Source organism: Mustela nigripes, chromosome 2, assembly GCF_022355385.1.
Source record: "Mustela nigripes isolate SB6536 chromosome 2, MUSNIG.SB6536, whole genome shotgun sequence".
NCBI classification, from domain to species: domain Eukaryota; kingdom Metazoa; phylum Chordata; class Mammalia; order Carnivora; family Mustelidae; genus Mustela; species Mustela nigripes.
Window position 1 is genome coordinate 99,394,675 of NC_081558.1, and position 59,661 is coordinate 99,454,335.

Consider the following 59,661-nt stretch of genomic DNA (forward strand, 5'->3'; position numbering starts at 1 on the left):
TTTTTTTTTTTTTTTTTTTTTTTTTTTTTTTTTTGTGGAGAGTTTTGTCACCTTGTTATTTTATCCAGATAAGAATACATGAAGGAGAGAATAAAATACTAAAAGGGTGGTAAAGACCCTAGGAAAATGTGCTTTAACCAAATCAGAAGAGACCCCAAATTGTGGGGGGAAGAAAGGGAGTAAAAAGAAGTTCAGAGAAAAAAATTCAGAAAAGAAAAAAAATAAAGAGAAAATATAAAAAAGAAAAAAAAATATATATATATATTAGACTGGTGAATAGAACGGGGTCACCCACTTAATTCTGGGAGTATTTTGGTCTCTTAGAAGAAACTGCCTCCCCAAATTATAAGAATGAAAAACATACATAAGAGTAAACATGATGAAGGGATGGAATACAACTATAAAGATGAAAAACAATTTTTTTTAATTTCTAAAAAAGGAGTTGAAAAGATAAGTTCGTTGGGAGAATGAAGAAAAAGAAAGTGGAGAGAATTTGCTCAGGCTGGAGACTAGAACAAAGCCCTATGCTAGATTTATGTTATATTTTGATCTATTAGAGGAAGTTATATCCCAAATTTTTTTAGAAGAAAAAACCCTATATCTATACAAAAAATAAAGTTAGATACAATGAAGGATAAAATAGGACTATAATAATGAAGGTTCAAAAAGATTTTATTTTGAAAGGTATTGTTAAGATAAAATAGTTAAAAAAATGTTAAAAGAGGAAAGGGTAAAAGTTAAAAATTTAATGGAAGAAAAAAAATAAAATTAAAAAAATTAATTAACTTCACCAGACTAAAGAATCATGGGGAGAAAGCCATAAATTCCATGCTTTGCTTTCTCCTCCTCTGGAATTTCACTGTTCTCTTTCGTAAGTGAACTTAGTCATGGCTGGATTTCTTGCTGATCTTCTGGGGGAGGGGCCTGTTGTAGTGATTCTCAAATGTCTTTGCCTGAGGCAGAATTGCACCACACTTACCAGGGACTGGGCTAAGTAATCTGCTCAGGTTCACTTTCGGGAGCTTTTGTTTCCTAAGCACTTTTCCATAGAGTTCCAGAGGACTGGAATGAAAATGGTGGCCTCCCAGTCTCTGGCCTGGATGACCCAAGAGCTCAGGGCCCCACTCCTCAGTGCGCCCTCGGAGAAAAGCACTCAACCACTCCCATCTCCCTGACCTCTGGCCGTGCTCCGAGCTCACCCAGCCTGTGACCAAGCATCTCTGTCTCTGACACACAGCCATGCCTGGAGTCTCCAAACCCCACAGATCCCTGTGCTCTTCCAGGGGGGCTCTCCTCAGATCTTGTGGGGTCCCTGCTCACAGAACAGTGGCCTATGCCACAGATCACAATTTAAGGTAACTCTGAGCTGAGAGCTCAGTCCTTGGCTCCGTCTCTGTAGCCGGCTTCCCTGCTGTAATACCTGTGAGCTCTGCAACACTCAGACACTCTCAATCCTTCTGTGACCCCACGGGACCTGAGTGCACGTTGACCCTGTGTGGGCTTCACCCTGGTTTAGCCTCTGGAGTGATGTCCTTCAGTGGCGCAGACTTTTTTTTTAAAAGATTTTATTGATTTATTTGACAGACAGAGACCACAAGTAGGCAGAGAGGCAGGAAGAGAGAGAGGAGGAAGCAGGCTCCCCACTGAACAGAGAGCCTGATGCGGGGTTCAATCCCAGGACCCTGGGATCATGACCTGAGCCGAAGGCAGAGGCATTAACCCACTGACCACCCAGGTGCCCCAGTGGAGCAGACTTTTAAAAGTTCTGATTTTGTGCTCCATTGCTCCACTGCTTGCCGGGAGCCAGCCCCTCCCTGCGGGGTCTATATTCCCGTTGCTTTGGATTCACTTCTCCATTGGTCCTACCTTTCAGAAAGTGGTCGATTTCCTGTTTCTAGAATTGCTGTGCTTCTTCTCTTCAATCTCCTGTTGGATTTTTAGGTGTTTGGAATGGTTTGATAAGCTATCTAGCTGATCTCCTACTACCTGATGTCATCTCAGCCTGCTACTTCTCTGCCATCTTGACTCCTCCTCTCTTGTGATTTCTTTTTTGGTCCATTGGTTAAGAGTATGTTACTTGATTTCCACCTATTTGTGACCTTTCCAGTTTTATTTTTTTTAAGATTTTATCTATTTATTTGATAGACAGAGATCACCGGTAGGCAGAGAGGCAGTCAGAGAGAGAGAGAAGGAAGCAGACTCCCCATCGAGCAGAGCGCCCAATGCAGGGCTTGATCCCAGGACCCTGGGATCATGACCTGAGCTGAAGGCAGAGGCTTTAACCCACTGAGCCACCCAGGTGCCTCTTATTGTTGATTTCTAACTTCATCCTGTTGTGGTTGGAGAAGATATTTTGGATGATAGTCTATTTTTTCATATTTATTGAGACCTAATTCATGGTCTAACATCTGGTCTTTTCTGCAAAATGTCCTGTGTGCATTTGAAAAGAATGCATATGCTGTTGTTGGTTAGAATGTTCTGTTTATGTGTTAGATTTACTTGGTTTATTGTGTTACTTAAGTCCTGTATTTATCTTCTAATTGTTGTATCCATTATTGAAAGTGTAGTATTTATGTCTCCAACTATTATTATATGGCTGTTTATTTCTCCCTTCAGTTCTGTCAGTTTTGCTTTATATATTTTGATGGTCTGTTATTAGGATTATTCAGGACTCAGCCCTCTGAGCCTGATTGGAGCTTTAGGTCCCTCTAGTGTCATGGTTAGTGACTTTGCTTGGTCTAGGCAGTGTTTCATAATTTAGAGTATTGGGCCAATGACTTTTCCCATTGGTTCACTTCTGAAGTATGAAAGACTCTATTCCTGTTAACCAAGCTCCAGTTTATAGAAAACAACCAAAATTGCAAAGTATATGAAAATGTAAAAACACAATTAAGATATATAGCCATGATACAAGATTCAAAAAGAAAAAAGCTGTGGACTGGATTATAAATTAAATATTGGAAGAATGAACTTAGTTCTGCTTATGAAGATTTGAGGCTGCCCTGTTGCTTGTCCTCAAGCCATTCTGTGCCTTCTGGAATTATTTCTAATCCAAGGGTTCTTAACCTTTTTTGATCATATACAATTTTGAGTATTTGCTAAAAACTTTCTATTTTTCCCCAGAAGAATGCTAATGTGCTCATTTCATATATATATATGTATATCTATTTACACACACACACATATATATATATATATATATTTAACTAAGGATAGATACAGAAACTACACGATTGAACAATATCAAGGAGAGAGGGGGCATGCAGAACAGAGAACATGGAATTGAGCCATAATCTTTGCATTTCCCAACGAAGCTTTAAATGTATCTGTAGTCTTCACTTTAATCAAAATAGTTTAATTTAGGAAAGAAAGAGCCCACTTCGTTTTCTTTATAAAATCTTGATTTTATTTCTTCCTGAATGTTTTTTTCTTTTTAAAGGAAAAAATATAAACCATATCTTTCGGGGGTATCAGACTGACAGCTTAACTGAGGTCATGCTGGGATTCAAATATTTCTTTCTGGTCATGATAGGATGGCCAATGGGATGGATCTGACAAGGGTCTATTAGCAGCAAGGATGAAGAAAGTCCCTTTGGAATGATCTCATCATGGGGAAGAAACTGCTGGTTTGGAACAATGTGTCAGGTTTGAGGGTTAAGTGTGATTTGAACACACATATGTCACTTATTGCCCTGAAGGCCCTACTGACTTGAGTCTGACCCAAGGAAAGAAACAATTGTGATGAAAATGCTAAAAGTTTGTTTTATTAAACTCTCTGTAAGGCATTGTAAGCAGATGTTCGTGGTACCCTATGCCAGTGCCTTCAAAGGTTCAAAGGTTGGTTTTGGTAAACACCTATGAATTTGAAACTGAGAGCATTTCTTCTGCCTCAAAAGGAGAAAGCTCGCACTTTCAGCTGGGCAAGCTGGAAATGCCAGTAAATTAATGCCTCTGGAAACAACCCTCAGTAAATGACAGATGGGAACTTGGTGAGGAAGCAGCCCTTAGCCGATGATGAAGAGCTTCCTCATCCCTCTGGTTGGGATAATTCTTAGATGTGTTTTACCCTGTCTCCCAGATTCCTCCAGCACGACTGGGCTTTATGGATAAGTGGCTTGATAACACACTGTTTATTGGTTTCCTTTCCATCATTATCTTACTTTTCCTTCTCTCTTTCCACTCTTCCTGGTATTGTCTCCTGTATAAACTACTTGCACTTAAATCCTTATCTCAGAGGCTGTTTCTGGGGAGAAACTACTAAAAAGTGCACTGAGCAAACAAGGCAGCCCAAGCTTGGAGTCAGACAGACCTGGATTCAAACTCCTCTTACCAGTGGTTGTGAACAACTTAATTTCTCTAAGGCTGTCTCTTCATCTATAAAATAGGGACAATAACATTGACTTTGCAAGGTCAGATTGTAAAGGTTATTTTTGACCATGTAGAGAGAGCCTTGTGCATAGGGGTTGCACATAGTAAGTGCTTCATACATGCTGGTGACGATCATTAATACCATCTTTATAATACTGTGGATATAGAACAGCATAGGTGGAGGCCAAAGCTGGTTTTCACCTTCGGGATGACCTCTGAAGTAGGCTAATTTGGCAGCTGTGCTCTAGGAGCTGTTTCTAATGAGCATCTGGGGCTTATTAATCTCAGTAGCTTAGAGGAAGCAAGATAGATAGATAGCAGACAGAAAGATAGCAGACGTCACGTGATGTGTTAGAAGCCAAAGAGGTAGCACCACCAGTTATGCTGAGTTTCAACCAGTGGCCACAGTGTCATCAGTGACTTTGTATCTGGGTCCTCTTTGATGGATGTGGTTTCATTAGCCTCACTCTTGAGGGATTATGCTCAGGGCTACTGAGGTTTGGTTTCTAGTTTAATTTGTTTTCTCAAACATAAAAAGGCCCCTTCTGCTTCTATTATGATCATGACCTTGTTTTAGAGCCTTTCAAATTGGGGCTATTCCCTCTGCTCCCCTTCACTCCCCACCCCCAGACAAGATCATATTGGAATTCTTTGATCATAGTGAAAGAAATGGAGAGACTGGCGCAGGTTGAAGGGTTTCACTCATTCTTTAACCCCAATTTATTCCAGTGCCAGGATTTGCCTGCAGGGCTGCAGCCTTTTCACAGCCGAAGGTGCCAGGGTGAATATAAATGATAGACTGCTTTGGCTAAATGACAGACAGCTGGGGGAATTGGTTGTTGCTCGCCCCCTGCAGGTGTAACTGGACAGCCATGGCGGGTAGAATGTGTTTCAGTTCTTTTTCGTACTTCACTCTAAGCCAAATTAAAGGACCTATCGTGATGTCCCTTCATAATATCCTTTTACTGATTGAGACACTAACAGATGAATTTCTCGCCAGTTCAGAAGGAAGATATGTGTAAAGGAAAAGGCACACTAACATGATTCTTATACCAAAACAACTTAAAAAAAAAAAAAACTTTCAAGAGAGAAGAGTATGGCAGAGAGAAGGAATCCAGCAACCTTGGTACACCTGACCTTAAGAACAATAACCCCACAGACTGTTCATCTCATCTGCTTCCTGGAAGAAAGAAAAATCTTTCAGAGACCTTGTCAGAGGTCTTAACCTCATGCAGGGCAATTCCCAAGAGGGTCCCATTACATCTGTATATAGTGTCAGAAAAATCTGGAGACATTGCCCCTTTAATACCAATCTCTGTAACACATAATGGTATCTCTCAGAGTGACTTGCTTTAAAATGATTTGAGTTCAGGGGTGCTTTGGTGGCTAAGTCAGTTAAGGGCCCCAGGTCAGGCTTTATGCTGTACATGGAGCCTGCTTAAGATTCTCTCTTTCCCTCTCCCTCTGTCTCTCCCCACCCCTATGTGTGCTCTCTTGTGTGGAAAAAAAAAAAAAAAAAAAAGGTGATTTGAGTTCATGTCTTGCGTTCATGTAAGACGGTGTGAGCTCATTGAGGGCAGAATTCAGATATGATTCATTTTTGTAGGTCCAGAAGCCAGCATAGTTCCTAGGTGGGGTTGCCAGATTTAGCATGAAAACAAAACAAAACAATACTGAAAAGCTATTCGCTTATTCAAAATTCAAACTTAACAGGGTGTCCTACATTTATTATCCTATTCCTTGCACATAGCTAACCTTGACAAACATTAGTGAGTGTGTGAGTGACTAGTACCATACCGACAAATGGAGAGCCAAACTGGTGAAAATGTGGATTGACTACGTAGAAGATCCTTCATAATCACAAAACATCAGAACTGTGTCTGGTTAACATGCTACCTGTGAAAATCTTGACAGCCTGGGTTTGACTTGAGACACATTTTCTACCCTGCTTAGTTAGCCATTCTCAGTGTCCATGTGGGAAGGATACGCATCTTCTGTTCATTTAAGTGTTTTGTTCCAACAATTTTACATCTTAATTCCACACATTTCTTGAGTTCATAGGTTTGCTTAATTGTTTATTGGTGTGGACCAGTTGTACAAGAAAATTGACATTAGATGGTGTGTGGGGCTCAGTCATTCTGAAGCACAATCAACTCTGTTATCTTCCTTTAAAATGCCCAAAACTGTGCTTTTACTCCAGCCGAACCCTGGGGTTTTGGGTAAAGTCATTGACTTTGATTAAACCATCAGGACCAATTCTGTTTGGGAAAAATATATATCTGGGGTTAGTTCATTGAACAATCAGTTTTAAGAAAGACAGTATATTAACTCTCTCCTTCCAAATGAATTCTTTGTGGATCCTGCCCTCAATGCCTTTCTTTTTCTTTGACTTTGGCAGCCTGCTCCTCCTCCCCCACTCTTACCTTACTACCTAAAACCTGAGTGTGAGTCAGTCACCTGAAGGGCCTGCTAAGATGCAGACATCTGGGTCCTGCCCCTGAGTTTGTGACTGGGTATTTTCAGGTGGCAGCCTGAGAACTAGCATTTGCAATTCATCACTGGAATCACACCGTTCTTCCCTGGCCTTTCCCTTTCTCTTTTGGGTCTTTAGTTCTTTTTCTTCATCACATTTCTCTGTGCCTAGAGCAGTATAATATAGTAACCTTGCTATATCATGGCCTGCTAGATTTGTTTTCCCCTCTGATTCTTTCCCCTCTGATGGGTAAAAGTTTACTTACATTTCCTGTTCAATGTAGTTCAGCATTCGGCTGACATGTGAGGCAGAGATCTCCCCGTCCACCTCAGCAATATATGTGTAGAGAAACTGGAAGGTGCTAAATGGGATCCGGGGAGGTCCACTGTCATGGTCAGATGATAACACCTCGCACACTATCTTGAGAGTTTTGGCAATGGTCTATAAAGGCATAAGATAAAATGAGAAAGTCATTATTTCAAACTAAATTCCTAAGATTCAGTTTAAAGGTTTTATTTATTTATCTGAGAGGAAGAAAGAGAGTGTGTGCACCCACATGCAGGAGTGGTAGGGAGGGGTGGCAGAAGGAGAGGGAGAAAAGGACCCCCCTCTGAGCAGGGAGCATAGGTGGGGCTCAATCCCAGGACCCCAAGATCATGACCTGAATGGAAGGCAGAAGCTTAACAGACTGAGCCACCCAGGCACCCCCTGCAAGATCAGTTTAGATAAAAGAAAACAAATAAAAATACTGCTCTCATAAAATGAAGTGAGAATAATGTAGTATTCTGGAAAGCTTGAACTTTTTACACCCAAACATCAATGAATTCCATCTGGTTTCTTTCTTTTTTTCCTTTCCTTTCTTTGTTGGAGGGTTACTCTCAAGGAATTAAGTTTATGAACTGAATATTTTAAGATATTTATTATTTTCATCAAAATAACCTCACTAAAGGAGAATTTGATTTTACATTCTAAAAAATTAAAGTTATTTCTTATTCTTATTGCTCTCTAATCTTTCGTCTGAAGAGTTGAGGTAATTAGTCTAGCCCATATGCTCCTATGGGACTTGGAGCAATGCTACAGTGGTGGGGGTGGGGGAGAAGGGTCAATCCCTGGGAAGACAGGAGTCCCAGATACAGGAAAAGTGACACTGAACATCAAAACCAGTTCTTCTAAAACATGTAGATCCATCTAATCAAAACACCTTGGTTGTTTTTTGTTTTACACCTTGTATTTTATATGCCATGACATTCACCTCGTTGTTGCCGGGGAAGAACTAGGAGATGATGGATGCCCAAAGGTTTACAGTATAGGAGCAAACCAATGAAACTTCCAACATCAAAAGGTCATGTTCAGAATTAGCTTTTACTCACCTGTGTCTTTCCATAAACCTATTCTTTACATAAATTTCCCAAGTGAATGAGTTGGGAAATTACAGGGGTAAAGAAAAATGATTTGAAGAAAGAATTGTTTAGTTCTGAATTAGCAAACATAGGTCAGCGTGTCTACCAGGGCAGTTCACCAAAACAGATGATGTGTAGATTGTCCTTAAACACCTTCCAGGGACCAGTGAACAGTGATTCCTGAGTGATGAACTGGGTGTGCCTGGGAGAAGGAAAAGGCAGCTGCTGGTATCTCCCTAGAAGGCTGGCTGGCACTGCCCTTCCTCTGCAGCTGCTGTGGGCTGCTCCGTTCCCTTCCTTCCCCTGAATATAACGGACGTCTACAGGATGCCTCTTTAACTTGTGTGTGTTACCCAGGGGTGTACACGGGGAGGTATCAGGAAGTATATGAGGGCGCGGAATCAACTTGGTCATCTTCCTAGAGAGACAGTTTTACCTGATGACAAGTGATTTAAACATTGTTTGCATTAATTATTAACTTTAATTGATTTAATATTTACATTTGGTTTCTTTATGTTGATAAACATTGCTACCTTATGAACTGGAATCATCAGGGTACACGAATTTTAGAATGGTAAAACGCATGATGTCAAAGAGATTTGGGGTTTGCAGCAGGCCCCTTTCATTGACCCTCCCCTGCCCTTGGGAGCCCTGCCCTGGAAACTGCTGCGAAGCACCATCTGTGGCAGTGTGCCACACGCTTCCAGGGAGGAGGGTGAGTGGCAGGCAGACCAGAGGCTGGGGAAGAGGCTGTCAGTGAGATGGTGGGCCATGTGCGGGATGCGAGGTCAGTATGACGGGGGTGGGGGGGTGGGTAGATTTGCAAGCTTATGTGCAAAGAACTCCATCATCATCTCCACTCACAGCTCATCCTCTCTCCTTCCTTTTCTTCAAAAATTCCCCTCCTGCCTTTGTTCTGCTGTCCTATTCCTGCAGGCTCATCCATGTTGGGGTGCTGTTAAGGACTGAATTGTGTTCACCCCAAATTCATATGCTGAAGCCCTAACCCCAGGACCTCAGAACGTGATTCTATTTGGAGATAGGGCCATTTTAGAGGTAATTAAGTTAAAATCAAGTCTGTGGAGTGGGCCTTAAACAAATAAGACTGCTGTCCTCATAAGAGGAGATTAGGACATAGACGTGTCAGATACATACATACGCAGAGGGACAACTGTATAAAGCAGCAGGTAAGGGCACCTGGGTGGCTCAGCCCGTTAAGTGTCTGACTCTTGGTTTCTGCTCAGGTCATGATCTCAGGGTCTTGTGCTTAACCCCCCACATCGGGCTCAGAACTCAGCAAGGAGTCTATTGAAGTTTTTCTCTTCCCCTCCCCCTCCCTCCACTCACCCATCCTCTCTCTCAAATAAATAAATGAATCAAGAAAAGAAAGAAAGAAAAGGAGAAAGAGAGAGAAACAGGAAGACAATGGCCATTTACAAACCAAGGACAATGGCCTCAGACACCTTAATCACAGACTTCCAGGCTCTTGGACTGTGAGAAAATAAATTTCTAGTGTTTAAGCCACCCAGTCTGGGGTACTTTGTTCCATCAGCCCTACAAGCTAATACAGGTGCTTTTTACCCCAAACAGTATCTTGTTAATCAAACACAAGCCTTTAAGTTTTATTGTCCTCTTAACATTTTAAAATATTTCATACATGGATGAATGGATAAAGAATTCTCTGGACTAGAACTTAAATAAATCTAAAGTAAACAAGGACCTGCATTTTGTTGCACAAGATTTTTTGATCAGATGGGGATCCACTTGATAAAGGGAGCCTTAAAGCATCTTCTGAGAGTCACAAACCCAGAGGAGAAAGGCTCAGAAAGTGAATTATTTGCTAACAAAACACATCCTTCCTTCCAATGAACAGTCTTCCTTTTCTACAATCAGTCCCCGTGGAACAGGAGGGAATAGAGGCTAGTCTAGAGGAAGGAGTGCTGATAGGGAAGAGAAATATAGGTCTGCATGCCACAGTCTTTTGAATCCTGGGTATAGATTGGGAGAGCTCAAGAAAGTCCCTGTCCTTAGATGAAAGGAGGGAACTGGTTTTTCTACGTGGCACCAAGATCATGTCTGACTAGTGAATTGGCAAAGGAAGGAGAAATTCCTGCGCTTGCCTCTAAGGGTATATGTATATATATGGAGATTTTATTCATTTATTTGAGAGAGAGAGAGAGAGAGAGAAAGAGAGCATGAGCAGGGGGAGGGGCAGAGGGAGAGGGAGAAGCAGACTCCCTGCTGAGCAGAGAGCCCAGAGCAGGGCTCCATCCCAGGACCCTGAGATCACCACCCGAGCCAAAGGCAGATGCTTAAGTGACTGAGCCACCCAGGCACGCTAAGGATATATGGTTTAACTAGACTGCAAAGCCTCTGCCAGATGTTGACACCCTCACACCTCCACATTTAAGTTCCCAGCAATAGTCCAATATGAAACAGATGGGTATAATGGGTCTGGTTCCTAGATTCACGAGGCACCCTTTATTTACAGACTAGCCCTTCAGGCTGACTTCACCTCAAGGTGTTCTGTGATGTTGGGGTGATGAGGGGCAGTTAGATACTTGAAGACCTCACTGTTATCCAAAGTCAGACCTGAGAATATCTCAGTAGAAGTAGAGAAGGCAGACTAGAATCATAGTCTGTCAGAGATGAAGGAACTTTTGGAACATCTAATCCAATCTCCCTGTTTTGGAAGGGAGGCAGAAAGATACAATTCACCTCATGGTTTCCCCCTCCCCAGTGCGGGAGGGAGACATACCAAAGTAAACCTACAGCTGCACTGTGAGCTCAGCAGAGGGAAGAGTGGAATTTAATATTCTGTAGTCACTTTTGTTACCGCAAGGCATGTGGAAGGAGAGGACTCACACATCTCACAAGGTGGTGAAGGTCTGTGAAGTAGACCACCGGAGCCACGGAGCCGATGAAGGCAACCTGAAAGGGTTCAGAGAGGTCCTCAGAACCCACCAGAATGATGACGAGCTAGGGATGGGGGGTGGGAGGGAGCACTGTGCTGTGAGAGAGAAGAGACCTAGGACTTAGGCCACAAGCCCCTGAGACCACACGGACAGTGTTTATTCCCATGGATTTCCAAGGACCGAGACATATAGGAAATCCTTTGCTTGGTGGTTGTGTGATCCTGGAGTTACCATTTCCCTGTTATACACTCTGCTGCCATCTTGAAGAGTGGAGTGGGGTGGAAAAAACCGAGAGACTGGGCATTTATGTCAAAGCTGTTTCTGGTACTGCATCGGACTAAAACTCCTGGATTGATTGAATCTACTTGCTTTCCTACTCAACCCTCTGTGGGTGGGGTAGATCAGGAAGCTCAGAATTAACTACAGATAAAATAAAGTATGTTCCCTCCTCCCTGCTCCAGATATCTCTGCATGTAGTGTGAGTATATTTGTGACCCTACGGGAATTTAATAAAATGTGTCTATTTTTAATTTGTCTTCCTGGACTTCCCCCAACCTTTGGGGCTATTTTCACAGAAGCGTGATAGTACTGATAGGCAAAACTTCTGCACTGGCTGCAATTTTCCTTTCCTCTTTGGAAGAAAGCAATTTATTCATTATATCGTATTACTATACAGGACAATGAAGATAAAAAAAACTATGAATGGCTTCACCTCTCCTTGTCTCTAAAGAAACAATTATAGTGAAAGTTGCAGGGGAAGCCTATAGGAAAAGTTGAACTTGCTAATAATATTTCTCATAATTTTTGTCAAACAAAAATGTCAGATATGCATCCCACGTGTATTCAAGATGAAAGAAAAAGATGGTGTTTAGAGTTGTTTACTGATTCAGACTACCTTTATGTACCATTTGCTTTTGGCAGAGTCAATAATTTTCTCATTAACTTTCAAACTTGCACATATTCCAGGATTTTTTAAAAAACCCATGTTTCTGATTCATTTTCATTTAGTTATTATAAAGGTGTTTAATAAGAGTGAGTCCATATATAAGATGACGCCCAAAGCTTTTAAATAAGTGCATGAACTGGGTGCAATATCTTTTTCTTTAAAACAGAAACATTCCTTTTCCAATTGTAAATCAAGTCAAACTTAGAAAAGGCATGAATTTGTATGAGCATCCTACATCCATGATGATGTCGTAACGGTAAGTCTGGAAATAGCCTCATTTCTCCTTTCCTGATCTCTCAGCTCTGATTTTTGTATCCAATTATGCTTATCAAATAGTAGTTTTCTGTAAGCCTGCATCTCTTTTTCAAAGGCCCCGTTGGTGTATCTTCTAGGTGTCTGGAACCCAAGTAGAAGCGAATCTCTTGCAGCTGGCTATTGGTTATCTTTAGGAATATAAGTGGAGTGGTGACGGAAATAAATCCGAAGGCAATGATTGAAATTCATAAATAATCCAGAAGCCACATTCTAGTAAACTCTCCCCAGGGTCTGATGACAGGTTTCCCCTCTCCCCTCCTCCCCCCTGCTTCTGGCTGAGGAGCAGAGGAATGACCTAATTCAGAGAGGAAGGGAAGTAGACAAGACAGGTATGCTTGTTCTCAGCCCAGAAGACGGGACTGTGTGTGCAGAGGTAGTCCTCTTCCAGGCCCAGACAGAGCTTTTCCGGTAAGGAACAGAAAGCAGTAAAGCTCACTTACAACTCCAAGAGAACTGCAAGCAAGAGCTAAAAACTTCAGCCACTCGATCTCCTCTGTGAAACGGCCCACATTCATCACACTATTAAACAGGTCTGTTGGGAGACTCAGCACCTTCCACATCTGGGCCAGCTCATCTGCGTGGATAATCAGTCTTCCAGCAACCTGCAGGTCAGGGGACAGACGACGGACAGGGAGGGACAGGATGAGAGAATGCCCCAAGAGATACTGCCCAGCAAGGCCCACATTTTCCCAGCACCCAGCAAGGGGTTTGATGGCGGGAGAGGAATGAGGGCAGGACTCTAGCCGTCCTCTTTGTAAGGGTAGAGAAATATTCAGTGTAGTGTTAAGTGTGCTGAAGTATGATGCAATCATTTTAACTCTCAATGTCAAGATTATAGGGAAATAATACCTTTATTTTACATTTTAATTTTTTTCTGATACTTTTATCAGAAAAGTATTGTCTGCTGTTTTATCCCTAGGTTGTGCCTATAAGGGAGATAGGGCAGCCTGCAAATGAAACCCAGTAGCTGAGGACTTGTCTGAGACCGGTAATCAGTAGTGAAATTAGAATTAGATGTTAAGTCTCTTGCTTCTATGTTCTGTGGAGTTTTTTGCACTACACTTCACATGTAACCCTCCTGCTTTTCCAAGACTAATAAGGGGTCTGTGGTCTGGATGCCTAGTGTTGCTTGGTCCCAGTTATGGTAGATCTCTGATCTCTGCCATGTCTGTTGCATAAGGTGCTTGGTGGTTAAAAGGAGAAAGGGAACAAGTCGTTGGCCAACAGTGTGATAAGGCTACAGATGCCCTAGTGAAGCATACACCTTCCCTGGCCCTCCGATTCTAGTGAAATGCTAAGCCTCTGGGAGCAAGGTAGTTGGCTGTCAGTCCTCAAATACCCCAAACCTCTCCATCCTGGATTTTAAAGCAGAGTATGGTGGTGCTAAACCACATTTCCTTGGAACTGGCCAAACTACAACTTTCTCAAGTCAGACCTTCCTCATCCATTCATTGGAAAGCTCCCAGAATGATATGGCTTTGAAGAGAGCGAGGATTTTCCCTAAAAGCTAGGTTATGTCTGCATCTGGGATAGCTCGGAAACTAAATTATACCCCTCTCCAAACTGTGATTGCCATCATATTATGTTCTTGATCAGTAAGTGTGTCACAGTCAAGGGACTGTGGACCTGCGCTTTTCTGGAGAGAAGGATTATTATTGAGTTGATTCCTTGGACATTCTGCCAGCTTCAGGGAAATCTGGGATGACCCCACTAATAACTCAGCTTGTAGCCTATTTCAATATCATTCCTATCCCTAAGAGAAGGTTTGCTTTCAGTGAATGGTTTAGTGGATTTTATGATATTGATTGGCCAGCTGACTGCTGGGGGATGGTGGGCTTTTGTCTGTGCCCACCTGGCCTCAGTATTACCCCATCTTCCCCCTTGATGCTCTGGTACAGCCCTTACCCGAGAATGCAGGATCTTTAACAGCTCAGGTGTAAGCTCTGCCCAGTTAGACAAAGCCACTCGCTCAGACCGCTCTCTCACTGGAGGAATCTCTCCACGAGACATAGCCCCGAAATAACTACAAGAAAAAAAGTTAGGGGGTGGGGAGAAAATCCTACATTCCACTGGCCTCTGGCTGCTTTGAAAACCCCCTCTCCTTTTTCTTGAGGGCAGGGGATGGAGGAAAGAACATTTGTTAGGGCCTCCTATATGCCAGACACTTTGTTTAGATCCTTTATGTACAGGAAAAGCCCGAATGTGTTACCTGCCATTCCAGGTATAAAGAACACTTAGTGAATAAAAAGATTTGTTTGTGTCTAAGGATGACAAATAATCGATAAAAATTTTGGTATGGAATTCCCTGAAGCATATAGAGTCTGGGATTTTTTTTTTCCCGGTCATCCCTCCTAAGTGTTTAATATACACATGTGTAGGTGCGCAGCCACACATTACATACACACATATACATATATATAATAGGAGATACAGAGTATATACATATTATACATTATATAGAAAAAATATATTATATATGACATATATACACATAATACATATGTAATACATCATATAACAGTAATTTGTGTTTCTTCTCTATTTTATAGAACACATAAATATGTAATATGTACAAACATATGTACATGTACATACACATATACATAGATTATATATTATATACATTATATATGATATAGTATATATATAATAGGAGGGAGAAAAAGATCATTGTTATTTTAAATCCCCACTCTCTTTTAGGGAAGAAGATTCCTGGTACCTAGAGGAACAGTTTTTTAATCATAAAATCTTTATTTCCAGTAACATGGCTATTGACATACTTAAAGTTGATTATTAGGTAGTGAGTAATATGTAATATGTAATAGGTAGTCTCGGTAGCGGGTAGTCTAGGTAGTGGGTAATGTATAATCCTGGTAATATGTAATAGGCAATCTTGGAAAGAAGTTGGAAGAGCACTAGAGTGACTTGTATAAGAAAGGGGAGGAGAAGGAGGTGCTCTCGGGGTGAGTGAAGAAACGTTTCCAGCTAGAGATCGTAAGGCTTTAAGGGGTTTTAAGGGGAGAGAGAAAGAAGGTTGGCAGGGCACTCTGAGGGAGGCTGAGGTGAGAAGACAGGCCACGGAAGGGGTGAGACGATCTTATGTGGGGGTGTGTGAAGTAAAACTCTTCTCTATCTTTCCTCAAAAATTTTTAATAAAATCTGCCCACTCACTGACATTATGTGGAGTGGACTCCGGGCGCAACACAGAAAAAATACTGAGTCCGGTTTCAGGATTGATATTAGACAAAAGAGCTGGGGCGCCTGGGGCTCCGTTGGTTAAGCATCTGACTCTCTTGGATTTAGCTCAGGTCCTGATCTCATGGCTCTTAGGATGGAGCCTCATGTTGGGCTCCTCAGTTGGCAGGAGTCTGCTCGAATATCCTCTCCCTCTGTCCTTTCCCTTGTTCTATCTCTCTCAAATAAATCTTTTTTAAAAAGATAAAAAGGGCTGCCTGTAGCTGGGAATGGACATAGGAGTTGACACATGGGTCATCAATGCTATCTGGAAGGTCTGTCTTCATCAAAAGCCTTGTTATTAAGAATCCCAGGATCATACACCTCTGCCCCTCTCTGCTTTAGTTTTCATGAATAAATAGTCTCATTATTTTTCTCCAGATCCAGTAGTATAAAAAGAGTAATAGAGGGAATTTTGTAGAAGCCCATACTAAGGTCAAGCTATACAATGATAGGGATGCACCACTACCTGTCTCTAGGTTCCAGAGCAATGTAGAGCTACAAGGAGCAAAATAAGACCTTCGAGGTACTGCCTTGGAGGTCAGCAGTAGGGAGGGCAGAAGAAATACTGTCTGGATGTTTACCATGTACATGAGCAACTTCCACAGACAGACAGATCAGGGTTGGGATACGTGTGGGTTCAGGGTGACAACAGGAGTGGGCTCTAGTAACTTGGGCAGCATAAACAGGAGAGATAGAAATGCAGCACATCATGTGGCAGAAGTGACTGCCCAAATAGAGTGATACACTTAGCAGCAATGTCTTTGGACTTTTTAACCAAGTTGGTGAAAGAATGTGGAAGTCAGGGATTTAGTACTCTGTGGGTTATTTAGCTTCATTTGCAATGAACAATTCCACGGTTATTCACATATATTACAAATCCGTGCAGTCACACATACCACAAGACATGTTTACATCCTGCAGATGTCTGGGAGGTGATTTCTTCTCAGACAGCACATATGCAGGGAAATTCTTGCTTGTGATGAATTAAGCACATATTTTGTCTGGGAATACTTCGTGGAGTTTCTACAAAGTGCTACGGGCTTGTGAGTCTCATAAAATCATCTGATAAATGCTTTTCATGTATTAATAGATGGAGAATGCTCTGGGGTCATGCTTTCCTTTCTCATTGTAGCTAAACTACAAACTGATTCTTCGTGGATATCTAAAAAATTTATAGCACATGATACAAAAAGGGAGCAAGCAGGCTACAACAGTGGAATGTTTTCTCCCATAAATGTCAGGGACAATGGCAAGAAATGTCATTTTCCTTGTTATAAAGCAGTAGCATAATAAAATGGGGGGGGGGGTTAAACTATTGTGTGGTATAAAGCAAAGTCTGTCTGAGTATGCCAAAAGAAATTAGTCTTCTGATGCCAAAACACAATCTTGGAGGTAATTTATAAAATTTAGAATGGAAAACTAAAGTGTTCATTACTAGCAAAGCAACCCCTTTATGTCCCTTATTTACGAGCACCACTGGCTTATTTTCCCTCCATCTGTAAAAGCTTCATCCTGACTCAGCCCAGCACCAGGAGTGCCCTGGCTGTGACTGTGAGGCTGATCTTGGATAACATTGTGTGCTTTCTCAAGGTGTCCACACCTTCCTCCCACCTGCTCAATACATCTCATGCTGAGGACATTCTCCCTTCTTCCGCCGCCCCCCTCCCCCGCCCCAGCTAGGCTCAACAGCATCTCTGACTCCCCTTCTCCCGCTGAAACGCTACAAAGGAGATCATCATTAAGCAGTAAAACTAGCCTGAAAATGATCCAGGAGGTATGGTTAGTTCTCGACCCCTACCTCAAGTCCCGGATCCCCAGTGTCAAGCGGGCATGTGTCCCTAAGAAGCCATTTCATAAATGAGAGGCTTTCCGTGCAAAGCTGTTTGAATACGGGCCAACAGCTAGCTCTCGCTGTGCAAGCTCTTTCCACGGAACAGCCTCTGGAGGTCGCCCCTGCAAGGGGGCACCTGAGTTTGAGGCGCAGTGTTTTCAGCCTGGCCCCTTTTCCTGCCCTCGGCACTCAGGGCTGCCTTCTCTCTCCAGAGTGCAATGTGCAGTGCGTGGACATGTACATTTTGAAGGAACGGACGAGTTCAAACAAACACAAAATAGAATTTTCCCAAAGACAAGCCACAGAATGTCTCTGGTTGAGGCAAGAATGAGCTTGATCGGCAGTGGAAGAAGCGGGGTGGGGGTGGGGGGGTGTCCTCAACAAGGCGCAAGCGCAGAGGTGAACCAGCTGGGACCGAGCGCGCACTGCCCAGCCGGCGGCCTCAGCGCCCGGCTCCCCGAGGCGCGCTGCTGCTCTCTAGTGGTGAGACCCGAGAGCGGGCCCTACTTCGGACCACGGAAGGCAGGCGGGGCCTTCCTACCCTCATTCCTACCTACATTCCTACCTACCTACATTCCTCTCCCCTCCCTACCCTACATCCCTCTCCCACCCTCCCCCCCACCTCCGCGCCTGTTTCCCCTGGGACTGGAGAGGGGGGCGCAGGGACCTCACCAGGTGCGTGTGCGGCCGGGTTGTGGGACTCTAACTCCTGCTGATCGCCCCAGGAACCTCGGCCAATTGCTCTGGGGTCCTATCGCTCAGTCTGGGTCGCTTAGGGGAGGGCGACCCACCCTCACCCAGCGTGATGTATTTATCGGTAGATTTTAAAGCACCAGAGCAATTCGAGAGCTGAACCTCACAAGATGATGCTAATCGTTCCCGACTCCCAGGCTGCAGCCATGACAACCTCCTCAGTTTTCCCCAGGACCTCCCCTCCTCCACGCCCCGCCTCCACCCGCAAGGGGCACCCTGGGCTGAGGTGAGAACGAGTACGTACTCCGCAGCCCACTGGATGAGATCCTGCGGCTGGGTCCGAATGGCGGCTTTGGTGAATTGCTTCAGCAATTCCGGCAGCTCCGGGGGGATGCATATTTGCTTATCTGTCTGAGGCATTGCTTGGTCGACCTGACGGCAGGGGAAAGATAAATAAATTGGGAATCTTTGAGTCATATAATGAGAGGGATCCTGGGCAGGATACCACCCTGCCTCTGTTTGATACTCTCCATACTGGGGAGAGTTCAGTCCCTCATAAGGTGTATGCATTCTGTTGTTACACAACTCCGAAGTTAGAGAATGGGTTACTAATCGTTGCTTTTCGTTCTAGTAAATAATTATGTCCTTTACATAAAAACCACACAATACTTCTTCATTTAAAAAGTAGACATCAGGGGCGCCTGGGTGGCTCAGTGGGTTAAGGCCTTTGCCTTCAACTCAGGTCATGATCCCAGATCCCTGGGATCAAGCCCCGCATCGGGCTCTCTGCTCAGCAAGGAGCCTGATTCCCGCACCCACCCTGCTTGCCTCTCTGCCTACTCGTGATCTCTGTCAAATAAATAAGTAAATCTTTAAAAAAAAAAAAAAAGTAGACATCAGCAAGAGGTAAACAAAAATATCCCTTAGCGATGTCACCCCCAAATATTGAATATCTCCTTCCAGAATTTTTTCAGTGTAAATATATATGTGTTTGTATAAATAAAAACGGGGTTATTAACATCTTCCATTACACACACACACACACACACACACAACTGTTATGGCAGAATAAATTGTAGCAAAATTTACTCTGTGAATCCTTTATTATTTGATATTAGGTTATTTCCAAATAAAAATAATCACCAAACAGCCATTTGGTGAATAACTCTCCTTACATCTGCATGTATTTATCTTTTTAATTGTAAAAGAGGAAACTTGTACATTTCATTCAAAAGGTTCCAAGACAAATTGAAGAAAAAAACATAAAAATCCATAGATAATATGCGAACAGCAAAATAAAGATTTTGCCTGCTGTTTGTAGAGAAAAAGAGACTAGATAATCCAAAAAGCCCCCATCTTCACACCTACATGTTAGACAAAACCCAGCAAACACACCTTTCAGATTAGATTGACTTGCTGAACTTGAAAAAAAGTGAGAGAAATCCTTAAGTTCCAAACAAAGTGAGTAAAGTAGAAAGGAGACTGGTAAGCAAATGCAGAAAGTAAGGGGCAAATGTAGAAGCCAGGAAGATGAACCTTTCATACAAATGATTAGACAAGTTGAAAACAGACCAGGTAGTAGGCCCACAAAAGTGAACAAATGAACTGCTGGACTGAGATCCTAGAGGATAACACACCCTCAGTGTAAGCAGTAAAAATATGTGCCTACAGGCAGGGGGGAAACAACCTAGAAATGTGTCTTCATTACTGCTTCTTGTTGGGGGCAACATAGTTTCCCACAAGTCTGTTTGCCACGAACTAAGTCTAAGTTTTAGATTTATACCACTGACCCTGTTGGGAAATCCCAAGAAAAGAAACTAAAGTGGCCTCAGGTTGGTGGTAAAGTGGCCCCAGCCTGGTGGTACTCCATTCTCATTTACTGAATGTTCTTTTGTTTGAAGGAAGAAGAGTTCAAAGATGTTGATTGATTTCAGACTTTGTAAAAAGTCAAGAATGCATAGTAAATTTCAAGAATAATTACTGCAGAAATTATATAACCACCAAACTAGAAGAAAGGAGAAAAAGAATTAACAACAAGAACAAGACAATTTGATCAACCCACACGAAGGAAGGCAAGAGAAGAGTGGGGAGAACATAGAAAAAGTGGATGAATAGCATGATAGAAAGTAATCTGTGTATATCAAGTAATCATAATAAAAAGCAAGTATGGCCATCAAAATGCAGAAACTATCAGACCAGATTTATAAAAAATCCAACTATGGGCACATCTGAAAAGACCTAACGACACAGAAAGACTGAAGGTGAAAGGATATATGAATAAATAGGCAAATAAAACCAAAAGAAAATGAATGCAGACATGTTAATACCAGAAAAGAAACTTCAAGGCAAAATGCACTATTAGGAGTAAGGAGGGTCAGCACGTAATGATAAAAGCTTCAATTCATTGAGAAGACAACAGAGTTCTCATTGAGTAGACCACAGACACCACCATGGGTGAATCTAGCAATGCTGGATGGAAAGGATAAAATACCGTTTAGGATTACATGTATATGCTATTTATTTATTTAGAGAGCAAGTGGGGGGAGGGGCAGAGGGAGAGGAAGATAGAGAATCTCAAGAAGACTCTGCTCTAAGCACAGATCTTGATGCAGGGCTCGATCCCATGACCTTGAGATCATAACCTGAGCCAAAATCAAGAGTCAAACACTTAACTGACAGAGCCACCCAGGTTCTCCCATGCATTTTATTTTCTATGTATGAAGTATTTCATAATTTAAAAGTAACCATTAAGAATGTATTGTTCTGATAACTTACCAATCCTTTTTTGCTCCTATTGTCTCGAAATGTGTATATATATTATATATATATATATATATATAGTCATTAAATATACAAAATTTACCATTGTAACCACTTTTAAGTATATGGTTCAGAGGCATTAAATGCATTCTTCTTGTTGTGTGCCCATCACCACCATCCATCTCTAGACTTTTTCATGGTTCCAAACTGAAACTCTGTACCCATTCAACAATACGTTTCCATTTCCCCACTCCCCTGAGCTCCTGGCATTCTGCTTTCTGTATTTATGAATTTAACTACTCTAGGTATTTCATGTAAGTAGATTCATACAGTATTTCCTCTTTTGTATCTGGCTTATTTCACTTAATATAATGACCTTAAGTTTCACCCATATTGTAAGAGTGGTCTGATTTTCCCTTTTTAAAGCTGAATAATATTCCATTGGATATATATACCACAGTCATCTGTTGTTGAGCGTTTGGGTTTTGTTTTGTTGGTGTTTGTTTTGTTTGTTTGTTTGTTTGTTTTTTGGTCTCTTGGCTACTGTGAATAATGCTGCTACGAACTGGGTATACAAATATCTTTTCAAGTACCTGCTTTCAATTCTTTTGGACATATACCCAGAAGTGGGATTGCTGGATCAGATGGTAATTCTATTTTTGATTTTTTGAGGCAGTGCCATACTGTTCTCAAAGAGGCTGCATTTTAGACTATTCATATATATTTAGAACTTGTAGTTGTACAATTGTTTTATTTCTATTCTAAAGATTAAAATGGCCTTATATAAGTGAGAAGATGGCCCAACCCTAATTAACTAGGCTTCCAGGATGACAATAACAATGATAACCCTTGGTCAGTATAGAGCAAATTTAAACAAAGCCTTTACCCCATGCCTCTTCTAAGAACATTCCATGATCTCTCTCCATTTTTGGCCAAACAATCTATTTTTCTCCATGATTAGTCCTTCTTCAACCTCTTGCAGTTCTTTCTGCTCTCCTGCCCCACCGTTTGCCCCTTATAAGCCATCGGTTATATCTATTAACTTTTGTACCAGATGCTATGTTAAGTGTTCTACATATATTTTCTCACTTAATTCTCAAAATATCCCTAAGAGGTACATTTACCACAATTTTAGAGATGTTGAAACTGAGAGAGAGAATAAAACTTTTGAAATGACATGTAGCCCATAAGTGACAGAGGCAGGATTTGAACACACACAGTCTGATGCGGGAGGCATGCCATTAAACATGACTGTCCCTTCCTTCTTGAGGCTTTCTCTTCCTTTGACGGCAGATACCATTCTTGCTTTTCTATTTTCCTTCGCATGTCTCCTGTCACCGTAACTTTTTCCCTCTTTTCTTGTGTTAAGCATGAGTTTGCAATCTTCCCAAAGCTCAGTCTTCAGCATTCTGAGTTTATGTCTTTCTGTCACTCTTTTTGAAAAGCTCACATCCCTTCATGGCTTCCTCCACCACAAGATGGTGGTGATTATACTTGTCCATCCCTGACCTTTCTCCTATGCTTTTGTTGTTCACTTCTTACTGCTTCCGGGATACATCTCCACCAAAATTTATTCTCCATCTCCCAACTAAGTCCGTTTCCCAACTTTGTGTCTGAAAATCACGCCACTATTTTCTCAGTCACTTGGCCTCAAAGCCTGGGCCATCCATTCTCTTCAATGTGTTGAATCTCATGAAATCTCATGGATAAATATTTCCTCTGAAATGTGTCTTCCATTCATCCCTTCCTCTCTATGTCTACTTTTTTTCTCCTAGCCCAGCCCCTCACCACCTACTGTGCAGGCTCCTAACTGGTATCCCTGTCTCAGGTCATTCCCTGGTCTATTCTGAGTGTGTCCAGATCAGTCTTCTATGCTGCCATTGATAGATCCGAGAGCCCTGTTCACAAAATGGCAATCATATCCATCCTGACTTTCAAGGTTCTCTATACTTTACACACAATTTTAAATTAGAAATTTTCTGCTAGTATTTACCAATACAAATTTCCAATGTGTAGTCTACTCTGGCATCCTTCCAATCCTTCCAGATTTTGTATCTGAAGGTTGCTCATCCATTGTTAACAGAACTCTGTCTTGCATTTCTAGTTCCCTCGGGATGTTGCTAATTCTGGCTGGTTTACTTGGAAGTGCTCTCTTTTTTCTCATCTATTCAAACTCCACACACCCCTAAGGTTCATCTTGAGTTCTACTACGTCATAGGTCTTCCTAGAAAACTCGGGAATCATCAGATATTATGTGTAATACACATTTTGCCATTTCATCCCATTCTGCCTTTTACAGATATCTACAGCTGAGCTTTCCACAAGTGGCCACAGCAGAATGGGTTACAGGTGTCTCCAGGATAGATGGATGGTTGTAAACTTTTTATAGTGATACAAAATTTACAACCATTTTACAATGATTCACTGATTTATAACAGTTGAAATTATATTCGGAAACAGTTGGGCTCAGTCAGTAAACTTCCAGATTTCAGTAATTATTGTTTTTGTGCTTAAGGTTTTATGCATAACACCTGCCAGAGGAGATGCTCGTATAGGGTTTCCCCCTTTATCCATCATGTTAGAACCATCTCCGTGAGTCTGCTTAATATCGCTTAATTGTAATATGTTTATTACCAGTGATAATCATTTGTGCATGCATTTCAAATGTGTAGTACTTTCATTTATTTTGCTTATTTTTTATATTTTTCTCCCAACAAAGAAGGCATATGTGCTTCATCATTATCATCACCACTTGCTCATTGTTTGAAATTGTGACTTGATTTATATAGTTATTTATTCTTGGCCTTTGATGTAAAATATTCAAAATATGATTCTTTTTTTTTTAAGATTTTATTTATTTATTTGACAGAGAGAGAGATCACAAGCAGGCAGAGAGGCAGGGGGAAGCATGCTCCCCGCTAAGCAGAGCGCCCAATGCGGGGCTCAATCCCAGGACCCCGAGACCATGAGCCAAGCCGAAGGCAGAGGCTCAACCCACTGAACCACCCAGGTGCCCCCAAAATCTGATTCTTTTTTTTTTTTTTAAGATTTTATTTATTTACTTGAGAGAGAGAGACAGTGAGAGAGAGCATGAGCAAGGAGATCAGAGGGAGAGGCAGACTCCCCATGGAGCTGGGAGCCCGATGCAGGACTCGATCCCGGGACTCCAGGATCATGACCTGAGCCGAAGGCAGTCGTCCAACCAACTGAGCCACCCAGGCGTCCCCCCAAAATCTGATTCTTAATGAAATTTTGTAATGACATTACTTGTTTGTAGAAATAAAAAAAAGTTTCTAAAAACAAATAATAGAAAATAATTTAATTGGTTTAGAAAAGGGATTTGGAGCTCTTCAATATTGCTTGAAAAATATTTTCCAAAATATTAATTTTACTTCATTATATGTAATTGCTTATATTCTTAGAAATCTAGCACTTTGGGGTGCCTGGGTTACTCGGTTAAGTGTCTGCCTTCAGCTCAGGTCCTGATCTCGGGGTCCTGGGATTGAGTCCCTTGTTGCCCCATGTGGGGCTCCTGCTCAGTCAGGAGCCTGCTTCTCCCTCTCCATCTGCCCTTCCCCCTCCTTTTGGCTCACCCTCTCTCTCTGTCCCTCAAATAAAAAATTTTTTTTTTAAAAATCTAGCATTGATTATTAAATCATATTTTCAAAAATCCAACTTATCTGCTTTGGTGAGTGCTGTGAAGTGTGTAAACCTGGTGATTCACAGACCTGTACCCCTGGGGATAAAAATATATATTTATAAAAAATAAAAAATCAAATAAATAAATAAATAAATAAATTTTAAAAAATGCTTAATTTTTCAAAAATTGTATGTAATTTATTTTAAAATCTTCGTAAGGAAATGGACAACCTTATCTTCTTTGCAAATTGATTTGTTATGGTCAAAAAGGCCCATAGTTGCCTTAATACTTCCAATATATTATTTATTTTCCTACCATAAAGTATAATTTAAGATTGAGTAGTAATCATTTTTATTAATATCTATTATTTTTAGGATTTTTCAGATTTAGATTTGTTTGCTCTGAAAATTTTTCCTTTGTCTGCCTAAATATCTTATTTTCATGGAAAAGTTATCAAATGAAGAAACTGGTGCCAGGAAAAGTACGCCAGGGCCTCAACAGAAAATGTCTATGTTACACAGATAGTTTCTTAAGAGGATAATTCTTTAAGTTTCTGGTCTCTGGACCCTTTAAAAGTTATTGAGGACCCCCAGGAGCTTTTGTTAATATGGGCTTTATTGATCAATATTTATTTTAGAAATCAAAGTAAAAATGTTTAAATATTAATTTTAAAATAAAAATAAATCCCTTACATAATAAGCAACATTTCGATGTTCTATAGTTCTATAGTTTCCAGAAAGAAAAAATCCCTAGTGAGAAAAGTGGCATTGTTTTACATTTTTTGCAAATCTCTTAATGTCTGGCTTAATAGAAGACAGTCAGATTCTCATATCTGCTTTGCATTTAATCTGTTATGATACCACACATCATGTAGCTTCTGGAAAATTCCACCAAATACTCTTTTTTTTTTTTTAAAGATTTTATTTATTTATTTGACAGAGATCACAAGTAGGCAGAGAGGCAGGCAGAGAGAGAGGAAGGGAAGCAGGCTCCCCGCTGAGCAGAGAGCCCCACTCGGGGCTCAGTCCCAGGACCCTCCGATCATGACCTGAGCCGAAGGCAGAGGCTTAGCCCACTGAGCCACCCAGGTGCCCCCTCCACCGTGTACTCTTAAGGAAAAGACCGAAGAAGGCGTATCATGTCTTAGTATTATTACAAAAGCAGTTTTAACTTCATGCACTCCTACTTCCTAAAGTCTCAAGGCTCCTCTGAAGTCCCTCAAATCACACTTCGAAAACCACTGTTTTAGGAAACCATTTACAACAGTATTTACAACAGTACTTTACATCCGACTGGATTGAAGAAGCTAATTAAAAGGTCTCATAATTAGGAACTAAAGCCAATATATCTCCCACAATTATGGGCTAACTCATTTTACCAACCTGCCAGGAAAGTGACCACACATTTGGGACTAAATAAAGCCAAGGAAATATATAAAGGTTACTCTGGAATAATACTATTAGAAGATGCATCAATGACATTCTGTACAAGACAAATTAATCACAGCATTTCCTTGCAGAATGGTGAACCTGCAGAGGTTAAGTCACTGTGCTCAGTTAATGGCACTAGTTAGAACCCCTGGGGAGGAATGCTTGGAAGAATATGGACTGTGTTGCCAAAAAGTACCAAAACAAACCACTCAGGGTAATATATGTGGAGTAGTAACTAAGCACTTTAACACAAATCAGATGTTCTAGATTATGCAAGCCCAGCAGTTCCTGCACTGGTGGGAAAACTGACGACAGGAAGGCAGGAAGGCTTTCCCTCGGATCTGCTCTCCATGTTCTCAATGCCTGAGATGCAAGTGAAGACATTGTTTTGTTCTCAATAAGCTCTTGTCTGGAGTTCCCTGTGAATGTGAATTCCACCTTAAAGGATGTTACTAATAAAAATCCAAGCCATCCTGGTTCTGTTTCCAGCTTTATGTGAAGAGACCGTTTGCTGTTTCCTACCAACGTACCTATCAAAGGAAAAGCTCTTTCTCTGGAGATAAGGAGCTAAAAGAAAATTTGAAAAAAAAATGTCAATGATCTTTATTGCGGAGTTGTTGAGGAGAGTATTGTCTTCAGAAAATTGGCTTAGTTGACATTTTTGAACACCAGAATGAATTTAATCAAAATCTCAGGAAGTGTGTGAAAATAAGTATACCAACAATGCTCATGGGTTGAAAGGAAATGTGAGATGACATGCAGTTCAGTGGGGAGTTTAACTGGTACTCTAGCTTCAATCCTAAAGAAGACTAGCAGCAAAACATCTGTTAAGTGTCACATTATTTGGAAATACATGATATGAAACACTTCAAGCACGTTAGAAATCTATTCATGTAATCACGAGAGTTTCAATGAAAGAAAGAAGGAACTGAATGATCCAGATTCTGGTTAATAGTGAGAAAGGAGTTTCTATTAACTGGAGAAAAATCAGTAAATACCCTTCTACTACTTGCCAAGATGCATCTGTGAGGCAAACTTTTCCACTGATGGTAGCTATAAGAATTTGAAGAGAACATCATTACAAGATTGTTGTTGGGAACCTCATGTATTTGTTTCAACACAAAACTTGGTATAAAGCAAACTCGTGATAAGACAGCAAGCTTGACTTCTCTTTAAAAAGCTTTAAAATGTTTATTTGGGAGTTTCATTCAAATTAAACAGTTATATCTTTACTGTTACTCTGTATTCTACTTTTAATTATAATTATGTAATAAACCTATGTTGAATTTTTGTATAAGCTCCATATATATCTTCCAGTACGCTGCAGTTTGCTCCAGTGTGCATTACGTATATTCCTTTGTATGCTAGGACATGAAAAAGGCTGAGGAAGCTCAAGTGCTTCTGTTGGAAAAGCTTTTGAGTTTTCTTCCAGTGTTGAAGTTGTAGTGTTTCAAAGATAAAATTTCAAAGATGAATTTCAAGGAAATCCTGCTGGTTATTGAGATCAATTTCTAGTAAAAGCTGAGATTTATATATTAAAAAGTATTTATTAGAAAGTAAACTATAAAAATACTGCTTGTTAAAGGAAACATTAGCTTCTAGCTTAAATTGTTCACCTAGAGTATTAGAAGCCGGCAAGAAAGTTTGAGACAAATTAGCAAAGGGAATAAACTTCTTTCGATTGCAGGGAAAGAGAATTCACAGAATATCCTACAGACCAAAGACAGCTGATACTTTCTAAAGAAAAGAGGAGCCAAGAGAAAGAAGCAGGAACATCTGACTAAACTCCTTTACTAAGGAAGCATTTGGAGGCAGTGGAACTTTGCACTAATTTATTAATAGGAGCTGGGATCCCCTCTTGAGAATTGAAACTGCTTGCTGGGTTGTTAAGGGGGGATGGTCTTTAAGATTTCTGACACCTATAAAACACCAAAGCATGAGCAAATTTTAAGATGGTCATATGATTCTAAGATTGAGATCTGCTGATTGAATTTGAAAGAACAGAAAATTTCTAATCTATTACAAATGTATTTTTATTTTATAAAATGGTAACAGCATAGCAATCTTTACAATATCATTCAGTGCAGCATAGTCCAACAATGCTTCACCTCTACTCTCAAACTCCTTCATTCCTGCTTCTGCCTGGCTTGATCTTCACATTCCCCAACAACGTGATTCTATTTCTTAATTAATTTTCAGTGAATGACTTTCCGCCCAAGGCTGCATCCCACCCAACTATTATCCTCACTTGGAGAACGTGCAGCCATTCCCAACCTGAGTGAAACCAAGGAAGTCAGAATGAATCCACACTGCCATCCTTTTGGTATGCCCAGTGTTTTTTAAATTATATGTTAGATGTCTAAAAACTAAAGTGTGTTTGGGGTGCCAAAAATTTCTAATCTGTCATGCTACTGCTGTTTGACTACCAAAAGCCTTGCAGGTTTTTCCCTTTTACCCAGTATAGTTGCTCTGCAAGGGTCAAGCACAATCCTCAGTCCACAGGCAGGGTTGGCAAATGGCCCCAGGGGAAAAAAATGGCTCGTGATCCTCTGCTTACCTTGGAGGGGCTCCACACCCTCCTGGAATTTTAATCCATCTAGTCCTCATTGCTTCTAAAGCTCTCCACTTTATTTACAATGTTTTTAAAAATGTATTTTCTAGGGGCATGTGGGGCTCAGTCGTGAAGCTGTCTTTGGCTCAGATCAAGATCCTAGGGTCCTGGGCGGGGAGCCCCTGAGTGGGGAGTATAAATATATACATATACATATACACATATATACTAGAGTTTTAAAAGTTGTTGTATTTGAACTCTAGAGCTACTGCACCCTACTATCTTCTAGCTGGAGATAAGGCCCATTTTCATGGCTTCAACCAGAGTTCCATTCTGATGCCTCCCACATTTCCCAAGGTAGGCTCCCGGATGTGAGGGCGATCTGGCTGCGACATCTGTCACCCCATTGATCGCCAGGGTTGATTCGGCTGATCTGGCTGGCTAGGCGGGTGTCCCCTTCCTCCCTCACCGCTCCATGTGCGTCCCTCCCGAAGCTGCGCGCTCGGTCGAAGAGGACGACCTTCCCCGATAGAGGAGAGGACCGGTCTTCGGTCAAGGGTATACGAGTAGCTGCGCTCCCCTGCTAGAACCTCCAAACAAGCTCTCAAGGCCCAAGGTAGGCTCCCAACTACACAGCAATGTATTCACCAGCTACCTACTATAGGGTTCTCCTCTCCCATAAAAGTGTCCCAAACAGACTTTTACTCTCTCAATTGCCTTATCTGATGTATCATGGCCATTTTTGATCCATCTTTCTCTTTCATTCCTCAGTTCAGTCCTTGATGAGCTTTTTTTAAAAAATATTTTTTAAAAGGTTTTATTTATTTATTTATTTGACACAGAAAGAGAGATCACAAGTAGGCCGAGGCGCAAACGTGGCGGGGGAGGGAAGCAGCCTCCCTGCTGAGCAGAGAGCCCAATGTGGGACTCAATCCCAGGACTCTGAGACCGTGACCTGAGCCTAAGGCAGAGGCTTAACCCACTGAGCCACCCAGGTGCCTCTTGATGAGCTTTTTAAAAGAAAACTGCCTGTTAGGAAAAGAAAAAGGAACACCTTTTTAAAAAGGAAGGGGTTTGGGGCGCCTGCGTGGCTCAGACAGTTAAACATCTGTCTTCGGCTCAGGTCATGATCCCAGCGTCCCAGGATCCAGCCCTGGGTTGGGCTCCCTGCTCAGCAGGGAGCCTGCTTCTTCCTCTCCCCACTGTTCCTGCTCTCTCTCGCTACCTCTCTCTCTCATTCTGTCAAATAAATAAATAATCTTTAAAATAAATAAAGGAAGAGTTTGACTTACATTGTTTACAAACAAGAGAACTCATGTACAGAGAAGTGGAGTGACTGGCATAGGGTAACAGTTTATGTCGGAGCAGATGCAAGAATCTGGGTCTACATATACCATTGCTCTCTCCATGGTACGTCTTACTGCCTCCTTCTCCCTAAATAATAATGCACTGACACATGGATTTTCTCTAGGACAACCCTCGTCTCCTTATGTCCTGCTGTCTCCCTAAATCCTGGTTATTCCCCTTTGCGTCATGAAAAGTATATTTTTAGCACATTGAAGCAGAACAAAAATTATTTGCCAGAGTATGTCCTAATGTTTTGTCCTGAAAATATGGTAATTAGTCCAACTATGTTCCATACAGTTGCAAAGAATGGAAGGATGGACAGAATAAGAAAGGCCTATGAGCAGTCATTCATTGTTCGTTCACTATCTCATTTAATCTTCACAACACCCTATGGGTGGGAAGGTTCTAATAGTATAATAGTTTTCCCAATGCCAGGAAACTGAGGCTTACTTTTCCCAGGTAACATGTCTTTGCCACTCATATTATCACATCACTCTCAAACACCTTTAGAGGATCTTCAGTTCTTTTCTCATCAAAATGATGTCTTGTCTGACTTCCAAGTTCGCCACAATTCATCTTATTCATATTAGCTTTGCCTCTCCAACTTTATTTCACGGAAATGTGGATCATTTTCTATTCTGCGCTTAATCCACAGTCAAGCCAACCTAGCACTAGATGCCAACAGCAATATTGCTAAGAGCTGTCCTCCCTGACCTTGTCCTTTTTTGTTGAGCAGGGGTTTTTGGCTTTGTTAGCAGCAAATTTATCAAAATTGCTTATATATCATGCTAATACCACTCTTGGAAATTATATGAGTTCCACATATTTATTATTTCACAAGTGAACAGGTATCCCTTTTCATTTATCTTAACTTAAACATGCTCCTATTTTAAATCCCCATGTTCATATCATGGTCCACAAGCCCAGGGACACCATTTACCGACTGCCATATTGACTGTGTTCCCAAAAGTTGTGCAACACGTCCCCTAATATGGGGATCTGGTGTACAAACCTGGGGCCACCTTAATACTGTCTTTAATTAGTTTATTAGGCTTCATTTTTTCAGGGTGAAACATCAGAATATCCTCACATCATTTTCCTCCTTTTACTTGTCCTTTGAACTTCTGACTTCATTATAACATTCCTATGATTCAGAAACTCCAATATGAGAGGGCTCGGAGGGAATGCACTATAGTTTTCAATATGAAGAGAGGGCTATTGGGACTCCTGCATGGCTCAGTCAGTTAAGCATCTGTCTTTGGCTCAGGTCATGATTCTGGGGTTCTAGGATCAAGCCCCCAATTGGGCTCCCTGCTCAGTGGAGAACCTGCTTCTCCCTCTGCCTCTGCTGCTCTGTCTGCTTGTGCTCTCTATCTCTCACTCTATCTCACATAAATAAAATCTTTTAAAAAAGGAGAAGTCTAGGATTTTTTTTTTGTTTCCTTAACCATTCCTGATTATGTTCAACACTGTACTTGTCTCTTCCAACACAAACTGTCCTACACAGCGAGGTGAGCTGTAACACCCACAGAGCAGAGCAAATGTTAGTGAAGAAGAACTCCTGGCTATTAGATCAGAGGCCAGGATTCTGGTCCTGGGCCTGTTTTTGACTAATTATGTGATCCTGAGCAAGTAATTAATCCAATAAAACCTTATGTATCAGGACTAGTGCTGATTACTGGAATACAGAAATAAATGAGTCATACACCCTGCCGTCAGAGAGCTCTTAGGCTAGAAGAGACAGATAGAAAACTAAGTGATTAAAATAGGACAAGTGTTGGGGTGCCTGGGTGGCTCAGTGGGTTAAGCCTCTGCCTTTGGCTCAGGTCATGATCTCAGAGTCCTGGGATGGAGCCCCATATCAGGGTCTCTGCTCAGCAGGGAGCCTGCATCCCCCTGCCTCTCTGCCTACTTGTGATCTCTGTCATATAAACAAATAAAATCTAAAAAAATAATAATAAAATAAAATAAGACAAGTGTTAAAAATGCTGTCCTAGCTATAGGAAAACAGAATCTCCCAGATAAGACATCTAACACTGGCTGGTCGGAGAATGTCATCGGAAAATACGTAAGAATAATGATATTGAACAGAGACTTGGGGAAACCTGGTTTGCTCATTGCTGTATTCTCAGTCCCCAGAAAAGTGCCAGGTATATAATAGGTACTCAGTAAGCATCTGTTTACTGATGAAAGCATGGAGGGAATTTATTTGTGGCCAGACTCCTTAGACAAAGGTGTGGAGGCATCAGAGCGCGTGGAGAATTCAGGGGACTGGGAGTGATTATAGAGAATTAGGGTGGCAGAAGTGGAGTAATTGTACCTTGGCCTGGAACTAGAACCCAAGACAAGAATATAGAAGGCCTTGTATGCTGTGCTAAGGCTTGAGAACTTTATCTTGAAGGCAGTAGAGAGCCACTGGAAGATTTAAGCACTAGAGTCACACAATCAGATTTGAGTGTTAGCTTGATAAGCCAGTTACTAATTTACTGCTGCTCCGCTCCAAAGGTACCCTGCATGCAGCTAGCAATGCCCAATGGCCACCAGCTTCCCTTGGCCCCTCTCTGCCCAAACTCAGTGGCAAAGAGCAACAATCACCCATGTTCATGTTCTTTTCATAAATGGCTTCTTTGGGATTCTAGACTGTGGATTTTTGCCTGCCTGGCACCTCATGAACCCTGACCACACACTTATTGACAGGCTCGTGGGAGGTCAGCTCCTTCTTGGGTGATCTGTCTCAGGGGTAGTGGTTGCTCCTTATGTTAGTATACCTGTACACTTTAGATCTCTCTTTACAGCTTGCTAGCCAATCTTCCATTACTCCAATCCCATTGTAGTTAAAAATTCTTTATGTTGAAGTTTCCTGGTAAAACTTGTATATTATTTCTCTCTCTTGGACTCTGGAACACACACTGATTCATCAACACCTGCATAGATGGGCTGAGGGGAGTGGAGTGAAACTTTCGGCAGTGCATCTGGTTAAAAGAATATGGCAGCAGTTTTGGCAACAACTCTTGAGAACCTCATTGTCTTTTAGGGGGTGCAGTGGGGAGGGATAAGAGAGGCAGGAGTAATAGGACTTGGTAACCACTGTGGGAAGAGGAAAAGGAGTATAGGTTGACTCCCCACTATATAGATGGTGACACTGTGGTGCAAATGGAAAACACAGGAGGAGGAGCAAGTCAGATTTTCCTGCCATGTTCCTTTTTACTCTCAGGAGTTCCATGTACTTTTGAACCACAGAGACTTAGTTAGAATCACAGATTCCTTAGGTTGAAGAGGCACCAAAACCCAACTTTTCTGCCTTTGAGCAATATAGACTGTTCACATCAGATAAAAGAAGTGAGGAAAGGCCCATTCTGTCTTAATAGTCCATGATTCTAATGTTTTATAAAGTGCTTTTCTGGGGCTCCTAGGTGGCTCAATGGGTTGAGCATCTGCCCTTGGCTCAGGTAATGATCTGGGTCTTGGGATCCAGCCCTGCATCCTGCTCTCTGCTCAGCAGGGAGCCTCTTCCCCCCTCCTTCCTGCCTCTCTGCCTACTTATGATCTCTCTCTCTCTGTCAAATAAATAAAATCTTTAAAAAAAATAAAGTGCTTTTCTACTCTTAAAGCTCTCAGGAGGGTAGGTCTTCTCATTTATTTATCCCAGGCCCCCACAACTCTTTAAAATTCAACAGATTTCCTTTTTTTCGTGAAGCCTACAGGACTCCCAATATAGAATGACAGGTCAACACATATGTGTTGGATGCTGAAGAATATAGGTTTTATCAAATATGTAGTATAGATTTGGTCCTGGAATTGCTTTTTTTGGTTTTATTGGTGTAGGCTATATAGAGCTTCAGTTATAATAACGAAAGGCTGTAGTTACATGTATAAAAGCCTCCAACACCAGAATCTCAGAGGCAGTTGCTATGAACAGCTCTTGGATCTAAGGACCAGGCAATTGTATAAACTTGTTTGGGCTTGGAATAGGAGATGGTGGGTTTTAGACACATGGTTATCCTTGCATGAAATGAACCTCCCACTTTTTGCCTTTTTTGTTTTTTTGTTTTTTCTTTTTTTTTTGCCTTTTTCAGCACAGCTTTCTCTGACCTGTCAGTTCCATTACACCTTCTCAGAGCACCACTTACCTACCTCTCCTTGGCAGCACGTAGCTCAGCTCTAATTTTACAGTATTTGTATCATTCTTCAATTAGCATCTGCCACCACCAAAAGACTTAACTTGAAGGTAGGGACAGTCAGTTTCTGCTCACTATGGAATCCCCAATGCCTAGCCTGGAACACAGTCAGTGATCAATAGATATTAGGAAAATGAATGATTGATAGCAGCTGTTAAAGTTTTACTCACACCCATTAATCCTCACGAAAATCCCCCCCTAAATATGGGGGGAAAAGGTGGTTTCGCTAGTCTGGAGGAGGCTCTGATCCCAGATTCTGTTCTGGTTTCAAATCACTGCCCTCTGTGCAAGAAATCATAAAACAGTGGCTTTGGGAACAAAATACATACTTTGGGCAGAGAGCAATAATCACCCATGATCACATTCTCTTAAAGATCACAGCCCTCTTCTCTTGCTCTGTGAACAAAGAGGGCTTCAGAATCCAGATGGGCCCAAGGGCAGGACTCTTCCCTCAGACCCGCGCAGCCCTGGAGGCGCTCAGAGCACTTCCCTCCATCCACTTCCCCTCTAGGGTAGCTACCTGAGGCTCGCTCCCAAACCGGCTGTCTGATACGAGGCGACACCTCGCGTCTGGCCTCAGGCAGGAGGTGTGGGGACAGAGCTAGTCCCACGCACCCTTGGCGGAGGGGAGAGCCGCAGAACCCGGGCGGGGAAAGACGGTACCGGCTTCGGGCTCAAGGGACCGGGGAGGTGGGGTGGGACCAATCGGGCTTTGTTAGCTCTTGGCCTTCGCCTGGCAACCTGGACGCGGGCCGCGCTGCCTGGCAACCGCGGGGGTGGGGCCCGGGCGCGACGTCACAGAGCCGCCCCCCCGCCCCGCCCCACCCCGTCACGCCCCGCCCCGTCCCTCCTTGTTCCCTCCCACCCTACTTCCTAGGGCTTCCCGCAGAGACTGGGTTGCGGAATGTTCGAACCCACCGGGAACTGTCGGGGTTTTGCTCGGGGTGGGAGGACCGGATGGCCTGGTTGTTTAAGGTTAGGGCGGGGGCGTTAGGAAACCTGGGGGATTTACAATGGGCTTTGGCAAAGTGGCAGTTTACAGTGGGCTTTGTATATTAGAGAGTGGAAGTGGGCAGGTGAGGAGGAGGCAGGCGAATAATAGTAGCCAGCATTTGCAGTGCTTTTGTGTGTGTGCCCAAATGATTCCTAAGTGCATAACACGTATTAACTCTTAAAATCTCCCCGTGAGGCAAGTGCTATTACGATCTCCGTATTTACAGGTGAGGAGAAGGCACAGAGAGGTCAAGTAAGTTGCCTAAGATTACAGGAAGTGGTAGAGTTAGGATGTGAACCACGTTGCATGGTTCCAGATTCCCCTCTCTTAATCTCTATGATGCTAAAACGGGACAGAGTTAGTGTGGAATCCACAGAGCTCGAGATGCCTGAGGCCACAGGGAAAGAAGGAAGATATTCACCAAGAAGCATGGCATTAAAGTCTCACACAGTAACTCTGGAGGTAGGTATTAACCTTCACTTTAGAAATAAGAAATAGGTTCTGGGCGCCTGGGTGGCTCAGTTCGTGAGGTGTTCTTCTCCTCTGAGGTCTTGATCTCAGGGTCATGCCTTAAGTCCTGCTGCATTGGGCTCCTTGCTGGGCCTAGAGTCTACTTAAAAAACAAAACAAAACAAAACAAAAAGCAACAAGGTTAAAAATAAAAAATAGGTTCAAAACTTAAATTTGAGTAACTTGACTATGGTCAACAGCTGGCAGTAGGGACAAATTTGATTCCAGGTCTTCTGATTTCAAGATTTTTTTTAAAGCTCCCAAGGAGGCAAGAAAAGCCCCATCTTTTCCTGCTACAGCTGTTGTCACTTAACACTCATTTTTAAAGTGGCCCTTGCATCATCAGGTCTTTCAGTCCTTTTACACACTAGTGTGTGCTAGTCTAAATCATTGAGTTAGTTCATCCAGGGCCTTCAAAGCTTTCTCCAGTTGTGAGATGAAAGCCGTTGTCTCTCCTTAAAGCAATTTCAAGCATCAGCGAGTAGACATGGAGGCTGGGTGTTTGGCTTATGTATGCAGAAGGCTTTTCAGAACCTGCGGTCATCCATTTGTGAAGGGCTCAGTCTGTTGGCATTTGTCAAAGTTTTGCAGGTCCTCTTTGTATACCTGGAGAGTCCTGGCTGATCTGGGGATGGCCATTTGCCCATAGCTGATTTGGGGATAAAAGGAACCTAACCACTGGCCATCACCTGTCTTCCTGAGCTTGTATGAACGGTCTACCAGGCATTGGCATCTGCCTTAGGACTAGGGCAAGGCTGGAGGTTTGAGTGCTGCAGGGGCCTCTTCCAGGAGAAAAAGACCCCAGTGGGGTCCATTCTGTGTCATAGGAGGGAAGAAGTTGTGCTTATCTCTTCCTGCTTTCATGTGGAGGACGTTATACAGAGAGGAATGAATAATAATGATCTTCATGTTAAAGAAGGAGTGTTTCTGGTAAAGCAGTGGCCTGCTGGAGATAAGATGAGAAATGGACTTTTAGTGTGGCAGGAATTTTGTGATACTGACCAAGGTGATCTGATGTCTGCCGAAGGTAGGTTGAGGGACAAAGGTGAGGTCATCCTTGATCTATTAGTAATAAATGCAACAGATTATGGTGAAGAGAATATGACTTTACAGGAAATGATAACCACAAAATTCAGGAAGCTGCTTTCTTTTGAGAGGCCTAGGGTGGGAGAGCAAGGAGCCCATAAATGGAAATGGTTGGTGGTGGTCCGGTTCTTGGTGAGATTGGTGGTTTTGTGGGTGTTCATTGTGCTTCAGAATTTATATGTTCTCTCTTATGTTTCAGCTATTTATTAAAATCTATGTAAACTCATCAAATGGGTCACACTATTTCTATTTTCTTGTGTAATTGAGAATTGACTGTATACATTTTCATGATTTCATTTTCCCTTCATTCACATCAATGTCCAGGTATGCTCTAATTTCTCCCATCATATTCCCCGGCAGCTTTACCCCACTGCTCTACTCCCCTTTACTGCAAAGCTCGTTTAAAGAGTTGTCTGCACTTGCTGCCTCTAATTTCTCTTTCCAGTCTCTCTTGAATCTACCTGAATCAGGCTCTCAGTCTCATCACTCACTGAGACTATTCTTGTCAAGATCCCAAAATGACATGATGTTAAATCGAAGATTATCTCTTAGCCTCAACTCAACCGTCAGCAACACTTAACCCTGATGATCAGTCTCTAATCCTTGAAACCCTTTCTAGGACATCACACACTCTCGGTTTTGCTCCTTTCTCACTGCCTCTTCCTTTTCGTCTCTTAAGCTAGTTGTTGAGGACTCTATGTTTGTGCTCCCTCTCCCAAATGCATATGCTAAAGCCCTAAGCCCCAGTGTGATGGTATTTGTCAGGAGGACTTTTGGGAGGTAATTAGGTTTAGATGAGGTCGTGGGAGTGGAGTCCCTATGATGGTCTTAGTGTCCTTTTAGGCAGAGAGATCAGAGCTTGCTCTCTCTGACATGTGAGGATACAGCAGGACAGTGGCTCTCTGCAAATCTTGATAAGGGCCCTTCCAGGAACCATGCTGCCAGAACTTTGATCTTGAACTTCCAGCCTCTAGAACTGTGGGAAATTAATGTCTATTGATTAAGCCCCCCAGTCTGTGGTATTTTGTTATAGGAGTCTGATCTCTGACCCTGATTCATTCTTCTCTCTGTGATACCTTAACGTCAGAGAGTTGCAGGATTTACCCTTGGACTTCTTCTTTATCCACATGTACTCCTTTTTTTAATCTCATCTGGTCTTGTGTTTTAGATACTAAATTTATATCTCCAGCCCCAATTTTTCCCCATGCTCCACACTAGAACATCCCATTCTCTACTTGATAACATCACTGAGTGTCCAATAGAGTTCTCACACTTAATATGTCCCAAATTATACCCTTTTAAAAAAAAAGATTTTATTTATTAGGGAGGGGGAGAGCACAGAGGGCAAAGCAGACTCCCCACTGAGCAGGAGCCAGTTGCAGGGCTCAATCCCAGGACCCAGAGGTCATGACCTGAGCCCAAGGCAGATGTTTAACCAACTGACCCACCCAGGCACCCCTCCAAACTCTACTCCTGATATCCCTTTCTAAACCCTACACCCTTCCAGCTCCTCCTCTGCTTCAGTATCACTCCATACTATATTTTTAAATTTTTGTTTTATTTTTTAAAGATTTATTTATTTGAATGAGAGAAACACAACACAAGTAGGGGATTGGGAGAGAAGCAGGCTTCCCTCTGAGCAGGGAGCCTGATGTGGGTCTTGATCCCAGGACCCTGGGATCACGACCTGAGCCAAAAGCAGATGCTTAATGACTGAGCCACCCAGGTACCCCCAATTTTTGTTTTATTAATTGGTCTATATTCTCTCACTGGAGTGCATGGGTTTTTGTTTTATTCACTGTCTGTTGCTGGGGCCTAGGATAGCCTAGGATAGGGCTACACATGTAATGAACCCTATAAATATTTGTTTGCTGAATAAAATTCTTTTTTTCTTCCACCTTTCTTCCTTCTCCTTCCTGCTTCTAAAAGGCCCTCCTGAAAAGTGATACATCAGTGTCTGTTCAGCTTTGCTAGCTCAGTATCTGAGGGGCTAAAGTTATACTTGGCCAAGGAAGGGATGGATCTGGCACCAGGGGTAGGATTCCTGACCTGCCTTAGGGCCATGGCCATCTCAGCTCAGATGGTAAGTTCTGCCTATCCTGTGTGGCTTATCTTGCGGTTCACTTTTTCAGATCTTGAGTTGGCCATTTCCTAGGAGGAAATGAGTTATGGCCTGCTAGGGTCATGGGGAAGCTGGGACCAGGGAACAGCAAGGGTCACACCGCCACCAGTCCTCCCAGGTCCCCCATACTTATGGAGCTCAGCTGTGTGGTGTGGTTTTCAGTCTCCTCATGGAGCCAGGCCACCCTGTGGACATAGTCTCTCTTCATTTATATATTACTGTTCTCTTGCTACATAACAAATTACCACAAACATAGTAGCTAAAACAACACATATGTATGGTCTCAGTGCCCCCAGGGCAGGACCCTCTTCTAAGGGTCTCACCAGGCTAAAATATAAGTATTGGCTGGGGCTATGAGCTTGCAGGAGGCTTGGTGTTCTTTTTCACACTCACCGATTGTCGGAAGAATTCAGTTCCTTGTTGTTATAGGACTGAAGTCCTGTCTTCTTGTTTGTTGTTGGCTAGGAATCACTTTCAGCTCCTACAAACCTCCCTCTGGTCCCAGAAATGCAGTTCTTTCATGAGAGCTCACAACATGGCTGTTTGCTTTCTTTCAGTTGGTTTTAAAGTCTCAGCGGATCAGGTCAGGCTGGCCCAGGACAATATCCTTTTTGAGAAATCCAAAGTCAACTAATTAGAGACCTTAATTACATTTGGAAATTCCCTTTTGCCACATAATCTTAATCCTGGGATTGATAGTCCACCCCATACTCAAAGGGGTGGGATTATATAAAGGGTGTACACTAGGGGCTAGAATCTTGAGGACCATCTTAAATTCTGCTTACCACAAACTGTATCTTTGTGAGGGGGAAAAAACACATGAAGGTCCACCATCTTTCTTCAGAGAGAAGGTCTGACAGAGAAGTATGGCTACCCTTTGTTGGTCTGGATCCTCGGGTCTTCTGGCTGCCTCTGTGTGTAAACTTTCCCTCAGGACTCTAGGGGAACAACACTTCCTCACTTAGGAAGAACAAACTGGTCCATGTCAGTGAAAATGTCCACCTAATCAAAGTCGACTTCTTTCAGGATTTAAGAAGATAAAGGACTGTTAACTCTGTGGGAGCAGGGGGTGGAAAAGGCTCCACTCTTGTCTTGACATTTGTGGCTTCTGTGGCACTGTTGATTCTCCTCAGGACTGCTCCCACATTAGAGAAAGGAGATCTCTTGTGGTAGACATATCCCTGGGGTGGATGGGCTGGTGAGAGGGACAGGCTGAACTGCCTTCCCCACAGAAAACTGCCTGGTTTTCCTGCCTCTGGTGCCTGCTATTTCCATCTAACTTTATTCTAAATATGCACATCACCATGTCCCTCGCCAAAAAAAAAAAGAAAAAGAAAAAGAAAAAGAAAACTTCAGTGGTTGGCTTCTCCACCTTCCTCCCAGAGAACTTCTATCCATAGGAGGAGAGAAGCCTGTAGATGACTCAAATTCGCACCTCCAGTCCCAGCCTCCCTTCTCAACTTAGTCCCTTGTCTAAACGCCCCAGGCTTCCTTCAAACAAGTTCACAGAAGACATCATCCTTCCCCAAGGCCAGCCTCACACATTCCTAGCTCTGCCAGTAGAGACATCATCCTCCTTGTTATCCAGGCTACAAACCAAAGTCACTTTCCGCCACCCCCTCTGCCCTCCTCATGCAGCCTGTCTGCTTCCCCTACACGGGGTCTGTGGCATTGGTCCTTTCCTTGTCAACATCACTGAGCCACACTGGTTCCAAGCCCTTAGTGTCTCCTGTCTGCACTGTTTCCATAGTTTTCTACCTTCTTAACTCTCTTTCCTCTCCTCCCCCAGTGATTCTCAGTTAGGGGCAATTTTGTGCCCCCCAGGAGACATTGGTCAGTGTCTGAAAGTAACTCCGGTTACCACACCGGGGAGTGGGTGCCAGCATCTGGGGGTAGAGGCCAGGGATATTGCTAAAGATCCTACAGTGCTCAGAGAAGTCCCCAAACAAAGCCTCATCCAGCCCCAAATGTCAATAGTGCTGAGACAGAGAAACCCTGCTTTGTGTCCATTCCTCCATGTTTCCTGAATGTTATAGCCTAACTCTTCTTAAGAAAATGCACTTTATATACATTACTTCCCGTGAGAAAAAAAATTTAAAAATTCCCATTTCCTATATATATGCCTGGCTTCCTCTGCCTCAGATGCCCTTCCCCTTCTATGGCAAGAAATCTCCCCTTTCTCTTAAAGCTTGTAGCATGTTGTCCAGCTTGTAAGCTGGGTTAGTCCCTCTGGATCCAAACTCTGCTCTTCTCTCTCCTTATCTATGCCCCAGGACTGTGTCTCCTGGCTCCTTTGCCCTCCAGTTCCTGGCTGGGATTGGCCTGTGGGAGGTATCTGCAGGTGACTGCATGTTGGGTCTTTGCTTCCCAAACTCAACCTGAGCTTCCTGTCCGTCTACAGCTTCAGCTCACTTAGAGCATCTCCTCTTCTATTGTCCCCACCCTTGTGGGGCTCCAGAGACACCATCCTTGCCTTATGCCTTCAGGCCAATGGTGGCAATGACTTCCCACTGTTGCCAGTCCCTGCATTCACCACTGTGCTGGGTTGGCTTATGTTCTGCCCACACCTCAGTCAGTATTTCCTTAGTTAAACTCTCTCTAGTTAAATCCTTTGAGTGTGCCATCTGCTTCCTGCTGGATCCTCAGTGCCTCGGCAGTCACTTGAAGATTCGCCTTTCCCTTTGTGCCCACACACAACTTACAGCCGGGACTGCTCCCATGTCACTCAGGGTGTACTCCTGATACTGCTGTGATCCATTTACATCTAGAATCTCCTGTGTTTCCCAAACACATCGTAAACTCCTGTGGGTGGAGGCTATTTTAATATGTCACATACAGCCTCTTGGTGTACAGCGGTCTCAATGAATATTTGCCAAGGAAAATCATGGTAAAATGTGTCGAAAAATCACCTGATTTCATAAACAAAGTGTTCTGAATTTAAATTACTTAATTTCATACCATAGGTGTTTGGAGTGATTTGAATCAACTTTTATACCACGTTTTAAATCCAGTGGAGGCATGGGCTTTGAGACATGAGACTGGCTGCTCAGCAGCTCTGTGTTCTCTCTTCTTGGTTTCTGGTGGCATTCTGTGTATTCGTGGCTCCTGAATGAGGGACTCAGAGTGAAACTGGGGGTTTCCGCACTGGCGTCCTTCCTTGAAAGCAAGATGCTCTCCCTTCTGAACTCTCTCCCTTCAGAACTCAGTTATTCTATTGCTGGTCTGCAGGGACCAAATGTTCTACTTGCTGCCGGAGTCTAAGACTTGGTGCTGCATTGTGCCCAAATGTGTGCTTCGTAAACGCCATTTTGTCCCACAATTCACTTCGAGTTTCTATTTAAATATTTAATGATGCAAAAATTGGTGTAAGTGCCTCCCTAGGGAATCTTGGGAAAGTACAGGGATGTAATCAAATGGTTTTGCAAATTGTACTTATTTATTTATAACTCTAATTTGAAAAGAAGGACCGGAGTTATTAAAGAGGATATTTGCATTTCACAGACACCTCATCCTAAGGAATGAGGGGTAATCATTCTTAAGAAGAGGGGAAAATGCCAAGTCATTTCTTAGAGTTATTGCTTCTTATCCTTCCTGTGTTGTAATGGTTGTTTGTGTGGGCAATTAAAAAGGCTATTTCTTCTGCTGTCTGCTAAATATGTCTTCATCTGCCTAATTCTGCTGTGGGGTCTCAGTCTGACCTAAGCGTTAGTTATTTTCATGCCAAAAATCCACACCCAAGTTCTGGGTGGTTTTTTGTTGTTGTTGTTTGTTTTATTTTTTTCATTTTTTGTACTAGAAAGATGAAGAAGGTGACTAGAGAGGAGTGGTAAGTGTTCCACAATCCACCTTGACTTCATGGAAGGGCTTGGAAAATATGAGGTTGATATGGACTGATCAGGGCCACATTATGGTTTTCATGGGCCGTAAGCACTTTTGCCTTCATGACAAAAAAATACGAAAGCTTATATTTTATGACTGTGTTGACAGAATGACAACTATAATATCCATTAGAACATTTCTGCGGACCTCTAAAAGTATTGTGGTCCCTAGGCACCATGTCTCTTACACCTAATGAATGATAGCCCTGTAAATAGACAGTGGGAAAAGAGGGTGGCTTGACTCCCTTTTTTCAAGATCTAAAGATACCTGGATTCCAGTCTGTTCTCAACAGTGCCTAAATTGGGAGATTTTGACCACAAATAAGGTGAATGAATGATCATCTTTTGACAGACCTGGGGTCTTTGGAGGGATGGGGAGCAGTAGATCATGAAGCTCAGCCACCTCCCAGAAATGGGCTGCTTTTCTCTCCAACTTATCCAAGGGTGACGTCACCTTCTGTATAGGTTACAGATGGTGTTACAGTCTCTACTACGGGAGGGTCCAGGGTGACTATTCCATTTCACAGATGGGGAGCCTAAGGCATGATAAGATGAGCCTGTGTGGCTTCTTCACTAAGCTGATTCAGATTCTGATGCCTTGCTGCTTTCTTGGCAGCGGAAGGAGGAAACACTTAAAATAATTTTTTCTGACTATAAAAGTCATACTGGTTTTTTTTTTTTTAATGAAATTTGGAAAATAAAAGAAATTGAAAGAAGATTTTTAAAAAAAGCCAAAATCTTTTAATCCTACCTCCTAGAACCAACTACTGCCCACTGCTCCCTGAAGTTGTGTAAATGGGTGAACCAACCCCTAGTGGGACAGAACCACTCAAGTTCCCAGGAGGTAACCCAGCAGTACTGGTCATTGCTGCCAATTCTGCCTGATATCACCCTCCACTGCAAAATGACAAGATTTCACTGCACCCTTCACCCCCCAAGGCTTACAAATTACAATGTTAACTAGAAGAGGTAGATTACAAAATTTACATACAATATGACCTCAGTGATAGAGAACCATGCATAAAAAATTGAGGAAGTCAATAGATCATTATGTCAGCAGTGGTGCTACCCCACAGAAGCTCTTTTATCCATGAGGGACAGCTTTCTGGGGGTGGGGGATGGTGGGTTTTCAGCAGTACACAAACCCTCCCTCACACGCAATTTCCCATGCATGGGAAATTTCCTGTGCAGTTTCCAGGCAGCTTCCTATGAATAATAACACAGCTGCTATTTCTAGCCCTAGGAGAGTTCATTGGGGTGGCAACGCCTCTATGCATCAACCCCAGACCTTTGGAGAGAGCTGTCCTCCCTCATCTCCTTTTCCCTGTGCCCACCCATGAAGCAGCATTTTCAGCAGGCTCCTATTTGTATTCCACGGCTGGCAATGGGTTTTCCTAGCTATCCTCTTGGGAAAATGATTCTACTCTCTACATAAAAGCAAGGATACAATTAAAGCTACGCATCCCAGAGCAATCAAGGGAACTAACAACTCCATGTTACTATGAAGAGGATGCCACTGAATGAGGACAGTTTCTGCAGCAGCAAATGCAGGAGAGAAGCTCCTGGTGCCCCTGTGGACCCTCAGAGGCAAAGTCTTCCCAGCAGCTACTCCCAGAGAGATGGGGCAGACAAAATATATGGTCTTTTGCAGTGGCCTGCTCTGATGTCTTATAAGGTTTCCTTTATTTCTCACCTAAACCCTGCCTATTCTGCTCTCATTCCAGATCTGTTTGCCTTGTGAAGACGGAATGTTGGCCTGTGTGTCCTCATCTGATAACCTAAAGCTGGAGGGTGGATTTCCTCTGAAGTGTCTCTCTCAAGCTCAGAATTTTAGAATACCATGTTAAGAAACTAAGATGGGGGCGCCTGGGTGGCTCAGTGGGTTAAAGCCTCTGCCTTCAGCTCAGGTCATGATCCCAGGGTCCTGGGATCGAGCCCCACATCAGGCTCTCTGCTCAGCAGGGAGCCTGCTTCCCTCTCCCTCTCCCTCTGCCTGCCTCTCTGCCTACTTGTGATCTCTGTCAAATAATAAATAAAATCTTAAAAAAAAAAAAAAGGAAATTAAGTCGAAATGGCATATCTGACCATTCCATTCAAATTTTTTGCTTGAGCACCTACTATGTGTCAAGCCAGGAAGAACTAGGCGGGGAGACACAGGCTGAACCCGAGATGCCATGTTGAGAGCATTCTCTTTCGGTTTTTAAAGTGAGCTTTGAAGGCAGATAGACTTGGGTTGAATCCACTTACTCTTTTAGGGCAAGAGTGCTCCCCTACCTGAGCCTCAGTTTTGTTACCTACACATGGGGATGAAAATCCTGTTTCAGAGGTTGTACAATAAATGAAATAATTTAAACAAAGCACAATTCCTAATAGTGGAAGACATCCTATCAATGTTGCTCCTTCCTTCAGGTTTTATAATGATTTGGTGATGGGGACACCAGAGACATTGGGTGGAATAAGAAACTGGGTTTTGTTTTATAAATGTGAATTTTTATATGTATTGCTGACTTTCTGGATCAGCTATAATTCTTTATTGGCATTCCACAAACCCAATTATGACCTGTTCTTAAAATGCCAACATTCATTCACCCAACGAATATTTCTTTTTTTTTCTTTTTTTTTTTTTTAAAGATTTATTTATTTATTTGACAGAGAGAGAGATCACAAGTTAGGCGGAGAGGCAGGCAGAGAGAGAGGAGGAAGCAGGCTCCCTGCTGAGCAGAGAGCCCGATGTGGGACTCGATCCCAGGACTCTGAGATCATGACCTGAGCCGAAGGCAGCGGCTTAACCCACTGAGCCACCCAGGCGCCCCCCAACGAATATTTCTTAAGTATCTTTGATGGTATAGTCAATGTATGTTAAGGGAACAACACCTACCTTTAATATAAGCTTGGTCTAGACATAATCAGGAAGGGAAATCTGCCAGGAAGAAAATCCTATATGGAAGGAATTTCCAGGACAGCGGAAGATAGGCTCAGAGAAGCACAGCTGCCATCAGAGACATTTCTCAAATGCTGGCAAAAAAACTCCTAACCAATGCCTGACTGCAGAAGAATCCTGGGAGCCTGGACTTGTCTCTTATTCTTGAATTGCATTTATTCTGGGAACCAAGCAGAATGCTGTGTCAATCCGCTAAGAGGGAGGCAGAGTTATAAATAGGATATGTGCTGGAAATAGGAAATAAGATGAAAGATGGCATTTGGGGCTTTCACGGCTTGTCCCCCACCTTAAGCAGAGGGAGAAAAGCCATCCAGTTTGGGTGGGGACCAGAAAGTCAGGAGCCGTCATTCCAAGGGAAGTGGAAGGGAGAAAGGAAGTGGGAAGTATGACGGTGGTAGAAAGTGGAGCTGTGGGAAGAACTGCGTGAGCTGCCAGTGGAGGGGTAGGAAGGTAAGCCAGCCCCCCAGGCAGACGACATGATATCCAAAGAGAAAAACCCAGTGCCAGGACAAAGACTGAAGATTTTACCCAGCTGGACAGAAACCTGAAATAGCAAGATAGTAATCGTGCATGGGAGAGAGATTAGGTAGGGGAAGAACTAAAAAGCTTAAGCCATAAAAAATGGAATTAGGTGGCAAGGTAAATAGGACTCTGGCCAAGAAGACCAGGTGCGATCAGTAGCATTCCCAGGTAGCTCCACTGACCCCCTTCCCCAACACCCAAGCTGGATATCTTCACAGGCATTAGTGAATCCATAACTGGGGTGGGGAAAGGGTGTTCTAGCTGTGGCTGAGGGAGGCTGTCATGGAAAAAAAGTCTTGAAATTGGAGGCAAATCTAGTCCCAGCGTTGCCATCAACGAGGCATACGGCCTCAAACTTACCTGACCTCTGTGAGCTGGGTTTGATTATAGACACTGCTATGAACTGACCATTTGAGCTTGAATGATTTTCTTCCCTTATCTAGACTTCTTTGTCTTTTTCCTTACAGCGGTATATGTAGACTGGGTCTTAAAAGCTGCTGCCAGGTATAAAATTCGACACCTTAATCCTTGGATGAATTCTTGGGCTCGGAGAGAAGAGTAACGCCTAATTCAACCTGTTCTACAATAGAGAACAGCTCTGCTAGAGAATATCCGGCTTAGATGCTAGTTGAATGGATTGCCTTAAGTCCTTTTCTAGCCAGAGTATGCTTTCTTTCAGTTGCAGAGTCATGACTTTTACCAGCTTTCTGTTGCACAACTGCCAAGTTTGGATCTGTGCTGTTTGCATCAGGGAGGTCCAGCCGCATTAGGCCATGCAGGAGAGTTTTCAGCAATTACCCACCCAAGGTAAGGTAGGAAGGAGGCCCATAGGTAACATGAAATGGAGGGTCCTCAAAGAGGCATTGAGGGAAGCGCCACAAAAACACTCTGCCAAGAAGATGAGATATACCTAGTTATCTTGCAAATAGAAGGTAGGGAACTGGAGATCTGGTTTTGCTTCATTTTCTCAAGTGATCTCTTTCTGAGACTGAAACAAGGGTGTAGGGAAGAGTATACCCAAGCACATTCATATTCAGAAGTGTACTATCAGGGAGTTTTGCCCAAACTCATTAATCAAGAAGAGCCATGTGGTATATATGGGAACTTGCCTCCTTTTACCACACAAATTACCTTATCAATTGACTTCAGGCCGTGATGTGTCCTCCCATTGGTCCATAAGCTTAACTAAAGTTTCATCAGCCCTGTAAAGACTCTTGAAGTTACCTAACAGAGATTCTGTTGCTTCTACTCTGCCCTCCTGCCCATGTCACGCCTTCACTCCACAAAGGAGCAAGTCTATAAAACTGAATCCCCATTAGAGAGATCAAGTTGAATCTTATCAGCCTTTTTTACCTTGTCTGGTAGGCGAGTCCTGAAAGAATTCGAACCTTACAAATTTTCAAGAATAGGCATGAATTTGGGTCCTGGGTCACTTAGTCACTGCCCGGGGGTGGGGAGTATAAGCCTTGGATGTTGTCCTAGGAGTCCTGGAGATTCATTATTATATTAAGGATTGTAAAATATAACCCCCACTCCTCCCCGTATTGGGATGAATGTGAGTCTTGGTCAGAAACCATCCTTGCGGGACACTATGACCAGAAGACAGAGTGTCTCCTCTGCTGTGGGTCTTTGGTCATAGTGACAAAGTGTGATGCTGTGGTTGACTTATTGACTACCATTACCTCTTTGGAGGTAAGCCTTCCTCAGGATGAATTAGTGGCAGGATCAGACTGAAGACTGCTTAGGATTAGAGCCATACTTGAGTTAAGGGCTCGTTCCTCCACCTGCTTTCCTGGATAGACAGTGGCAGTAGTACCTGGGAGCTTGTCTGAAAAGCAGAGGCTCAGATCCCATGCCAGGCCACCTGGATCAAAATTGCATGTGACGAAATTCCCGTGTGACTTGTATGCCCATGAAAGTTTAAGAAGCCTTGGGTTAGGGTGCTCCTTTAAAAAGAATGTAAATGTGTCCTCTAGAGGGTTTCTATAGGCCAGTCATTTAGTGTAATGAGGACAGCTTAATCGGATTACTTCTCATTTATTCCTTAACTAAAATAAGCCAGGATGGGAATTTTGTTGGAAAGAGAAGAAAAAATGACCAAACTCCCAATCTCTGACCCAAACTGTAACCTTAGGTCTCACCACAGAGATCTGGCACATAGTAGGACTCAAGAGTTTTTTTGTTACTTGGCTAAATAACCGATTCACAATAAGAAAGAGTTTGTGGTTTTGTGGTTTCACTCTTTGCCATATGTAAAAGGTGTGATAGGCAGAATAATGGATCTCAAAATGTCCATGTCCTAATCCCTGGAACCTATGAATCTATTACCGTATGTGGCAAAGGGGAATTAATCAGCTGATTGTCAGGAAGATTATCTTGGATTACCCAGGTAAACCCGATGTAATTACAGTGGTTCTGAAAAGTGGAAAAGGGAGGCAGAAGAAGAGGTCAGAGTCAGGGAAAGAATGTAAGAAGAATTAGACCTGCCTTTGCTTGCTTTGAAGCCAGAGGAAGGGAGCCCAGAGTGGAGGAATGCGGGGCATCTGCAGAAGCAGAAGGCAAGGAAGCAGATTCTCCCCTGGAGCCTCCAGAAAGCCCTGCCCACACTTTGCTTTTTGCCCAGTGACACCTGTGTTAGGCTTCCTACCAACACTGAACTGACACTGAAGTTATCCTGTTTTAAGCCCCTAAATTTGTGATACTTTGTTGCAACATCAATAGGAAACTAATGTACTTCACGGGTAGTATAGTTTATTTTGAATATGGAAACAAACACAGAAGCAGCATGTGTGTATGCCTGTGTGTGTGTGTGTATCTGTGTATGTGTACAGATCATCTGTCTGTAACTGTTTTCTTCTTATATCCTTTGGAATTCAGGTGCATATGCTTGTATTAATCCCATTCTCAGTTCACAGAATTTAATCATCTGTCCATGTATCCATGGAAGGACTCTCTTTTTATAAGAAAAATATGTTTGCTTTCTTGTTTTTTCCCTTCATCCACCATTCCCAATCTCATTGTCCTCCTCCCCTAGGCATCCATTCAAATGTATTTAATATAGTCTTTCCAATCCATCTGACATGTTTATTTAGCTATATGAGCACCCTTACAAAAATACACAAGACTGTTTTATGTGGGTGTGTAATATATAAATATGAATTTAATTCTGTTTTACTTTTTCCTCTCAACTCTGTTCTTGAGATCAATCCAGATTGCTGTGTGGAAATCTAGTTCATTATCCTGGTGTATTCAGATACTACGTTTTACTTGTACATTCCTTAGAGATGGACACCTAGGTTACCCCCGACGGTGTGGCAGTGAACTTCCTTCAGTACACCTCTTTGTGTTCCTAGGAGAACTTCCCCAGGTATATACCCAAGGGTTAGCTTGCTGGATTTTAAGGTCTTCGATTGCCTTTTAGAATTGCCATACCAGAGTGAATGAGGGGCTTGTTTTCCCAGGAGGGGAAAGCCTTTCAGTCAGGGAGGATGTGTGCAGGGCTCACAAGTGCTCTGACTGATCACCAATGAGTGGTCCTCAAGGGCAGAAGAAATCTCCCTTCTTCTGAGTGCAGCTGGCTGGCTCTCAGTCCACTCTGCAGCCTCTTACCCACCCTCCCACCCAATAAAGAGGTCTTCTCTGAACTTTGCTGAGGACATGAGGGCTCTTAGCTTCCAACTCCCTCCTTTCTTTAACTCCCTTTGCCATGTTGTAAATGTATACAGTTTGACAACATGTATACAATTGATAAGTTTTAACAGATGCATACCCCTGGGAAATCACCAGCACAGTCAACACATAGAACATTTCCATCATCCCCCAAACATTCCCTGTTCATGTTTGCAGTCCACCTTTCTCTCTTTCCCTTGCCCCACAGATCCATGGATCTGCTTTTTGTTACTATAGGGAAGTTGGCATTTTCCAGAATTCTGTATAAATAGGATTTTAAAAAATATTTTATTTATTTGAGAGAGAGAGAGCACGCAAGAGGGATGAGGGGCAGAGGGAGAAGGAGAGAGGGAATCTCAAGCAGACTCCAACCTGAGCCCAGATTCTGCTGCAGGGCTTGATCATGACCTGAGATCATGACCTTGAGATCATGACCTGAGCCTTAATAGGAGTCTGACACTCATCCAACTGGGCCATCTAGATGTTCTGTTTACGGTAGGTACTTTTCTGTGTCTGAATTTTTTTCACTCAATATAATTATTTTGAGATTCATTCATCTTATTGACATATCAATAGTTTTTTCCTTTATACTGCTGAATAGTATTTCACTGTATGAATATATGACATTTTATTCAATTGTTGAAAAACATTTAACTTATTTTCAGTTTGGAGCTATTATGATTAAAGCGGCTATGAATATTCATGTAAAAACTTTCATGTTTGCTTTAGTTCTCTTGGATATATAGAAGTTCAACGACTGGATCAAATGACAGGTAGATGCTTAACATTTTAAAAAACTGATACAGGGGCGCTTGGGTGGCGCAGTTCATTAAACAGCTGCCTTCAGCTCAGGTCATGATTCTGGAGTCCAGGGATTGAGTCCCACATCAGGCTCCCTACTCAGCAGGGAGTCTGCTTCTTCCACTGACCTCTCTCCTTTCATGCTCTCTCTCTCTCAAATAAACAAATAAAATCTAAAAACAAACAAACAAACAAACTGATACACACTTTTTCAAAGTGCTTGTACAATTTTACATTCTTAACAGCATTGTTAAAAGTTCTGGTTGACCCACATTCTTGCCAACAGTTGGTATGGTCAGCTTTTTAAAATATTTTACCATGTGAATGGGTGTGTAATGGTATTTCATTGTGGTTTTAATTGGTATAATGACTAATACACAATACCAACTAATGATGTTGAACTTTTCTTATGTGCTTATTAGCCATTCATATATGTTCCTTGGTGAGTTGTTGCTTCAAATTTTTCGCCCACAGTAAGATTGTTTTGTTTGTATTTTTAATCATTGAGTTGTAAGCACTCTTTATTCTGGAAAAAAGTCCTTTGCCAGATTTGTGTATTGCAAATAATGTCTCCCATTCTCTGGCATAACTTTTCATTTTTTAAAACCATCTTTCAAAGACTAACATTTAAAAATTTTGGTTTAGGTCCAATTTATCAACTCTATTTTTTTTTAATTTGTTCCTGTTTTCTGTATACTAAGAAATCTTTGTCTACCCAAAAGTTGCAAAGTTTTTTTTCCTGTTTTGTTCTAGAAATTATATAGTTCTAGATTTTATATCACCTATGCATAATTTTAGCTTCTTCTTTTAACCCCTGAGATTCTTGGATCCATGAGTTTTTCATTATTTATAACGGGAACAAACTTCAGCTGGAGTCCCATGAAGACATCATCAGCCATTTGGGCTCAGAGGTGCATTAACATATAGAAAAAAATTTTTTTTTTAATCTCACTGAGTGACTTTCCCCTATGTAGCTACTACAATGTAGACGATTTATAGCTGTCTGATCTGGAACCTCAAGGAGATTCCTATCTCACTGAAAAAAAGTTGGCAGGTGTGCCAGGGGGCTGATTTGCCTAAAGGAAGAGGGAAGGTTTTTGTTTAAGTTTCTGGGGAAAAAGGGGGGAATCAGGAGGGGGCATGGTGTCTCTCCTGGGTATTTATGATGAGCCAAGTTCTAACAACTCAAGCAGGATCTGAAGAATAGGATCTCACGACTGCTGTTGTGAGCAGAGGAACATAAACAGAGGTGCTTGGTAACCCTGGGGTAAGTGTTCTATATAGGTGAAGTGTCCCCACTGCATGTAGACTCAGTAAGACTTTAACCAGGGCGGACTCTGAGGAGTATAGGACCATGGATTCCTTGAGGTTTATAGCTCTAGGAGCTCCTACAGCTACCAACCAGCCTTGGTACAGACATCAGTGTGGTCCCAGAAAAAATAAGTGGGAACAGAGATGAGAAACAAGAGAAAAGCTCTTGAGTGCATAAGAGACTTCCCTTGGACTTGAAAATCTGTAGGGGTAGAGGGTTATTGCCAGTAACAAGACAGATTCCCATGTACCACCTCTGGGGGAATGTGGCTTCCTCCTACTTTTGGCTTTTGAGAATCACTGCTTATAATGAGAAATAGCAATGATGTAGAGCCAGAAGAAAGTCTGAGAGACACTGCCTCAGGGGAAAGAGGAGGCAGTGGCCACCTGTGTCCTTGGCTCAGTCATCTTGGCCTGGGACTATGGGCTCAAGTTCACATTTAGCATTGTATTGTTCCTCAAAAATACCTGAACAGTTACTCGGAGTGGGGGTAAAGGTACACTTAACTTCTTTCCAATTTGGTTTCTGTCTGGAAATATGGAGCAAGTGTAAGAGACACAGAAGCAGATCCATATCACTCAGGCCTTACCATTTCAGTGTGCTCCACACCTCCTCCTCCTGCCAGTATTTGCATCTTGGTGCTTGAGGGCCAAGCATCTGGAAACCTGGAAGGTCACGAGGCCTGAGATCCATGGCAGTTCAGACATTCTGGAAGATTAACTATCCCCAATCCCCCAGAGCATCTTTCAACCAATAAGTGATGGGAGCTGATGCATAAATATCCCGGCAACCTCATCCTTTGAGTGGGGTAATTCTGAGGTGTACGTTTTATACCATGCCCCAGCAAGATTAAGCAATAGTTGTCCACTGTGTGGTTGGCTTCATAATTCACTTTTTATTGGCTGTCTTCCCCTCCCTGACTCATTTCCTCACTCTCTTACTGGTATTTCCTTGGATTAAATCCCAAATAAACTACTTGCTCTCAAATCCTTGTTCCAAGGTCGGCTTCTAGAGGACCCCAAACTAAGACAATTCTCCAGGATAAGTTAGCATCACTATGCACACATTGCCGGAGAGCTGCTGAAGAGAGCCACACTTCCTTTTATTCCTGTCTTCTCGTCTAAGGCAGTGCGGCCTGCATCCAGAGATCTGGGGGTGTGCTATGCGTACTGTCCTCTGCGCAGGCCTGGTATTGTGCAAACATGTTCACAGGTGTTGGGGAATCTCCTCACTGTGACGTGATGTGAAATTTAGAAGGAAAGAGTTGACTAAGATGTTGTACTCATGGGGGCTAGGAGAGCCATCTTTATGGAGAGTAGCATCTCCTAAACTGTGTTCCATGGTGTTCTGGGAGATGCTTGAGAGATGGAAACCCAAAATTCAAGTTCCTATGGTCATGCGTTTAGGAATTGCTGGGTAAATCAGAGACTGTTTTATGGTAAGGCTTCTCAGGATCTTTAAAACAATAAGGTGCATTGTGATCTCTGAGAAATGGAGTTTTCCAAATTTTTTTGACCATAGACCTTCTGAGAAAACATCTGTTAATAGCCCCCAATAATAAAACAGTTTGGGAAATGATGGCAGAAAGACGTATATTTTCCCTCTTCCAAATGCATGTCTTTCACTCATGAGTGTTTTGAAGAGTTCAGACTTTCATCCCAGTGGTTCAAATGTCTTCTCTCTTCTCTCTTTCCTGTGAAGCTAGACTTTAGTGGGGCTGTTACTCCTTCTTATATTTAAAGTACCATGATCATTGTAAGACCCAGCAATTGCCTGGCCTTTGCCATCTCCAGACTGTGTTCCTATATATTAATCCTCCCAACAACCCAGAGCATTGGTCTTCTAGATGCTTATTTAGTAGGTGAAGAAATCTAAACTACAGTTCAGAGCTTTTCCCAGTATCCCTTGGTAGTACATCAGTGCAGGAAAATTGGGATTTGAAGAAGGCAACGTCAAGTGGGGAAACTGATTTTCTCTACAGGGTCTGAACTTTGAGTAAAGATTCAGTTAACAGAGCAGACTTTTCTAAGGCTTTGGGGTTTGAAAAGGTCATTGGACCAGGTCCAGAAAGAGATGAAAGCACATTCGATCTCAGAATATGTTATTTGGGATTCATCCAGGTGGTCTGTGGGCTGTCTCCATTACACCACAGAAGAGAGGTGGCCCTGTAGATAAGATCAGGGCTTCCAAAGCAAACCCTGGGTTTGAATTTTTGCTCCATCATTTACCAGCAGGGTGACTTTGGACGAGATACTTAAACAATCTGAACCTCAGTTTCCTTATCTATAAAACGGAGAGAATAGTATTTCTCATGGGGCTGCTGTGAGGATTTAATTAGAGAGGATATCGAGCCCTCTACACTCAGGGAGGGCCTGGCATATAGTAGGAATGAAAAAGAAAAAGTAGCCATTATTAGTAGAAGTGTATCCACAGTTTTTACTTTCTGGCATGAATTAATCATTTAACAAAAACCAGACATCATTTTTTGTTGGTGCCTTACTAGAAATAGTGCTGTTTGCTAATGACTTCTGGCAGTAGTTTTTAAAAATTGTTGTTGTTTGTTTTGGGTTTTATTTTGTGTAAAAATAGGACTAAGCAAGATAGGTCTTTACAACTTTTTTTTTCTCCAGCTACACAGCTCGTCAACACTCCCTCGCACTCCACCCCACCCCCTGAAAAAGGAGGAAAAAGAACAAATTGAGAACGTATGGAACCACAACTCAGAAACCTGAGCATTTTCCATTTCAGCTTCTCTTGGAACAATTTGATGAAAAGCCTGTGCTGTGGTTTTAAATGGCATTAGGGTGCCCATCTTCTGTCCCTACCCCTAAGCTCCTGAACATGATTTATATTTCCCTATTTTAAGCTAGTGCAGATTTATGAGACTTTAAACACCATAGTTGAAGTTATTGGAGATTTAAAGAGATTAAGCTGGTCCAGCAATACCTGGCGGGGGTGGGATACTAGTTGTTTAAAAGATTCATCAGGATTTCCATGTTAAAATCCACTTTTCAAGGATTCTTATAGCTTGGGTCTGAATCTACTTATTTTGGGCAGAGGAGTGATCCCCCCCCCCCAGAGGAGTGAATTTTTAGGATTTCGCTTAGATGGAAAAAAAAAATCCATCCTCTATTGCTTACTGCTTTGTTTTTGGGGCTGTGCCTCTGCCCTTCACCTCTTCATCTTTCATGTCTAGCTTGCTCTGTCTTCTCTGGGATTTCCTTTCTTCTGTTCCTGTCTTCTCTCAAGCTGTTAATCTCTTGGTATTCCTCTATGTTCATGTATTCACAAGTTCAGCCTCTGACCCAGGAACCCAACAGCAGCTGGAGGGAGTCTGACACTTCCCTACTCTTGGATTCTTGCTTGAGGGGGCCAGGGGAATCTAAAGCCTGGTAGGGGTTTGGGGCGGTGGGGGTGGGGATGGTGCCCTGTGGTTGGCAATAGATGGCCTTGGAGGTGGGAATGCCTCAGGCCACAGGGGTGACAGATCCCCGGGTTTACACCAGAGGGTGCAATGACTCCGTGGCTGAGAGGGTCTGGCTGGAGTCTGGAGTTTCCAAATAAAGTGCCCATTCAAGGCAAAGAGCACAAAATTCCTAGGCAGTTAGGTGTAGGAAAAGCTGTATTGAGTGACATTGAAAATAGGTTCAGGGCACAAAGTGGGCACACACTCTTTGTCATATTCTACTAATGCCGTTAAGAGCCAACATTCTTCTCATTGCCAATTATATTCTCACCGGCCTCCGCTTCTTACCTCTCAGATTTCTTCCAAATCCTAGCTCTGCCCACCTTGTCAAATCACTGTGGGTGTAGGGAACATGAACTCATTTTAATATCAGCCTGAACCAGACATCACTGGGAAAGAAATCGGAGAAGCTATTCCAAAGTCAAGTAAAAATAACTTTGGTGGGTGCATTCTCTATGATTCTGTTCATATGAAAACCCTACAAAAGACAAATCTAATCTATAGTGACAAAAAGTAGATTGTTGGTTGGCTGGGGTCAAGAGAGGGCAAGATTAACTGAGATGGGGCACAAGAGAATGTTTTGGGATGCTGGAAATGTGCTTTGTCTCAATTACAGTGATGGTCGCACAGATATACAATACCTTAAAACTCATTAAAATGTACAGTTAGAACAGGTGTAAACTATACCTTGATTTTTAAAAATGTATCTTCTGTGCATCCACACTCCTCACCCCTCTATTATCATGGACAATGGAGAGCTGAGTACCAATCTTAGAAGGTCCCCCAATGTGTGGATTGTTGTTCAAATAGCCTGTGCTGAGTATCTATATAGGGCATGGAGATAATCCACACCAGTAGATAAACACCCAATCAGTTATAATTGACTTCAAAATGCTTTCTATGCCTTTATATTCCCTGAGTACAACCTGACTGACAGGGCAGGAGTGAGCAGGCAGCCAAGAAATGTGGTGGGGAAGCCAGATTAAACAATCACCAGGGAGAGACAACAACAGGGTGAATGACCACACATGATAAGGAACTGTTGACTTTGTAATGTGAACTGTGCATTGTATGAAAGAGGGAAGGGACTGCTGAGGGGAGCAGAGGCTCATTAGAAATCAAGCCAACCACGATGAATGGTCCTGGCATCTGGATAGCAGGAGGGCTTCACCAATCCCATCTTTTCCACATCTCTAATTTAATTTTTGACATTGCTTAAGGTAGGCACAGTGCCCTATTCATTTTGACATCCAAATATCCACTTTAAAGTTGGCCAAGCTCACCTAGAGGATGATGTAAATAGATCAAGGATCGAGTTAAGATTTAGGACATTGGAGTTTTGTCCCTGCTGTGTGACCTTCTGAAAAACCACTTAGCTTATTTATTTGTTCATTTATTCAATAAAATTATAGAGCACCTGCTATAAATCAGGTGGTTTGCTGGAAACTAGGGACACATGACTCTAGGCATCCCTTTACTCATTTGTAAACACTCCTACTGGGATCCCTGCACCATCCCACCACTGCATTGGTGGATCATATGAGTAGTGATGTAGTTGGGCTCTTAGCCCCTCAAGGTTGCACTTCAATGACAAAGCTGACCAGGAGGACGCCCTCCCTTCTTTGATCTGTATCTTTCCAGAGGGTAATTCTAGGCTACTTAGAGCATCTTTGCCATAAAAAGTTCCATGGAAATGAAATTAAGCATTTTAGTTTTGTTTGTTGAAAAAAAAAATTGCCCTTAAAAAAACCTTCTCAGGCAGTTTTAAAATTATTTCTTATTGCTTCAAAGCACAAACTCATATATAGCTACAAACTAGGTTTACATTTGATCTAATGCAGAGCAGTAGACCAGGGCTTTTGTCCAGCCTTCCTTCTGCTTTGCAGCATTCTCTCCGCCCCCTCCCCAGGCAAGATTTAGAAAGCAACAGACACTAAATTGCTTTTCTTCCTGCAGACATTCTCACACTTACCTTCAAGCATACAAGATCTGTTCCTTTTCTGGTCATCAAACCAACTCAGAAGAGTCTGACAGAGTAGGATTCAAATTCTACTTTGTCCATGTATAATATGTGACCCTGGGAAAGTAGCCTAACCTTTCTGGGCCTCATCTGGAAGTGGGAATAACAATTCAAATAACAATTTGAATTGTTATGCAGTTTAAATAGGATAATGGATATAAAAATGACTAGCATGGTGTAGAAAACCAACTGGTAGTTGTTATTAAAGCCTACCAGAATGGAAGTCTGTGGACTGAAAGGGGAAAAGCCCCCCATAGAGTCAGAAGTATTCCACTGGTTCTTGGAATGGAGGAACCAGGACCCTCAGCCTTGTTGAGTGGATGGTGATTATGGGGAATAGGACCATTGGATTGTTAAATTCATACTCCCAATCTGGAAGAAGGGTTGACAAGGTAAACTAAATCATCCATAGGCCTTTGACGCAAGAGTAGAGGAGTTTTTCTCTTTAACCCAGCATACAGTTGTAGGAGGATTGCAAATGGAACAATGATGGAAAAAAAGTCACGTCCTAGCTAGCTGTGATAGTCATATCAGTAGACGCCACAGTCAGATTACTTCCACATTCCCCCAGAAAGGTTCAGATCTCTCAGCCTTTCCAAAGAAGTCACTGTTCCACCCAACAGGTCAAAATTAGTGTCACAAAGAGGATTGAGAACCCGAAGATAGAGTATGCCTGCTGATCCAAGAACAACAGACAACTGGCTCAGGCTGTGATTAAAGTTGGTTGGAATTCACAGCCGGCAGAACAATGATCACATTCATGAACTGAACTTCTGCTTACTCTCCTATTCCAAAGTCCTTCATCTTCCTTCCGCACAGACAGCTAGCTGTGCTGAGAGATTTGTGTGTTAGCACCTGGAAGTGTTGGATGGACTTGATTATTGTGTAATAGAATCTAACATGAATGACTTGATATAGTTAAAGGGTGCAAAACTATTTGTAATTGCTGGGAACCCCCCCAACACACACACACAAAGAAAAGCCCGCTAGACTATAGAGATCCCTACGGGCAGGGACAATTTCTGTCTTTTTTTTACTGCATTGTATCTACCATCAAACACAGAGCTTTTTGGAAACCAGCCATTTTGGTTTGTCTGGGACTCTCTGGTCTTACTATTAAAAAGTCCTGCATCTCAGGAAACCCCTCTGTCATAGGCAAAGTGGGATGATTGGTCACTCTAGGCTTGGCACATAGTAGATGCTCAAGAACTTCTTGTCAAACAACATAAATTAAATCAACTATTGGAATCATAATGTAATACATTAACTTCTGTGGATAGGAATCTACCTTCAGGAGATACAGATTTGAAGTTGAGTTTGGTGAAACCAGCATGCTATTTTGATGGTATGTAGGTCCAACCTTGCTTTAAATATCATCTCCTTTCCATCCCTTCTTTTGAACTTAGTTTATACATCTGGGCTTTCCATCAGCAATAGACTGCACAGTTTCAAAACTGTCAAAACATAGTAAAAATGTGATGGGGATTTCTGAAGTCTTTTCCCACTGGCTAACTTTCTCACCCTATCTACATAGAAGCCAGGTGTTTTAAATTGACCCATAATATACACTTGGGAAGGAAGGAGCATTTCTCCAATCAAAGTAAACAACCTTTTATTGAGTGGCTGCTCTGGGCAATGTGCTGGGTGCTGCAGGACATTCAAAACGAGTGAAATATAATCCTTACCTTTAGCAGATCTCAACCTAGCAGGGGTATTTGTGAATAAACATACATAAATATTTATGACATCAAGCAGACTTGATACATGCATGCTATTTTAATGATTTCAGTTGTGCCCTATGTGACTATGAGAGAGATGTCATAGAATGCCTTCCAAAAAGAGGTGGGATTTAAGGTGGGCTTTGGAGAAAGCATAGGACATCTAAAACTGCCTATGGGGTGAGGAGAAAGCAATTTTCCGGGTAGAAGGAAGAGTAGGAGTATGACAAAGAGTTGCATTATGCTACTCATCAATAAACCTGACTCTAGGGCTTTAACTAAATGGAGGCATATTATTTTCACAGAGAGAGAAGTCCAAGACTGTGCAACAGCTCCAAGATGGCATCAGTCCCCCAGGTTCCTTTTTTCTTTCTGCTCCATCATCCCTAGCTTATGGCTTTGTTGTCTCCTGGCCTCAAGATGGCTGCTTTATCTTCTGCCTCCTGTTTGTGGACCAGACAGGAGAAAGAAGAAGGAAGGAAGGGAGGAAGGAAGGAAGGAAGGAAGGAAGGAAGGAAGGAAGGAAGGAAGGAAGGAA

The 59,661-nt window shown here is 42.5% G+C and overlaps 1 protein-coding gene across 2 annotated transcripts; it reads right to left on the minus strand.

The window, feature by feature from the left end:
- Positions 1-6,440: 6,440 nt before the first annotated feature.
- On the minus strand, positions 6,441-34,749 carry ROPN1 (rhophilin associated tail protein 1). Of its 2 annotated transcripts, XM_059388004.1 has the most exons (7): positions 34,605-34,749; positions 18,483-18,610; positions 14,323-14,440; positions 12,858-13,019; positions 11,107-11,172; positions 7,107-7,282; positions 6,441-6,626 (listed from the first exon to the last, which is right to left on the minus strand). In XM_059388004.1, exons 2-7 carry the CDS (start codon positions 18,596-18,598, stop codon positions 6,560-6,562), a joined length of 705 nt encoding a protein of 234 aa, XP_059243987.1. In that variant the 5' UTR covers positions 18,599-18,610; positions 34,605-34,749; the 3' UTR covers positions 6,441-6,559. The 2 variants fall into 2 exon arrangements, with proteins under 2 accessions (XP_059243987.1, XP_059243988.1); XM_059388005.1 differs by lacking the exon at positions 11,107-11,172.
- Between the last annotated feature and the right edge of the window lie 24,912 nt (positions 34,750-59,661).

Bases quoted from the DNA above. Each gene is read 5' to 3' on its own strand.
- ROPN1 (XM_059388004.1), bottom strand. From the start codon at position 18,598: ATGCCTCAGACAGATAAGCAAATATGCATCCCCCCGGAGCTGCCGGAA. The intron at 7,283-11,106 runs GTGAGTCCTCTC...ATGCCTTTATAG, and splicing joins TTCACCACCTTGTGAGATGT to ACCATTGCCAAAACTCTCAA. The intron at 6,627-7,106 runs GTAAGTAAACTT...TTTCCCAAACAG, and splicing joins AACTACATTGAACAGGAAAT to AATTGGTCCTGATGGTTTAA.